This window comes from Magnolia sinica, chromosome 1, assembly GCF_029962835.1.
Source record: "Magnolia sinica isolate HGM2019 chromosome 1, MsV1, whole genome shotgun sequence".
Taxonomy (NCBI): domain Eukaryota; kingdom Viridiplantae; phylum Streptophyta; class Magnoliopsida; order Magnoliales; family Magnoliaceae; genus Magnolia; species Magnolia sinica.
Genome location: NC_080573.1, coordinates 4,373,179 through 4,445,267, shown reverse-complemented (window position 1 = coordinate 4,445,267; position 72,089 = coordinate 4,373,179). Strand labels below are relative to the sequence as shown.

General features: G+C 41.3%; 5 protein-coding genes across 9 annotated transcripts; 1 reads left to right on the top strand and 4 right to left on the bottom strand.

The window, feature by feature from the left end:
* Positions 1 to 4,704: 4,704 nt before the first annotated feature.
* Positions 4,705 to 16,478, bottom strand: LOC131237241 (uncharacterized). Its single transcript, XM_058234933.1, has 4 exons — positions 16,266 to 16,478; positions 16,060 to 16,172; positions 10,578 to 10,747; positions 4,705 to 5,425 (listed from the first exon to the last, which is right to left on the bottom strand). Exons 1-4 carry the CDS (start codon positions 16,300 to 16,302, stop codon positions 4,927 to 4,929), a joined length of 819 nt encoding a protein of 272 aa, XP_058090916.1. The 5' UTR covers positions 16,303 to 16,478; the 3' UTR covers positions 4,705 to 4,926.
* A 9,321-nt stretch (positions 16,479 to 25,799) lies between these two features.
* Positions 25,800 to 26,984, top strand: LOC131223467 (uncharacterized). The gene is made up of 2 exons (XM_058218923.1): positions 25,800 to 26,108; positions 26,328 to 26,984. The coding sequence occupies exons 1-2, from the start codon at positions 25,800 to 25,802 to the stop codon at positions 26,982 to 26,984; spliced, it is 966 nt and encodes a 321-aa protein (XP_058074906.1).
* Positions 26,985 to 32,939: 5,955 nt separating this feature from the next.
* LOC131237237 (G-type lectin S-receptor-like serine/threonine-protein kinase At2g19130) lies at positions 32,940 to 46,283 on the bottom strand. Its single transcript, XM_058234924.1, has 2 exons — positions 43,341 to 46,283; positions 32,940 to 33,126 (listed from the first exon to the last, which is right to left on the bottom strand). The coding sequence occupies exon 1, from the start codon at positions 46,189 to 46,191 to the stop codon at positions 43,693 to 43,695; it is 2,499 nt and encodes an 832-aa protein (XP_058090907.1). The 5' UTR covers positions 46,192 to 46,283; the 3' UTR covers positions 32,940 to 33,126; positions 43,341 to 43,692.
* Positions 33,337 to 34,629, bottom strand: LOC131223387 (G-type lectin S-receptor-like serine/threonine-protein kinase At2g19130). The gene has a single exon (XM_058218819.1). The coding sequence runs from the start codon at positions 34,627 to 34,629 to the stop codon at positions 33,337 to 33,339; it is 1,293 nt and encodes a 430-aa protein (XP_058074802.1).
* A 9,728-nt stretch (positions 46,284 to 56,011) lies between the features above and the next one.
* On the bottom strand, positions 56,012 to 61,511 carry LOC131237218 (uncharacterized). 5 transcript variants are annotated; one of them, XR_009167111.1, is made up of 6 exons: positions 61,088 to 61,511; positions 59,432 to 59,640; positions 57,808 to 57,915; positions 56,764 to 57,626; positions 56,530 to 56,644; positions 56,012 to 56,413 (listed from the first exon to the last, which is right to left on the bottom strand). XR_009167111.1 is itself a non-coding variant. In XM_058234904.1 (4 exons), exons 1-4 carry the CDS (start codon positions 61,377 to 61,379, stop codon positions 56,913 to 56,915), a joined length of 1,323 nt encoding a protein of 440 aa, XP_058090887.1. In that variant the 5' UTR covers positions 61,380 to 61,511; the 3' UTR covers positions 56,751 to 56,912. The 5 variants fall into 5 exon arrangements, 1 of the variants encoding a protein (XP_058090887.1); XR_009167116.1 differs by having other exon boundaries at positions 59,432 to 59,645; positions 61,088 to 61,425; XR_009167115.1 differs by lacking the exon at positions 56,530 to 56,644.
* Positions 61,512 to 72,089: the final 10,578 nt, after the last annotated feature.

Below are 72,089 nucleotides of genomic sequence, written 5' to 3'. Positions count from 1 at the left end.
TATGTAGTGCCCACCATCAATATGGGTCGTTCATCATGTGGGCCGACTTTTGATTTCAACCGGCCATCATGTGGGCCCAAATTCAATGACTATCATCCATTATGTGGGTCCCACATTTGATGTGGACTGCCCATCAAATGGACCCACTTGATGTGCATGTTCCATCAGGCTGGGCCACACTTTGATGCGGATCATTCATCATGCGAGGCCCACCTTTGATGTGAACTGTTCATTATGTGGGCCCACCTTAATGTGGACCATCCATCATGCGAGGCCCCACGTTCAATATGGGTCGTTCATCATGAGGGGCCCATCTTTGACATCCACCATTCATCATGTGGGTCCCAACTTTGTTGTGAACCATCTATCATGTGGGGCCAACTTGATGTGGATATTCCATCATGTGGAACCCACCTGTGATGTCCACCATCCATCAGGTAGGTCCCACGTTTGTTGTGGATTGTCCATCATGTGGGCCCAACCTTCAATATGAGTCATTCATCATGTGGGCCCACCTTTAATGTCAACCTTCCATCATGCGGTCCCACATTCAATGTCCACCATCCATCATGTGGGTCCTACCTTAGACATGGACCATCCATCAAGTAGGGCTTGCTTGATGTGGATTGTCCATCATGTGGGGTTCACCTTTGATGTGATTGTGCATTATGTGTGCCCACCTTTAATGTGGACCATTCATCATATGGGGCCCACCTTTAATATGGGTCGTTCATCATGTGGGCCTACCTCAAAGAGACGGTAAAGAAAAGAGTAAGAGGGTAAGATGGGAATTACTTGAAAAGTTTAAGGACAAACTTATCCAAAAATTAGCCCAAAACGCCTATCCACTTAAGCTAAATAAGTGTTGTTTTTAAAAGTAACCCCTCCTCAACTTATAAAATAGGAGCTTATTTGCTACTTTCTAAACAAATAAGCACCTTAACTAGAGTTTTATTAGTCTTAAGAAAAATAAAATAAAATTATATAAATAAGCCAAAAAGTTCTTATTCGTAGAGATACGACACGCCCCCTTGGGCCCCAAGTGCATGCATTTAGGTGCCCAAAGATAAATCATGTTTTGTTGCATAATAATCCATCTTTCTTCCCCACTAGATGTTTTTCTTAATTAAAGACCTGAGTGCACCCCGCCTTGAGGTATTTTATTGGACCCTTTTGAGTGGAACCCACTGTGTGAGGCCCACACGCTGGAACAACGTGTTGATCACGTTGTGCTCCAGCGTGTGGCCCACCAGAGGGGTTTCAGTCCCCCCTTCTCTCCATCTCCTCACTCTATTCCCTCTCTGCCTTGGATTCCAGGCTAAAGGACCATCATGATGTACATGTTATATCCATGTCGTCCAATCAAGGGACCCACAGTGTGGACCCTCACGCTGTTGGACATTAACATGTGATCACTGTGGGGCCCACCACAATGTGTTTTATCCACATCGTCCAGGGGTGGGGAAGTTCCAAGCGACCACCTTGATGTATGTATTTTATCCACCCCGTCCACTAATGTGGGCCATAGTAGGAGCTCACCACACTACTGGGACAGCGTGCACAACACTGACACTCTTTTGAACGGTCAAAATTTGTAAGGTTCACAAATATCTAATTGATCCCAAATTTTGTGCAGTGATAATATACATAATGCTTGCCATGAGTATTAAATATGGGGTCAATCCGATCTATTTAACCCCTACATCTAATTGATAGAAATCGGACTAGATTTGCTTTCTAATGCAGTGGTTAGCACTAACACCCTTCTAAATAGTCTAGATATATGGGGATCACAGCTATCCAATTAATCCCATATTTTATGTGGTGATAGCATGATGGTTGCCATGTGTATCAAATTTGGGGTCGATATGATCCGTCTAACCCCCTCATCAAATTGGAGCCCAAAATAAGGCCCAAGTTTTTCACCTTTAGATGGGTTTAAATATAGTTGGTATGATCCTTCAACTACACCATCAACGTGATTCTTTTGGGTTTTACTCAAAATCAAACCTTAGGGCCCAAACACCTAAGCCCAAACAAAGTTGATGGGCCTCTCATGAACCCGACTAGAAGTTGGCTTGGACCTTCACTAGAGTTACTATGTACATCTCAAATCAACTACCTACTAATAGGCCCATATGAATGGAATGTGTGAGGATAAATACAAAGGGTGAAACCAAGAACTAATTGCGAGTAGGGGTGTACACCGAGTCGAGCTGGCCTCAGCTCGACTCAACTCGGCCACTAGCTGACCCCTAGCTTGAACTCGGCTCGGCTCAATCCTCGAGCTTGACTGGCCAACTCAGCTCGGTTCGGTCAACAGCTCATGCCAGTTTGAGCCAAGTTCTCCTATGCAGCATTTTCACAAACACATGGACTGCACCTTCAAAATCTCACTATATGTAAAACAGCAGCAGTGGTTTTACAGGTATTTTATCAAACACCTTCTAAGCAACGTAAAAATCAATTAAAAAAAATGGTATTTGTTTCTTATACACACCTTCCTTGCTGCCACCATACTTCATTGAGTCATTTCATCAAGCACTTGGTAAGCAACATCAATATCAAAGTAACCGAGTCACCGAACTGGTTCGATCGGAGTTCAATTCAAGCTGGGGCCAGCTCGTTCAAGCTCAAAAAATCAGCTCAACTCGGTTCGAACTCAGCTTCGAACCGAGTCGAATCAAGCTTTTTCAAGTCGAGTCGAGCTAGCTCGGTTCGTGTACACCCCTATTTGGGAGTAAATAATGAAGCAATCAAAAGCAAAGTGAATCTTAGCCACCCTAATAATGAAAAAGAGTCATATTAAACCAATAAGGCAACCAATGTAGTGATGATTCTAGTGCCCGTAGATGATAATAATGATAGTATTTTGTATTAGTATGGATAGTAGCTGGCCTAATGATCATGATTGAGGGACTGGTTTGGTAAATGAGTATGGGCTAATCAAGGCAAGGGATAGCATATTTGCATATAAATTCAGTTCATGCATCATGAGCATGATGAAATCATGAATGCTTGAGTGGTTAGTAGTGCTACCTCACATCCTTGATTATGCAATAAGTAGTTCTTATTTTATCTGTATGAGCTCCATTTCAATATGACTGGTTGAGTCATCCACGTGCGCATAAGTACCAATTGCTTTGTATGAATGTCATATGACATGAACACTTGATTACTTGATTTTGTGCATGACATCGATTATACTCTAGAGTCCACGGTCATACTGTATTATATGGACAATACTTGATAACTTGATGTTGGTGATGATATGATATGATTTGTCAATCCCAACGAGGGCAGGACACCAGGAATATAAAATACTAGCAGTGACAAGGCTCTTTGAGTTGATAGTCCCTAAACCTTGATGGTACGTGGGGATGCCTCTTTGCCGGACTGAGTGGACGCATGGGTCATGGATTTGACTCTTACTATCAAGGTTGTGATGAGATAGGGTGGGTCTAACTTGCTTTAGGACTGAGGTGTGAATAGGGACCGGCTTGACCCTGCCGACAAGAAGAAGCACAGATGAGGGTCCGTTACTAGCTTGCCTAGTGATGATTTAACAACTCCACTAACAAATAGCAAGGTCGATCCCTAGTGTCTGATGCATGGGTGTCAACCCCGATTGTTCCCGAGTGATTCAGCGACAGTATGGACTATGCAATACAATTATGACGGTAGCGGCCCGCTGAATTACCATTTGAGTTTGGCATTCACTCCGTGGATTTCTGTGTTATATATCATGTATCATGAGCATTCTTGCATTTTGGCTACGTATAAACATTGAGGCATTTTCCATTACAGTCTTCATCATGCATCCCGCACTAATATTATGAGCCCCTACACTTACGAATATACTTGCAAACTCCAGGCATCAAGATGAAGGAAGAGTGAAAATTTGAACCTAGCAAATGAAGAGGAAAAAGGATTGTGTACCCGAAATATTGTGGCCCACTTAAGTGTTAGATCTGCCTTATATTCGAACCCACGTTTTAAAATGAGCTGACAAAAATGATAGATAGAGTGCATTTCTAAAAAACTTTATAGGACACTCCATTTTTTTGAGATCCTCTGTTGGTGGGGGTTCAATAACACGGTTTCAAGCTGTGGTCTACCTGAGATTTGGATCTTCATTACATTTGGATCTATCCATTAAAATAAGCTGGAAAAACCGGTGGACGGAATGACTTCTCAGAAATCTCAGGAGAGCCACACGACATTCAGCTTGGTTTTGACAGTGAGCGGTCAATACCACTTTGTGTGGCCCACCTGATTGTTGGATATACCTCATATTTGGGCCCACCCGCCACAATGAGCTGAATCAAATGGTTGACGGAGTGGATTTCTGAAAAACATCAAGGAGTGAATTCCCAACATGGCATAAATAGAGATCCCATCCATTTATCACATGAAGGATTCGTTATGATTCATTAAGATATTTAAGTTTAATAACCAAACTAAATTAAGAAAACTTATTTGATGGTATCCAAACGGGCCCATAGTGACTCAGATCGAAATCCTACCAAGTCAAGTTGACTCGGCTGTGTTTCAAGTCAAGACACCGAGTTTTAGGACCATGCAGCAATATCGTCACACCAATATCTAGTTTAGTGATGACGGGCCCATCATGCCATTGGCTACAATATGGAACCATGGGCCCCACTTGAACAAAATGAAAGCTACAAACATTGAGCCCGAGCATTGTACAATACCTCAGAAATAGAACACAGTAGCAATTAGAAGGGTGCTACATACAACATCTCTGTAGAGCATAAATCATTACAGATCTCACCATTGACAAGATGGTCCCCCAATAAAGAGCAGAGCAGTCACTGAGACACCCCTAATCATACTCAACAAATATAAGTTACAAGCTTTTATATCGTTTGAGCAGTATTATCCATGCAAAACCACCCCAGACTGCTAGCTCACGTTGACCCGACTTGTGTCCACGGATCCACTCCGGTTTTCAATCCCTTCCAGCCATTCCGCCAGTTTGGCTTCTTGATCGGATCTATACTTCTCATAATTCTCTAACATCGGTGATGGATCATGGGCTGAGGAGCTTTCGTCAATGATAGTGGGCAAATCGAAATGCTCATCCACCATATGGCTTGACAAGGGCAGTTCATCAGCTTCCATATCCGTACGAGTTGAAATTACTTCAGCAGCTACCACAGACACAGGCGGTGTAGAAAATGAAATGAGCCTCTCACCCTTTGGGTCTCCCAATGGAGAAGCATCTAGTTGGGACCATCTAAGAGATGCAGCTCTCTGCTTTGCCGAGTTTAGAACTGTAGAGAGATAACCACCGCTGCTCCCACCATCCTGCTGGGCACGACCTGCATTAAAGCTAAAGCCTGCGGCTCCCCAAGAGCTGCTTCTTCCCATCTGAAAACCCAAACTTGGGTTCTGGATTAACCTGGATTCACAATTTATGATTTAGCAACAGACTGCAAAAGGTTGTTTGGCATGGTTAACTAACTTCCTTTGCATTGCTGAACCAAACTTGGTGGTGCACAAGCTTCATTTTTGGGTAGGGTTGGCAATGGTCCAGATCTGACCCATCATGGTCAGCCTGAAGGCCCAGCCTGAATCTCAATCGGGCCCAGCCCGAATAGTAATCGGGACTTTGATATCAGGTCAAAGTCCAAGCACTAAAATCATAAACCAACCTTGACCACAGCCCAACCCGTTTCTTAACTGAACTTCAAAATCAGGTTCATAACCAAACCGCAAGCCTTTATTGCAGGCCAGATCCCAATCTTATTCAGGCAGAGACCCAAAACCTGATGGTTGTTAATATTTGAACTAACGGTGCAAATCCCCACCACCACCATCATAACATCCAAGTATTAATATCCAGACTAATGGGTGTGAATCATCACCACCGCCACCATAACCCCATCTTTTAATTATTAATGTTTGGGCTAAGAGGTATGTAAAACAATGCAAAGAGAGATGGAATAGAGAAGAAAGAACGAAAGAGATGAGAAACGAATGTAGAGAAAAAAATGGGCCGAAGTTATTGTTCATCCCTTACGAAAGTTTCATAATTACAGAAATGTCATTAATAACAAAAGCAAACATTCTCTCATGTCCTAGACCAAAATAACCTATATAAGTGCACATATGCAGGTCCATATCACATTCATTACCACTTCCCCTCAAGTTGGAGCACATATATAATTTGTGCCAAGCTTAGAATATTTGTGTAGTCTGAGTGGAACAAAGAGCTTTGGCAAAGACATGAACAAGTTGGTCCTTAGATTGAACACGTAAAGTAGAGATTTCGCCAGTGGAAACTTTATCATATATGAAGTGACAATTGACTTCAATGTGTTTCGTTCTTTTGAGATAGACTGAATTTTTTGCCATGTGTAAGCAGCCTGATTGTCACAAACTAATTGCATAGGTAGGTGTACTGCAAATCCCATTTCTAGCAACAATTTCTTGATCTACATTAACTCACAGGAGGTGTACTGCAAATCCCATTAACTCTATACTCTACTTCGGCACTCAATTGGGCCACCATGATCTGCTTTTTGCTCTTCCATGTGACTAGATTTCCTCCCGAAAACGTAAAATATCCAATAGTGGATCATCTATTTACTAAGGAACCTGCCCAATCTACATCTGAATATCTTGCAACTCAAAAATGACCATTCCTTTTATACAAATTTCATTGACCTGGTGCACCTTTCAGGTAACACAAAATTCAAATAACTACAACCATAAATAAATGTGTTGTGGGGGGGGGAAGGTGGTTGTGTGGACAACTGGAATGTCAGGATGTTAAACAAGTTGGGTTTTCCTTAACATTGTTGCAGCATTTTTGGGAAGGAGAGGATCGACATGCCTCTTTGAGTACCATAACAATGCCAAGATCAATAGAAGTATGACTGACATTTCGCAAGGTTTCTGTCCTTTAGATAGTGGACCACATGGGTTTCCCTTGGGCTTTCTCCAGCCTTGGAGGGCTGTCAAAAGAGGAGACTTGAGGGAGGATGTTTGAGTCCCATGACCAAGCTAGTCTTTGGGCCCAAGAAGGAAGGTCTTTGGTTGAGGAGATCAGTATATATTCAGACCCTTTCGTATAGTGGCTAGCATTAAAAGGATTGGGTGCAAAGGTGTTATCATGAATTTGTCTCTCTCACAAAAGCACAAGAAGGTGAACATTGGCCACTGCTTTGAAAGCATTTGAGTAAGGTGAGGTTGTGTCCAAAGATTCAGTCTTTATAGGAGGAAATTAGCATTAATAGCATGATCTTTGTAACCAGGTGCTGCTCCTGCTGGTCAAGGGTTCGAGTACTCATAGGTGGCGAAATTCCACTAGCGTGAGTGTGCGGGGGTGTGTGTGTGTGTGTTAAAAATAAATAAATAATAATAATAATAAAAAGGTGCTGCTCCTGCTGCTTAGCTGTTTATTACTTGCTAACATTTTCAAACAGACTCTTCCCTTCCCCTGAATCCAAATTGTTTGCCACTTTGCTTAAAGCTTCATGCAATTGGTAAGGGGTGTTAACCAAAGATTGCTAGTATAATTGGTAAGTAGCATAAAGGAAATTTATATGTAGGTAAGGGGTGTTAACCAAAGATTGGTAACATGGGGAAGTAGAAATTTGTTCACAGTAAAATCTTCTGCACTGCTTTTCCTGGAAGGGATGACACGTCGACTGAATAGTCGTTTGTGGGTTCCTCACAGCCATCTTCATCGTAGGAATCTTCAGTCCCTTATTGGGGCAGTGTTCTTTGGAGACTGCTTGCCCATAGTTGCATGATTCTTCTAACCAGGTGCACTTCTGCTTCGAACCGTGCTTCAAACTCGCACACTTTATCCTCCCCATCTGTGCCCAACCTATCCTTCAACTCAGAGATTGGTAATCTGAGTTTGGTGTTTTTAATGCTTGGCAAAGTTATGGATGCTCTGTTTTCTTCTTCTTCTTCTTCTTCTTTTGTGGTTGTCATATGCAGAAGGACAGAAACTGAAAGCTTTGATTTATGAGGTACAAGTTCAGGAAGGAAAAGGTTGTACAGGTCACGAGGGCAAAATGGTCAATGGAAATAGAATAGCAAGTACATTAAGTGATGGGGGAGAAGATAGCAACAAAGGTGGATGACTCGATGGATGATCTATTCATTGATTTGTAGGAGGAACTCGATTGGGAGTCCAGTGATGCCATGCTGGTGGGAAGTTTAGAGGTCAATTTCAATTGTTGTCTGAATAATATGATTTCTACCTTCAGCATTAGCCTCTCTCTTTTTTTGAGACGTGCCAGATGAAGTTTGTTTGTACGAGACTATGATTTGGACAACAGGAATTGCCATTTGGGTCTTTTAGCATTGTCTAAAGAAATGGTGTATAATTCCCATGGGGGAATTCTTGTAAATTCTATTTACTACGTGGGTACTCTCATATTCTATGTAAATCTTTTAGATAGGCTGGAGGAGATCTCCAGAATCTCTCAAGATAAGCATGAGAAGATCTAGAGAATCCTCCCACGTACACTTACATGATGATGAAGAATCATCTCATGCTTCCTAGACAATAGACTAACATCCCCCAAATGACTAGTGCAATCTCCATCATGAGACTTGCAAAAACTCAATTTGAATCTCAACCCTTGCTGGTGTAGTTCCCACTAGCCTACGCGCACAAAACCTCAGGCCAACAAAATCCAAATCATTGTTAGCAAAATGTCACCCAGAAAGAAAAGAAAAGAAAAGAAAAGAAAAGAAAAGGGTACTAGAAACACACTGGTTTAATTCGGACAGAATTTAAATGAAAACAGGAAAAGAATCAGTCAAAAATATGGATAAGCCAAAAAAGACGTGAAGTGAAAGCTCGGGCTTAATACGGATTTAACTAAAAAAAAGGGGGGGTGGGGGGGCGATTTGAATACACGACAACTTAAAAAAGAAAGGTGAAAAATATACACCACAACTCGTGCATGAATCATACACCATGTGGGGGGGGGGGGATGCAACAAGGCCACTTCGTTCACACAGTGTAGCCCACCTCAGTTTTATATCAGGCTGACTTCTGTATCTTCTCATCATTTTGGTGAGTTATACTTGATTAACAGGTTTGATGAAAGATACATAGCCACAGCCGCACGCATTCCACAGCTGCAGCCTGATAATGATGAGGGTGTGGAGATCGAGCAACCACAACAAAGCAGATTTTCATTTTGGTGATGAGTTTTATTAAGGTAAGTATGTTCTTTTATTTACAATTAAGGTAAGTGTTTCTATACCCACAAATTCACCAAGCAAGCACACACTTCACACTACCAAACTTGTCCTTAAAATAACTCTCCTGACAAACAATCAAGTTCAATCAAGTTAATGTTATCCTTAATCAAGTTGCGGGCGAGTTAATCAAACAATACTAATTTTTTTCCCTTATGGATGACAAGACAGGAATCACAGGATAGGACACAAAAGTCTCTAGTATGTTGAAGACTTTAAATGGAATGCACGTTGTAATTTATGCAAATCTTCAGGTATGTAATGTACACTACATTATGGTAAATAATGGCAATCACCTACAACTTTGAAATATTTTGATATTACATTCATTCTAAAATATCTATCATTGCTATTAGATAGTTAGAAACTTAGATATATGAGTTTTATAGTCAATCCTAGGTTGTCAGATTCAAAAATTCATCAGACAGGCCGATATAACTTTCTTACCAAATTGTGGACCGTTACACTACCACAAACATGTTCAAAATTATAAACGAATGTATTTTGGAATATTTAAATTTTTCTGGATTTAATAAATTATTTTTTGGATTTTTCTGACCAAAATAAAAAATAAAAAAAATCTGACCGATACAGTGCCCGCTGTTACACCGTATCGGTAACGGTGGGCACCAGTACGCCCACCATTACCACAACAGGACACAACACATGGAACAATGTGAGGGGACGCCTACCCTTGATTTACACAGGAGCCGACCTGAATTTAGAAACAGCCTGATTTTCAGCCTGCACATTCATCCCAACCAGGTGAAGGGTCTAAATAGCCTGGATTTCATATATACAACATGGTGGACCCTCCAACCTAATCAAGAGTGGTTGTTCCCTCCCAACTTGTTCCCTGTAATGTGGCCCACCTGATTAACAGATGCCTGCTTTTAGAACCCAGGGGGTACAATCAATGACGCATATGATGTGCGGATGTCGGCCCTACACCCATCCAGTACCATCGTGCCTTGCAGTGGTACCGGTACCATTGGAGCACACCCCCCCCCCTATTGAAGAGCTACAAGAAGTGTGTTTTGTTTTGGAGATATCTCTTCACCACATTCACAAGGAAATAAATTGCCTTTGTCAATGAGCTTCCTAAGGAGTTCTCTCTAGATAGCCTCTCCTTGTACGGATTGCTACCCCCACACTAGTAATCCTGTGCTTCTATTTGTTTCGCCTCTTTGTATCATTGTATTCTTTTACACAGCTTTCTTTATAACAGTAATGTAAATATATTGATACAAGAAAAGAAAAAACATACGAGAATTCTAGCAATGAAATGGATAAAAAAGAAAATGACAAATAGAGAAGCTTACCCTTTCTTTGGTTGAGATGCTGACATCATGAGTAGAGATCTCTTGATGTCTTTATTCATTTCATCAGCAATGGTTATGCCACAATCCTTCATCGACCTCACCATTGCAATAGAATCTTCCAAGTCTTCTGTGTGCAGGGTTATTTCACGAGAGTTCTCGACAATTCTATCCTACAAAAAATGTGCCAAGGCATTCCCACGAGAACTGCTGTCTATTATACCCAAAAAGCTATCAATGAATAGTGATTAATGATAGACGGACGAGGAAGAAAAAAGAATCAGCCATTTATTTACAAATCACCATGACAACATACATAGAGCTATCGCTACCAGTCTATACAATTGCAAGTTTTATACAATTTCTTTGTTTTGAACTAATATACTGTGAATTGACTGCCTCAGTTCTCAAGAGTGATCAAGGGTTGCACTGCCTAGCCTAATCCACTAGCTTTTTCGAAACAGTTATGTGGGCAAAAATCCCCTTTTCCTCAATTGAAGCACCTAAACCCATAACATGCTTTCTAGAGACATTCAAACAGCTCATGCTATTTTCCTGAGGTCCCTCCTCAAATGTTCTCAAAAGATTCCTCTTCACCCTGCCTTTCAATCTATATCAAAGTCCCTCACCAAAAGCAAAAGACAGTCAGGTACAGTTCCTCACTAACCAGGTTTAGCTAAACCCTTTTATGTGCCCACAGAGACCACAATCAGACATCAACTAGTTAATTCCATTTAACTTTGAGAAATCTGGGAAAATATTACTTCAGGGAAAAAATAAATAAATAGAGCAAACAATAATATAAAAAAACAGGGCCTGAAAAAAATAAAAAACAGACCACACAAAAACAGCAAAACAAAACCGCCCCTTAGAAAATACAGAAGAAAAGCTGATAAACTGAGGAAAGAGTTGGCCCCAAAAGGGATGGGAGCTACTTATCTCCTGTCAACAATCTGGATCTAAGTCCTTGGAGCACTCAGATTTTCCAGGCCATCACTGAATTGGCTTCTCTCTGGACATGCAGAATGTGACCAGGATTTTTTCACTTTATTTCCTTGGGTTAGGTTTTTTTTTATTGGCGGGCAGGCTCCGCTCTGCAAGTCTTTGCAAACCTGAAGATCGTCCTTTGAAGATTCTGGTGTTTCTCTTAGACTACAGGAACCACAAAACAGTAAACAAAACCATGTTTCAAGCACAGGCCAATCTGGCCCCATGCGGCTGACCCCCAGCAGTGAATACTGTCCAACACTGCATATGTTAACGGCCCGTAACAGTCCTGTAACAGTTTTTTCAAAAAACAAAAAAGGCCAACGATCTTTACGGGGGGTGTAACAGCCATCAAGGCCCGTATCGTAACCGTAATGGCGGTGGCCATTGCCGTTTTGGAACCCCTTGCCCATGATATACCAAATTTGATTAACAGAGGGGACGATAACTCATGCACATAGAAGACATCTGTTCGGCATAACCATTCCACGATGTTGAAGGTGGTCTAACATAAAAATCTTGTCACCAGAGGGCAACCAACCAAATGCTCAAAGCCTTCAAGGAACATCAGCATCCCAGATTCTGAAGAATGCACACCCTCTACTCCCATCACCACCAGATAGCAATTTAGCTAAATATTTGTCCGAAAAAAGATCGCCAGGCTAAGGCCCAAATCCTCTTGTCCTCTCTTGAAAGGGGAACATATACAGAATTCAGGAGGTGCAAAAGTTTAGTAAAACTCACAATTTCATCATCGTTGAGTTCATGTGAAAACATGGGAGTTCAGACAATCTTGCTGCCCAACCTATGGCAGAAATGGACCTGAGCCCCCTTTGTTGATGGCTAGAAGATACAGTCTTTTAAATTTCTCAGCAAGCGGATTTGAGAAAACCAAGTGTCTTCCTAGAACCTAACTCTAAGGTTGTCTCCAACACAAAAGTAGAGATTGTTAGCATAAAAAGGGTGAGCCCACAAAATGGCTTTCCATATCGGCAAACTGATTAACCACAGAGCAGCTTTCACTAACCATCTGTTGACCTCCTCTCTATACCTAGCAAGGTTTAAATCATTGTCCAAAACCAGTACATATCGGCCGGTATGTACTGGTACTGTCCATGGGCAATACGGATATATCAGCCCAAGACAGCCTGATACAAGACAATACAGGGTGATACGATATGATATCAGTTGTGAACAATAGGATACTCAATATTGACCTATTTTAAACCATGGTACCTAAAGACCAAGACACTTCTCGAAAGGGGTTTTTCCCCATTTCCTGAATGCCAAAACCATTTACCAAGCAGCACTCACATTCTGAAGCCCCAGAACTCCACTCCTTATAGGTTTACAAAATGAATCCCAGGCCACCAAATGAATTTGCAAGCTTGCCAATTATTGCACAAGAAACGTTTCTGAGAGTCTGAATAGCCTCTATCTTGCTTATTATCTTAGCAGGACACCTCAGGACTGATAGAAGATAAATCAGAATTGAGGCCAGGACCAATTTGATGAGGTTAATCCCTCCTTCCCTCTGTCTTTTATACATCATAAGGGAGAAGGTCACAAATCCAAATGGTTGGACCACAAGTAATGGTCCATCCAGCAGATAATTTCTAACCTATCATGTATTGTGACATCCAACCCTTTCAATGGGTTGGTCCCACACAGGGATCAACTAGTACGCATCAGGTAGGCCACACCATAGAAATGGGGTGACTTGATACTTTGGTTGTGTATTATGCTCGATACACAGGCACTTAGCATGGTATTATTTGGCACATGTTAACCCAAATTAAACCAATTAAATTGTGAATCCCACTCTCATTAAGTTATAGTATAAAAATCAGGTTGTTTGAACAACAATAACCACTTATTCGTGGACACTTGTTATTTGAAATAAGGCCATTGGATATTCTTCATTTCTAAGAGTCCAATAAGCAACCAACACTACTATTTTGATAACCAACTTAGAGTTATTTTTAGTCCTAAATTGGTGCCCATAATTTGGATGGTTTATTTTGAATTATTTGTATGCCACGTAAGCAATTTCATAGCAATTTTCTCTACCAGAGTATCAAAGTATTCTCTATTTAAAAAGTGAGAGTTGGATGATGCTCTAGAACCGTATAACACTTGATACGCATGCACTCTAATATATTAACTCAAACCAATTAAATTGTGGAACCAACTTTCACTACGTCACGACCCCAAAATTATATTGTTGTCCAGTAAATGTCCACCAATCTCATCATCAGAAGAGGAAATAAACCTTATATTTTTGTTATGAGACATAATTTGGACAATTTAAATTTAATTACTTGTATGCCATGTGTTAATTTTTGAAAATAATTAATTGGTTGTGTTTTCGTACATGTCTTCTATGATTTGTAAAGCTTATGAACTGATTTTTAATATAGTTACATCACTTCTATCAAACATTGCATAGTTTAGGAACCTAGACAAAGGAAACTTATTTGTGTACTTGTTTTTTGTGATCTTTTGAGTTCTAAGTGTGTGATGATTAGCATTCCCTGAAGTTTCATGGAAAAATTTAACCAATTTTCCAATGTTTCCCAAAAACAACGATACATGCGATATTTCCCATGCGATGCCTAATATGTTTCCATATCCCAAGGGTTCGATACATGCATTGATACTGATACTGAAAATAGTGTCTATATGAACCTCTATAAATGTTCTCAAACATCTTCCTGGGAAAATTCAACCAATTTCCCAATGTTTCCCAAAAACAATGATATATTATATGCGATATATACGATATTTCCCATGTGAAACCCAATATGTTGCCATATCCCAAGGGTGCGATATATAAGTTGATACTGATACTGAAAACAATGTCTATATGAACCTCTATAAATGTTCTCAAACATCTTCTAGGGCTAGAATACGGCGTGAGTATGCTACACACTAAAGGCTTGTTTAGTAGATGCCTAAAAATGAGTTCATCTCATTTTAGTTAACAGTAATTACATATTAGACATTTTTGTAAGGATTAAAAATAATATTGATATTCAACAATTTAGATAAACTATAAACTCTGATACATAAACTGTTAACTAAAATGAGATGAACTAATGTTTAGGCATCTACCAAATAGGCCCTAAGGGAGCATGGGGAAACAACTGATGGTACACATGGCATGCATTTGCATCACAATCCAGACCATCCAAACTGTCCGCCCCAATCAGGGTAGGGAATAACTAAAAAGTCGCACCTTTCAAGCAATCAAGACCATCTAATTTCCCAAGTAAATTTGGACTGTTGACCATTTTCCTTCCAATTGCCTGTTTGATGGAAGCCAATTGGATGGTAAAAGTGTAAGTGTTTTGCAACATTTGAGGTCTCAGGTTGAATCACAGTGGGGATGGGGCAAAGCCCAAAAGTCAGACCGCTCAAACAATCGTAACCATCCAATTCCTCAAGATAAATCTGGACAATCAAACATCGTCTTCCTAAGGGGTCGTTTGGATGCCTGTAAAGTCCTTAAGTTGTAAAGGGATTACAGGTAATCTGATTACAGGGGTTGTTTGGATGCATGTATTTGCCTGTAAAGGCTTTACAGGCTATAAAAAGAATACAGCTTTTAGCTGTAATCTAAAACCTAGTAAAAAGACATGTTTCAAATTACAGGTAAAGTCTTTACAGCTAAAAAGGCATTACACATGTTAAAACACAATGGTTAATATATACTCATGATATGTGGGGCCCATCGTAATGTGTATGGTGCATCCAATCTATCCATCATGTACTTCCCTTGATGCTCTCCTGTGGCCCTAAAAAAACAGCTCGTCCATTATCAAATGGACCACACGAGGGAAGGATGGGACGTCCATCATTAAAATTTTCTAGATTGCATTTGACGCCCACTGTGATGGGTGGAAGACATCCAATCCGTTTAGTGTGTGCATGCTTTAATGCCCTCTTAGGGCCCTAAAAAAAAATCAAGTCTTTCTTATGTGATTTTTGCAGATTTTGGAAGGTTCACCACCCAATCTCTCTGGTATGAATACCTACTTTATTCATTGTTTAGCCAAACACACAATCTGTTTACCTGTAAACAGATTACCACTTAAAAGCCAAACGGAATAGCATGTAAACCGATTACACCTGAAACTCTTTTCAGGTTTAATGTGTTTACAACTGAAAAAACTACGGGCATCCAAACGACCCCTAACAGTCCATTTGACGGCAACCCATCGGAAGGTGAGGATCTTACAATGAAAGTGTGATTTTCCGGTTATGTTCCATGATAAACAGGGACCACGATTTGAACGGCCAGGATTGGCGTCCTTATGCCACGTGTACTTGATGCATTGTCAACACTCTATTACATTGTAGCAAACTAACACCTTATCCTAAATCCTATCCCAAGTACCAAATCCCTAAATCAAAAGAAAGAAAACAAAAGAGAAAAAAAAATTTTTAAAAATCAAGAAGATATAAACCGAAACAGGGAATATTCGCAGGAGAATACCTTGATATGGATGAGGTTGGGGACGGCGTTTTGGGTGTGTTGCTGGACGTAGAAAAGCCCGACTGAGGGCTCATTCGCTATGTATTTTATCATTTCACCCAAGGATTCATTCACTGTGCAGAAACGAAAAGATATTGAGATTGAGAAAGGGAATTCCAAGGGATCTGGTTTTGGTAGATTGATAGTAACGGCTGAGAAATCTGTACCGTCCATGAAGCCATCGACAGTTGAGAATTCATGCATCTTGTTGGAGGAGAAGAGCCGTTCATCACTACTTCTGCAATGCCGTGATTTGGTAAGGGAGTGATTGTGATGTCGATGCAAAGAAAGAGAGGACGACAGAGTGACGCGGGAGAGCGGATTGGGTGAGACCCCGGGACGCGGATTGCGTCCTAACCCCGCCCGTCTCCAGATGGGAACGGGCACGAGCTTTGAGTGGCCACCGTGATGTATGGGTCTTATCCACACCGTTCATCCACTTTTTCGTATCATTTTAGATTATAAACCCAAAAATTAGGTAGATCCAAGACTTAAATGGATTACAGATTTGGGATTAAAAATTCTTACCGTTGAAAAGTTCTTGGGAGAATAGAAGTTTTGGACGGATCTGATTTTATTTTTTTTTCTCTTATCCAGGTATATTTAACTTCATGAATAAGTTGGATGGTAAATAAACATCACCGTGGGCCCTAGAAAAATTTCAACGATGAGAATCATTATCACCGCTGCTTCCTGTGGTGTGGTCCATTTGAACCTAGGATCTTCTTAATTTTTGACACTACACCCTAAAATGATACAAAAAAATGGATGGACGGTGTAGATAAAACCCATACATCATGGTGGCCACTCAAAGCTCCTGCCCGTTCGCAGCTAGAGACAGGCGGTGGTAGGCCGTAATCCGCGTCCGAGACCCCGGACTCGGAAGCGGATTGCGTACTGAGTAACTCAGTACTACCCTTTATCGTACTCAGTAAACCATTTTGACCTCATATTGAATATCTGTAGCGTATCCACGCCGTCCATCCTATTTTTCGTCTCATTTAAGTGGTTGATACAAAATTTTAAGCATATATAAAGCTCAATTGAACTACAACATAGTAAACAGTGAGTATAATGACGACCACGGTCGAAATCTTCCCAGGGCTGAAACTGATGTTTATTTGTCATCTAACCTGTTCATAAAGTCACACAGACATGGATGAAGGTAAAACAAAAATATCATCATGATTCAAAACTTCTGTGGCCCCTAATAGATTTTCAACGGTTGACATTCAATTCACCCTGTTTCCTGCATTGTGGTCCACTTGAGCTTTGGATATGCTTCAATTTTTCACTTAAGCTAAAATAATATGGTAAAACGGATGGACGGCCTAGATAATATACATAAATCACGGTGGGCCTCACAAAGTTTAGCGTACTGAGTTAATCGGATTGAAACGGACGGTGCGGCACTTACTATGGGGCCCACCTTGATTTATATTTTATATATCTACTCCGTCCATCCGTTTTTCAGGATCATTTTAGGGCATCATTCCAAAATTGAAGCAGATCCAATTAATAGGTGGACCATACCATGCGAAAAAGTAGTGATTGACTATTAATGAGCCACCAAAGTTTTGGGTCAAACCGATATTTGTTTCACCAATCAGTTTGGATGGAATGTAAACGCTACGGAAACATCAAGGAACGCCTTAATAAGTTTTTAAGTATTCAATCACAACTGTTTCTTATGGTATGGTCCACCTGATTGTTGGATCTGCTTAATTTCTAAAATAATACCATAAAATGATCTTCAAAAACGGATGGACGGCATGGATGGAGAAAAATATTTCAAGGTGGGCCCCACTGTAAGGGCCGCACCATCTTGGGTGGGTACGGGGTCTCACCTAACCAGCTCTGTGATGCGGATAGTCGCCGTACTGAAATCCTCTACAACACTTATTATTGGAAGCGGATTAGCTGGTGTACCACACACCACCGATGTGGCTGGTGTGTTGACGTCAACAAGAGGTATGAGTTATATCCAAACCGTCCGTCCACTTGGTGAGCTCGACGTAAGGCTTGATCTGAAAAATAAGACAGATCCAAAAATCAAGTGGACCACACTGTAAAAAGCAGTGGAGGATTGAACCTCAAATTAGGTCTGTGGGTGATGTGGTCTTAGAAACCTGTGGGTTCCACCATATTAGACCTCATGTGATGTGGAGTGATTCCATATAAAGTTATCCTTCTTTTGATCTTTGAGCTTCAAATTCTGTTACATGCATTTTATTTTATTTTTATTGCTATTAGTTTTATTTTGATTATAGTTGCATCCAAGAGCCATCTAAGGCTTGAGTATAGCACTTTGGAACACACAAAATCAAGTGCTTGTTTCAACAAGCAAGGCTATATAAAATGGGTGGGTTTTGCACTTCCATTGCTAATTTATAGCTATTTTTAATGCTCTACTAGCTCAATGGTTTTTTTTTTCCCAAGCAAGCAATGAGAATGAAACTAGATGTAAGGTTCAGCCATCTCACCTTCCCAATAGTCAAGAACCCGTATTCTTCGCCACATGATCTAAGAATGGGGTATTCTCCGGTTTTGAGATTGATGTCAATCTTCATCCATGGGAGGAGAGTATAGGACTCTGCCCAAGTGATTATTGGATTCTCCTTCTCTCAAGACAAGATTCCCATAGTCCATAAGCACTGCAATTGACTTGCTAGATGTAAATGTAATGTTTGATGATGAACGGTCTAGATCTCCGAACCATGCGTGCCACTTCTACAGAAAGATCGCATCTCAAAAAACGTTTATTCATGATGTGCAAACTGATAATGAGAAGTATGCATTCGCTCCTATCTGCTGCGTGCCCAAGGTAGAAACTCTTTGCTTTGCCTGTTGGAAGAAGAGCTTGTACCAGGGTCACCTCCTATGAAGAATGTTGGCTGTTTAGGCATAGGAAGAGGTCAATAAAAAATAAAAAAATAAATAAATAAATAAAACACAGTAACCACAGAAGCCATGTTTGGTCGATTTGTTGCATCTTCCTGCACGCATAAGAGCTCAATGCAAATGCACTTATGCACCTCGCATTCTTCCCACAGTCCTGTTAATGTTGGATCCATCAAATCCATTTGCCTGAGACTGGCTTCCAAATTTGAGTAAAATCCATAGATAAGAGATGTATGGGAGAAATTAATGGAGGAACAGTCGTTTCGGATACATGAATGCTTGGAGTTGTAGAAGCCACTGTTCTTCTGTCCACTGATGATCTCGACTACTACGACTCCAAGACCAAAGACATCAGATTTCACTGAGAAAATCCAATCTAAGGTGTACTCAGGTGACATGTAGCCACTGCATACTGACATTGAAGAAAATAGCTATGTTATTTAGGTTAGTAGCAAGAAAGATCAACCAACCATGAACTATGGTGTTCTCATGCTGATTAATGAAAACACAGCACTTCCTACAGTTAAAGAGCCAGCTTTCTTTATGAGAAAACTCTCAAGAATTTACTTCCAATAGCCCTGGAAGCAGTTGGCAGAACAAGCTAATGATTTCTACAATGGAAGGTAGATAGGGATGAGTGTTCCACCAACTGCTTATCTTTTGCCCTTTCTTGTCGAAATTGCAAGTTTATGGAAGAAGGTTGTAGAACATGAAATACTATCTATATCCGCTTAGACATGGATGCTCAGCTATCCAGAGGTTATAAGGAATTCATGAGGCCATCGGCAACATTATGAAATTCACTGGTATGGAGGATCCTAACCAGCTGGTCAGCATCCTACAAATGAATGGTTACAGACAACATGAACAACAATGCAAGATGGTCTTGATTGTTAAGTAGGAAAATTAGATTTTCAATTGTGGCCCACCCATAGTAAAAATCAATTGGATTGAAAAATAGTCATGACTATCATGTAAATCTTGTGCCTTTATTACTAGTCCTCATCCCTGGCTAATTAGAATCCTTGCATTTTTTTCACACTCTAGGAACAAGCTATGAATTGTGAAAGTTACAAGAAACAATTTTAGCAGGTGTGATCCTTGGAGAACCCAAGTAATTTGTTTTTAAGAATTTTTTTGAAGGCTTGAGATTCAATCCTTTCATTTCCTTACGAGAAAAACCATGTCCATTCCAGGCCTAGAAACCTTGATCATGGGTTCTTAGATAAGATAGCCAAAAAATGCACTTTGTTACTCTGGACTAGATGTCTGATATGTTGAATGGTTGGATTGTTTTCAATCCATCTAGCATTCCAACATAGGGATGATTTGGCATCTCTATTAATGAGAGCTTATTTACTTCTTTTTTCAAGACTTTTTACAAAAATAAATTATTTGGTAAATGATCTATTTTACTTTTATTTATTTTAGATAGTTTGTTTTTTTGTAAGAGCTAGCGTATTTTGTCAAAGCAGATAAACATTTCTGGACTAATTTGAGGACAAAGTTTGTCCTTAAACTTTTTAAAGTAATTTTCATCTTCCCTTCTTCTCCTATCTCTCTAGTGGCCCCATATGATGAACAGTCCATATTAAAGGTGGCGCCTCACAAGATGAATAGTCCACATCAAGGTGGGCCCATGTAATGGATGGTTAACATTAAAGGTGGGCACCACATGATGAATGGCCCACATCAAAGTGTGGCCCGCATGATGGATGATCCACATCAAGTGGGGCCTACGTGATGGATGGTCCATATTAAAGGTGGGACCCACATGGATGGTGGACATTGAAGGTGGGCTCACATGATGACTGACTCAGAGAGAAAGTGAGGCCCCACATGATGAATGGTCCACATCAAACTGGGCCTCACGTGATGGATGTCTTACATTGCAGCCGTGCATGATGAATGGTCCGCATCAAGTGGGCCCTGTCTAATGGACAGTCCACATCTAAGGTTTCGCATGATGAACAACACATATCCAAAGTGCCCCAACATCACATAGAAGGTGTACCCCACACAATGGATAGCGGACATCAAAAGTGGGCCCCACATGATGGATGGCCCACATCAAAGTGTGGCCCCTCATGATGGGTCGCCCACATCAATGAGCCCCCACATGACAGATTACCCGCATCAAGTTGGGCCACACATAATGGACAATCTACATCAAAGGTTGGTCCCTAATGATGAATGGTCCACATACAAGGTGGGCCACATATGATGGACAACCCACTTCGAAAGTAGGGCCCACATGACGGTGGACACATCAAACGTGGGCTTCACTTGATGGGCAATGGACATTGATGGGCCCACATAATGGATGGTCCACATCAAAGGTCGACCCCTGATGATGAATGGTCCACATCCAAGGCATGTGCAGTGTATGGATGGCCACTTTAAAGGTTGGGCCCGCACATTGGATGGTCCACATTAAAGTTGGGCTCAACATGATGGACAAGTCACATCCAACGTGAGAGGTTCAAAGGGGCGTATTTGTTTGAGATGAAGTTGTTATAGTTTTAAAAATTGACGACAAATACTTTGAAAAAATTCTTATTTGAATGTTTTACCAAACATACTTATTTAAAATAAAAGCTTGTTTCAGTTATTTATAAATTTTAAAAAAAAAAGTAATTTTACCAATTATTGTAATACAAGAGCAAGACTAAAAACGGCTTCAAATTCCCTCGTTCTTATTGGATTAGATAAGAGATGCCAAAGAGCCTCAGGTACTAACCATTAGTGAAAAAAACCCATTTGCACCCCTAGAAGATCTCGACTTCCAATCGCTTTTCAGCAGAAGAATATGAAATACTTATTCCTAGTCCTCATCGACATCTTCAAAGCCTCCTCATCCCATTATCCGAAACCTGAACTTCATTTCCAGCACTCATTTGATCAGACAACACACTATCCTTTTCATTTCCTTCTGGAAAAAAAAACACCATGGCTGTTACGGGCCTTGAAAAATCCCCTCCAGAATCTGTTTTAGACAGTTTGGATTGATTTACATGCATGCCATGCCTTGATTTATCCTACACATGATGTTCCCATAGGTAGGAGACCAGAACCTCTCACCTGGCGGATCTTGAAGATGTATGGACCAGAACCTGCACTGCTTGGAGGATCCTAGATAAGAATAGAGAATTTGGATTCATAGATTGATCCAAGAATAGAGAATTTCCATTCAAAGAGTGAATTTTTGTGCTCAAAAACAGCATAATTGATCAAGCAATGTGTGTGCATCTTCCTCATGTACTGTAGACGGAAACGAAAACAAGCAAAGGAGAAGAACTATGTACTTTGTTATGGGGAAATCTAAACAAGGATAATCGGGGTCGGTCTAAGCTACCTCGGAAGAAGAATCTCACATCAAGTATGAGCCGACCTCTGAGTTACGACTATTAGCAGGTCGAGGCGAGCTCTCGTCCTCATCCTCGTCTGAGGACGACGTCCCATGAACTCCAACTCCAAGCATTCCCACAATAAACTCCGATTGCTCGGCCTCAGGCTTAGGCGAGACGAAGTCAATCCTAGGCTAATACTCTGAATACTAGGACTCGGCCTCGGATCTAAACAGGTTGAGGCGGGCACTCCGTGTGCCAAGCCTGGAGACTAACCTAAATGAGGACGTAACCAGAAATCTCATCCAAGGATACGTGCCCTTAAGACACAATACACCACACGACTCAAAGATTGGGAATAATATCTTCACGATTACAGTATCTGCGTGATTGAGTAAATCGTGCCAAGATTAACGGACGCGATCCTCTCTACCCACGAGTATAAACACTAGGGGACCCCATTGCCATAGGTACACAAGATCTAGCACCCTCTCTACACATATGACTTGACCCAGATTCCCTAGCCTGACTTAGGCATTGGAGGGTCCCCTGGCTTAGCCAGGGTCTCCTTTGCTTACCCATTTGCGTAGGATCAGGGTTCGTCGGAGGTCCACTGCATTGAGTGGAGGGTGATCCGGATTTTGACATCAACATTTTTTAGTGTCGTCTGTGGGAACACGTGAACGAAAAGCTAGGTGGTCTAGCCAGAAATGGCGAGAGGAAAGAAAAAAGCAATAGTGGTGGAACCCGAACCCAGCGGGCAACTACACACCGAGTCGGCTCCGATAGGACCATCTCAACGAACTCGAAGTCAAGGAGGAAAATACAAGGCGTTGAAAAATGAAGTCCAGATACTGAAAGACGAAATCAGCCGAATGAAGGCGCAACAAAATCAGTAGCCGCCTTTAAACCTAGTGGAAGCCACCCCAATGCCCGAAGCACGACCACCACTGGTCAGCTCCCGAGCCAGAGGATCCCAAGCACAGTCCACACAAGCCCCCAACCCCACTCACGGCATAGTGCCCCAAGAGCGATCCGCCCGAATCCCAGAACTAGCTCTAGACGTGGAACAGTCTTATGTGTCCGCTACTTTGGATCTAGCACCTACCGACATCTACTATCGGCTAAAGAGGAGTAGGCGCGACAGAATAACTGAGGTGATGGATGCCTCCTAGGAGACAGTAGCTAAGAATTAGGATCCTCTGGAAGCACAGCTTAAAGAACTCCGAGACCAGTTTAAGGCGTTTCAAAAGGAGCAGCGCTCTACGTCTATCCCAACTGTAGTCCAGACGATGATGGAAGAGACCGAGCCTCCTTTCACCTCAGCAATCATGAACGAGGTGATGCCATCGAGGTTCAGGATGCCCCCTGTCATCCAATTCTCTGGATCCGGAGGCCCCTCAGAACACGTGGAATCATACCGATCGTGGATGCAATCCAGTCGTCCACGGACGCCATGATGTGGCGAGCCTTTTCGATAACTCTCTCCGAGTTTGCTCGGAATTGGTATCGACAACTTAAACCGAAATCGATCAGCTCCTTTGCGGAGCTCAACAAAATGTTCCTTACCTAGTTTATCTCTGGTAAGAAGAGTTGGAAGTCGACTACTCATCTGTTCACCCTCAAACAGGGAAACAAAGAACTACTGAAAGATTATATTGCCCGCTTCAACAAGCAAGCGTTGTTAGTGGAAGATTACGACGATAAGATGGCGCTCTCAGCCATGTTCAACGGCCTCAAAGAAGGAAAGTTCACCTTCTCAATTGGGAAATATCCACCGACTACCCTGGCCAAGCTCATTAGCAAGGCTCAGAAGTATACCAATGCTAAAGAATTATCCAACTCCCACAGGAACATCCAAGCTGCTGAAACATCATCAAAAGAAAAAAAGGTAAAGGAACGAAGAACCTCAGTCGTCCAACAAAAAGCCCGACGACTGGGCCCCTTGTGATAATCGGTCAAGTCAAAGACCCAAAGAAAATTTTCGTTCTTACACCCCCCTCAACACCTCCGCAGAGCAGATCTTATTAGATATTAGGGGTCAAAGACTCCGGAACTGGCCTATCTGCATGAAGACCGACGCTGAGAATCGAGATAAGTACAAGTACTGCCGGTTCCACCGTGATCATGGCTACAACACGAGCGACTGTGTAGACCTCAAAGATGAAATCGAAACCCTTATCCGCAAAGGTCACTTGTGTCGATATGTTAAGGAGGAGAAGTCGGCTCGGAAAGAATAACGGCCAAGCAAAACTACTGAAGAACCTGCTGAAATCTGAACCATTTATGGCGGTACGTTTGGTGGAGGCAACTCGAACAGAGCTCGTAAAGTCCGCTCTCGGAGTTTAGACCCCGAGCACTATGTCCATTTAACCGAAAAGCCAAAGAAAGAGCTTCGTCTCAACCCCTGCAGTTTGACTTTCACAGAAGATGATACGCGCGGGATCCAACATCCGCACGACGATGCTCTTGTGGTAGCTATCACCATAGCTAACCGCAAGGTCTTCCGCATCTTGGTCGACACGGGAAGCTCAGTCGATGTCATTTACTCCGAAGCCTTCGAGATAATGAAAATCGACAGGTCACAACTCCGACCCGTGAAAACCCCCTACACGGCTTTGCCGAAGATAGGGTGATCTCCAAGGGAGCCATTACTCTTCCTATGATAGCCGGCGAAGAACAGCACTAAGCCACACTTCTTGTGGACTTTCTTGTCGTCAATGTGCCATCGGTGGACAGCGTCATTCTGTGCCGACCTTCCCTTAATGCAATGAGGACAGTCATGTCCACATACCATCTGATGACGAAGTTCCTTGCGGAAGGAGGAGTCAGATACCTCTGAGGAGATCAACGTGAAGCTTGGAGATGCTATGCGATAGCTGTGAGAAAAGGGTCGGCAAAGCAGGCCCTCACCATCAACACCCTCAACTTTATGGAAGATCCCCCCAAGGACTTGGAGAACGTCCCACTGGAGGAAGCCGCCCCAAGCAAAACTGTTCAGCTCAGATCTTCGCTCAATTCCGATCAGAGGTCTCAAATGATAACTTTCTTACAACAGCACAAGGACGTCTTCGCTTGGTCGCACGGGGATATACTAGGCATTTCTCCCGATGTCATGGTCCACAGGTTGAACGTAGACACGAATCATAAATCGGTGAAACAGAAGAGAATAACATTTAATGTCGAAAGATACACTGTCATAGCCGATGAAGTTTCCAACCTCCTTAGCGTCCACTTCATTGAGGAAATACATTATCCGGACTGGATCGCCAATGTGGTCATGGTGAAAAAAGCAAGTGGGAAATGGCGAGTCTGTGTCAACTACTCGGATCTGAACAAAGCCTACCCCGAATATAGTTTCCCTTACCTCGAATCGATCAACTAGTCGACAGTACATCTAGCCACGAACACCTTTCCTTCCTGTATGCCTATTCCGAATATAATCAGATCCCGATGCATCCCTCATATAAGCAGAAGACTAACTTTGTCACAGATAAAGGGCTCTACTGTTACCGGGTCATATCTTTTGGCCTGAAGAACGCTAGGGTAACAGACCAAAGATTAGTAAATCAAATGGTTGCCAAACAAATCGGACAAACAATGAAAGTTTACGTCGATGACATGCTCGTCAAGAGCGTCAGAGCATCCAACCACCTTGCCGACCTCGAAGTGACGTTTTCAATCCTCCAGAAGTATCACATGAAGCTGAACCCAACCAAATGTGTCTTCGACGTCGGTTCTGACAAGTTCCTTTGGTTTCAAGTTAGCTAGAGAGACATCGAGGCGAATCCTGAGAAGATAAAAGCACTTCTCGACATGAGTTCCCCGTGAACAACGAAGGAAATCCAATGTCTAACTGGTCGAGTGGCAGCGCTCGGACGGTTTATCTACAGAGCTACCGATAGATATCTCTCCTTCTTCCAATAACTGAAAGGTCATAAGAAGGCTGGGTAGACCTCCGAATGCGAGTAAGCATTCCAGGAGCTGATGCAATACCTAGGTTCGTCACCTTTACTGTCGAAACCAGAAGAGGGTGGGCCCCTACTACTATACCTGGCAGTCTCGACCTCAGCCGTCAGCTCTGCACTCGTCAGGGAGGTAGGAAACAAACAGTATCCTATTTACTACACGAGTAAAGCAATGGTGCCCGCAAAGACCAGATACCCAAGTATCGAAAAGTTGGCGCTCGGCTTAGTTTTTTCAGCACGAAGGCTTCATCCGTACTTCCAGGCACATATCATCATCATCCTAACCGACTCCCCACTCAAGCAGGTCCTTCGAAAACCAGATGTCTTCGGACGACTTACAAAATGGGCAATAGAACTCAGAGAGTTTGACATCCAATACCGTCTGAGGATTGCGATTAAGGACCAAGCTGTGGTTGACTTCATAGCAGAATTCACCACCCCGAATGGCGATCCCAAAACAGAAGCAGCCTCGGCAACCCCACTAGTATCATCGCCTGCCAAAGATCTAGAGTCGGAATGGAGGTGGATCGTTTATGCCAACGAGTCTTCGAACGCTAAGCGAGCTGGGGCGGAATTGTCCTGGTCGCGCCTGACGCTACAACCATCTAGTATGTCATCAGGCTCAACTTCAGGGCCTTCAATAACGAAGCAAAATACGAAGCTCTTTTAACAGGACTCAGGCTGGCTGCGAGTCTGGGGATTCAGTCCCTTGAAGTGCGATGTGATTCCCAACTTATAGTGAACCATATCTCCACCGAGTACGAAGCCAAAGAGACCAGGATGGTGGCTTATTTAGCCGAAGCCCGAAAATTGATCGAGAGGTTCTGGAGTTATGTCATCAACCAAATTCCGAGGGCAGAGAACTCTTGGGTCGATGCCTTAGCAAGGTTAGCCTCAACCACAGAGGGAAAGATTCCTCGGATCATCCCCGTAGAATTCATGGAGAGCCCGAGCATCGACCAAATGGAACGAGAAGTGGTCAACCCAGTCAAGACCGCACCAAGTTCGATAAACCCAATCTACAACTACCTTATATCTGGTGAGGTCCCCCTAACAAGTTGGAAGCTCGACGCCTGAAGATCAGAGCAGCTCGATATATTATCCTGAATGGGGTCTTATACAAGAAGGGGTACTCACAGCCCTACCTCAGATGCCTTCGACCCAAAGAATCAGATTACATGATACGAGAAATTCACGAGGGCATCTACGGTAATCACTCCGGTGGCCGAGCCTTAGCTCTGAAAATCCTCCACCAAGGGTACTTCTAACTGACCATCCAAGAGGACTCGAAAGATTATGTCTGAAGGTGCAACAAATGTCAGAGGTTTACAGCAATACCGAGGTAACCGCCGGAAGAAATGACCCCTATGAGCGGGTCGTGGCCGTTCGCTCAGTGGGGGATCGACATCATTGGACCTCTTCCCAAAGGAAAAGGACAGGTGAATTTTGTTATTGTCACAGTCGATTACTTCACCAAATGGGCCGAGGCCGAACCCATGGCTAAAATAACCGAACAGAGAGTGGTCGACTTTATCTGGAAGAATATCGTTTGTCGAATCGGAATCCCGCGCACCATCGTTTCTGACAAAGGCAAGCAGTTCGACAATGATAAGTTCAGGAGCATGTGCAGAGGGCTCGGTATCTCAAATACTTATTCCTCACCTCGGCATCCGCAGTCTAATGGACAAGTGGAAGCTGTAAACAAGGTCATCAAGCACCACCTGAAAATGAAGTTAGAGAAAGCGAAAGGCAACTGGGCTGAGGAGCTCCCATTCGTCCTGTGGGCATATCGGACCACGGCCCAGTCATCTACTGGGGAGACCCCCTTTTCACTATCCTACGGCTCGGAGGTGATCATCCCAGTTAAGATCGGCCTCCCGACAATTCGGGTTAGAAACTATCAGAAAAATCAGAATGCGGAGCACATCACATCAAGCCTCGACTTGCTCGAATAAGCCAGAGATATTGCCCGACTCCTAGTTGCTGCTAGACATCACCAAGTGGCACGATTCTATAACTCAAGGGTCAAGACTAAGCGTTTTCAACCAGGGGACTTGGTCCTCCGTCACATCTTTCAAAATACAACAGAACCGGAGGCTGGGACACTCGGGCCCAACTGGGAAGGGCCTTATCGCGTGATCAGATCAACCCAGCCAGGCTCCTATCACTTGGAATATCTCGAGGGGCGTCCACTCCCCCATCCATGGAACGCCGAGCACTTGAAAATATACTATCAGTAATAATCTACCGGCCATTAAAGGCCCTCAATGAATGTACTACTCAGAACTACTAGCCTTTTGAGGCATCTAATAAAAGTTTCTCCTTTTCTATATAAGCAATAGACAAACGAAAGAAGTTACCTCTCATAAGCAGAGGCTAACTTAACGAACCGATCCCTTCAAGAAGGGGTCGGGACGTTAAAACCCACGAAAATCTACATAGGGATCCCCTCACACGTAAGAAAAAAGCCCAAAGACGACCCGATTTCCTAAGAAGAGGGTTGGCTCGTTACAAAAGCAACTGAGCACGCCATTCATAGGGGGGTTGGCCCCTCAAAGGGTCAGTCCTTAAAACATTATATATCTAAGAATTATCACAACAATCAACACACGCGAACAAATCGTCTGCCAATAATCGTCATTGATATAAAAAAGAAATTCATTTACATTGTATAAAAAAAGAAGAGGAAACTTATCATTCCCTCCGAGTAAAGGGATCAGCTACCGAGCTGGGGGGCTGAGCGCCGACGGTGGCTTCGACGACAGGAGCATCTAGGGCAATTTTCACAGCAGGAGGGGCATTCTCGAGCTCGTCTGTCATAACAGGCTCGGCATCATCGGCGGTGTCTGTCGTGAGGGCGTCGAGATTGAGAGTCGGATAAAGCCTTCTAACCTCGACCAGGCAAGCGTCAAAGACAGTTTCATAGCCGAAGTAATGCAATTTATCTTGTATTTGGCCACTGTCGCGGTAGTCTACGAGACCGCTTGAGCCTCAAGCTCTGCTCGTAAGGAAGCCTTCTCCGCAAACGCAGCAGACTCAAGGACCCTCCGTTGCTGAACTAACTGGTTCGCCGCCATCTGCCGCTCTGCCTTGAACTTCTCTCTCGCTGCCTCGAGCCCCGTCTCGGCTTCTATGGCCCTAAACTCCAGGTCTTCGTTAGCCTGGCGCAAACGCCTAACTTCGAGTTTAGCCACATCCAAGCGAGCTTGGAGTTGGTTGATCCCGCCCTGAAGCGTGAGTTCTCTTACTCACCCCTCAGCAATAGCCTTCTTTAGCTCCTCTTGTTCCCTGACTAAAGCTTCTAGCTGTATGTCGAGCTCGACCCGTAGTGCGTCTTGCTCTGCCTTCTCGACCATAAACTTGGCCCACTCCGCTTCGAGCTACTTCATCTCTTTCAGCCTCTCCTTCACCTCCACCATCATTGGCAGCGACTAGTAACATACAGCTGCATAGTCGTTCATGAAGCTGACGTGGCGGCGGGAGAGCATGTTAGTCATCCGCGTCTCTGGCGCATGCTTAGCCACCCAAGAGTTCAGCTGAGCCATGTGAAAACTAGGAGGTAGGACCCCTGGAGAGGGTGCGTAAGCTCCTCCCCTTGGAGAGGGTGTGTAAGCTCCTCCAACCCCGCTGGCCGTTGAAGCTTGGGCAGCCGCGTCGAAAATGTTCGCATACCCAACGAGGATGTCACCTTGACTGACAAAGGGCTCAGGCTCGGCACCAGTAGGGGGACTACAGATCATGCAGAGCCGGGAGTCTCCCCTATTACTTCTCTCCTTATCTCAGAAGGACCCGCGACCGCCAAAGGGGAAGCTTTGAGGACTTGTTCCTCCACTGAAGGTGATGAGATGGTGATAAGCTCGATTCTGGCAAGAGCCTCAGTAACTGTCGGGGGCAGAGGTCGGAGCAATGGCAGCAACAGCCTCAGAGGGAGCTGCAATAGGCCCAGCTCCAACTAGTCTTACAGCCGAAGTAGCCTCGGCCTCGGCTTCAAAAGCCTTCCTCCTCTTCGTCTTTGGTTCGGAGGAGAGGACGACGTCCATCGGAGGGCACAGGGGCCTTCTCCTCTTTGAACCGCCTGTCTCCATCCCTATAAAAGAAAGAGAGATCAACACCAGTAAGATCCACGAAATGGATAAAAATCAACGAATTAGTCTCCAAAGGCCCTAACCGCGCTTACCCAAGGCAAAGAGGGTGGGCTGAATTCTACAAAAGCCAGAAGATACCAAGTTATCCTGACTGATGAGGTCGAACCAGGCACACTGGCTTGCAGGGAGCGCTCGGACTCGGTCGACCTATTGCTTCAAGAAGACAAAGAGGTTAGGGGCCCCCTTCGGCTGGACTGCAAACAGAAGTGGAGAACGAGTTAGGTATAGAAAGATGGATCAAGTATGAAGGATGATTAAAAGAAACATCCGACCTGGATTGGCGAATCGGGTAGGGACTTGCATCCACAGTCGGTCCAATTCGGAGGCGGGGGCCTCCCATTCTCCCGAGACCCAGAACCACTTCCTCTTTCATCTTTATTGAAAGAAGGGAGTTAGGTTACTAGGCCCGGGAGATACGGGAGCCTAGCCGAAAAATACCAACAGGCCTTATCCGTATTATCATATTTGGCTATGTACAAAAATAAGAACTCATCTGGTGTCAACCTCTGGTTCCCCGCCTAATGCCAGAGGACAAAAAGTGGAGGCTAGGATCCTCCACGAATTCGGGCCCAGCTGCCCCGGCGCAATTTTTAGCTGCGCTGTCAGCTCGCACAAAAAATGATGGATGGGGAATTGAAGCCCGCATTGGAGGGCGCAAATGAAGACAGAAATCTCCCCCTCAGCCGAAGATCCCGCTTGATCTGTGGGGGGCTCGGATGTGAACCGAGTCGGGGATCTGATAATCTTCACGAAGTTGAGCCATCTGGGACTCGACCATGATCGATCCCATGGAGACTGATGGTCTTGTTCTGCCTCTCTTGAGGCCCGCCTGCGACCGCCCCATGGGATCTCTGAGGACCCTCCTCGACCCTTTCCCTCAACTCTTGGTCATCTGACTTACAGCTCCTCGGGCCGGGGCTGGAGTGTAAAGGGGTACGACCTCGAGAGGGCCGTCAGATTCCCCGGGCTCTGAGGCTGAAGTCTCTGGTTCAGACTTTGAACCAGCTCCTTGGACCATGCTCATCTCGTCTGAATCGCTTGACATGAAAGAAAATTGCGTTAAAGTGTTGGAGGACTCATAGCGTTACAGGCGATTTCCACCGGCAAAAGTTTTTTCCAACTCTGATGTCTTCTGCTGGGTTGAATATCCCCTTCGATGGTCAAGAATCCTTTATCCGGCGATCAAAAAGCTTTTCCGGCGGAAAGCAATTTCCGGCAGAAGGCGATTCGGAAGGAAGGAGCAGAGAAAATGAGAACACAAGAAATGTGAGGGCAAGGGAGGAAGGGTTTTATATAACCACCTCATCGCTCGGTGCCATTATTACTAGCGATTGTTCCAGAAGCCGATACAACTCGGCACTGGCACCGAGGGACACGTGGAAGAGTGATACGTCTGAACCCGTGCTTTGAGGTCAGAATCGTCTTAACATTTAATGTCATTAAAGATGAAAGCACCTCCTCGCTCCTCCGACACACGTGGCGCAGCCTCCTTCGCCCCACCGTCTGCAAATTGTAACCGTCACTACGTATCCCTTACTGAGAGGACAGAAACCGAAGAGTTGCGGCCGTTACGTCGCACGCGGAATCAGAGGTGTACCCATCGCATGCATTAAATACGCCTCGATCACTCCAATCGATATTGAGAGCTAGGGAAAGGAGACGTCGCTTCATTTCCCCAAGTATTTACTCTCTAGATTCCGGCTCGAACCTAGAGAGTAGGGGACTTCTGTTATGGAAAAATATGAACAAGGATAATCAGGGTCGGTCTGAGCTACTTCGGAAGAAGAATCTCACATCAAGTATGAACCGACCTCTAAGTTACGACTATTAGCAGGTCGAGGCGAGCTCTCGTCCTCGTCTTTGTCCCCATCTGAGGACGACGTCCCATGAACTCCGACTCCAAGCATTCCGACAATAAACTCCGAATGCTCGGCCTCCGGCTTAGGCAAGACGAAGTCAAGCCTAGGCTGATACTCTGAATACTAGGACTCGGCCTCGGATCTAAACAGGTTGAGGCCGAGCCCGGATGAAGGCACTCCGTGTGCCGAGCCTGGAGACTAACCTAAATGCGGACATAACCAGAGATCTCGTCCAAGGATACGTGCCCTTAAGACACGATATGTCATATGACCCAAAGATTGCGAATAATATCTTCACGATTACAGTATCTGCGTGATTGAGTAAATCGTGCTGAGATTAACAGACGCGATCCTCTCTACCCACAAGTATAAATACCAAGGGACCCCATTGTCACAGGTATGCAAGATCTCGTACCCTCTCTCCAGATACGACTTGACCCAAATTCCCTAGCCTGACTTAGGCATAGGAGGGTCCTCCGGCTTAGCCAGGGTCTCCTTTGCTTACCCATTTGTGCAGGACCAGGGTTCGTCGAAGGTCCACTGCATTGAGTGGAGGGTGATCCGGATTTTGACATCAACATACTTCATACAATTCAAACAAGAAGTGCTCGAGATAACATATAACAGACTTGTGGACTCGAAAGCTCGAGCTTCCAAAAACGAAAGACAGAATTCGAAAGCTCAAGCTTTCATACAGAACAGACTCTGTGGTCTAAAACAAGCTCCCAAGTAGTCTACTTCCCAGAGGAACTACAAATACTGAAAAACTACAGCTTGAGTACTACAATCCAAAAGGCAGAATTTTTTACTTGAGTATATTAGTAGTTGAAAAGTACAACTGATTTTCACTACTTAAAGAAGAATAACACATGAATACTGTCTTGATATTGCCATTCATTGCAGGTGGCGCCCATGGTTTGATGATCAAAGTTGTTGATATGATTGTCATATGCTGGATTCAGGCATTTGGGTTCGCCAAAAATGTTCCACATTAGAAGATCCTAGCTTGGATTACTGATCAGAGGAGTATGACTGCTATGCCAGCAACGGCACCGACAATAGCCCCAGTAAACACTCCCTTCTTACTGCTAGAACTCGGAAACTCAGAAGCCGCAAGACGGAGATAGAGAGTCCCACCATTACTACCACCGGCAGAGAGCTGTCTCAGATTCATAAGATTCCCATTCCAAATCAAGCAACCACTATCATAAGCATAAGCATTACAAGAACAATTACTCAAGCAAGCTGATTCACATTCTTGGGGGCTACCGACCGGCAAAGACAGTTGATTTTCGGGCAATTGCATATCCGGCATCGCCTGAAACCTATCTTTTTCCCCATTGACAGAACTATTACTCCCACATTGCAGCTTGGTTTTTCTACCACACCCGCGAGACCAATCGTTCAAATTCCAATCTTTCGCAGACGTCGGCTCAAAGCCTTGCACGCAGGTACAGGTCTGGTCTTTCACTTCGCAGCTACCAAAAGCCCCATAGAGAGAATAAACATCGCATTGAGCTCTTGGTTGAGACCAAAACAAATTCCAATTTTTACTATTCTCTAACCATGTCATTTGCTTGATTTGCCCTGAGGTGTCCATTACAAATCTCAAAAGACTCGTATTATCATACACCGAATACATGAAATACTTCCCATTTTGATCATCTTGAAAGCTGAAATTATAGATATATAAGCCTCTCATTTCAGGAACCGAGCTGAAAATCTGCCCATTCCACGCCCCACTGGTCCAATACTGTTTAGAACTATTCCACAGAATAAGGAACTCATTGGTTGAATTTGGGTTTATTTCAAGAGAAAAAGGCCCGGGTGCGGGATCATCTTTACTCCACCACGAAATAAGGCGTTGATTCACGCCCGTGATTCTATTCAATCCAACCTTTCCAGTAGGCATCCAAGTATCAGTTGGGTGGTCAAAACTCTGCCAAATTTCAGCAGTCGAATTCGACCCATCTCTCAAAACAAGATTTCCGGTGTCTAGAAGAACTAGAACTGTTGAATTTGGGTTTGCAGAGGTTGAATTCGAAGACCAAATTGGGGTGTTTGATTGGTTGAAGAGGACTAGATTTCCATCTTCAGTGAGTCTTAATTGGGATGAAGTGTTGGGAAGAGGTGTTTCTCTGTTTGCTACCCAAATGACTGTTTGGGTGGAGACCTTCTTGTACCAGATTCCTATATAGTAGTTTGAAGAATTACCTGGTGTGAAGAAACCCAATACAAATCTGTCACCGCTGGAGGTTATAATCTGGTTTCCGGTGAGAGATTTGCCTGGAGAGAGTCTGTCAGCTGCCATGGAAAGATGGGTTTGGAAGAGAAGAGGAAGAAGAAGAGAGAGACATGGAAAAGGAGAGAGAGGTTGGCCTTGGCACCCATTTCGGAGAAAACAAACATAGACTTCAGGAAGAGAAGAAGCCGAGGAGAAGGGGAAGACCAGAAATGTGGTTGTTAATAGCAGTGTTTGAATTATATCTGATATTGTCGAAATATTTTCGATATTATCTTTATCTCCTAGTCAAAGATACCGATAACACTGGTATCAATACCGATAACGGCGGTTATCAGAAATTGTAGGTTTTAGCAATGTATCGCTAAGTATCACCAAAGTATCAATATGACTAATATAATCACTAATATTTTTTACTACCTAAATTTTAGGTGTTGCTTGTATTGCCAGTGCATCAATATCGCAAATGTATCTTTAATATTTTCTCGACTATGTAAATTCTAAGTAATTCTTATATCAAAAGCTTATCAGCGGTATTTCAATAATATCGCTAATGTATTGATATAATCAAAATTTTATTTATTAGGAAAATTTTTATTTTAATTTTTTTAGTAGGCACATGGTTGTATGTAGTGTTCTATTTATCATTGATAATATTGATAATATCTCAATCTTACCAATATCGCAACATGCATGATTTTGAGACTACAATCTTTCATTTCATTTTTAATTGTTGATGATTTCTTGATAAAATATCATGTATTGTTGATATTTTATAATAACAATGGAGGTTTAGATAGAATGTTAAATGGTTAAATAGGTCGGATGAGATCATTTAACTGATTCTAACAACAAGACATGCTTTTAAGGCTCCATTAAATAAAAACTTGTTATGTATGTAATATTTTTGTAACTTAAAAAAAAAAAAAATCTAAATCAAATATGTACGTTTTAACATCTCTGGAAGTTTCACTGAAAATTCCACGAGTTTTTCAAATTTCCTCGCATTTCTGCTTATCAGCAATATTAATGGCGATATCAGTATTATTTTCGTATCCCTGGCTAGCGAAACTTGCAATGATACGGATACTTTGAACATTGGTATTATAAAAGTCAGACTTTGATTGAAGTGTCGTCGTGGGTCCTGGGATTACAACGGCTGAAACGGGATTACCATATTGCCCTTTAATTTTTAAACTCTGGTTGTTCTGACATTCGTGTGTTTTTGGATTTAAGATTTTCTTACGTAATGAATGTATGCGCATTTCCTGCCAAAAGAGTATTTTGCAATTAAGTTATTGTGCTAGGAAGCTAGGTCGGGCCCACCATGATGTTTGTGAGAAATCCACCCCGTCCATCCACTTTGAGAACTCATTTTAGACCAATCAACCAAAAATTAGCTGGATCCAAGACTTAAGTGGGACACACGAGAGGAAACAGTGTTTCACTGTTGAAACACTCGCATGGCCACAAAAGTTCTGTATAGCCTAATATTTTTGTGTTTTAAATTCATCCCAGTGTGAGTGACCTTATAAACGGTTTGGATGGCATATAAACATCAAGGAGGAGCCCAGGAAAGCTTCAACGGTAGGCATTTCTTTATAGAGTTTTCATCTCGTGTAGCCCACTTGAGTCTTGGATCCTGCTCATTTACGGTCACTTTCTCTGAGATGAAAAGCTTTGGCAGGAAATCTGCGTCCAAATGGGGCAGTAGCTTAGTGATCAATGACGTTGATATGATGGGCCTGGTCGTGTATGACCCATGACCAAAATATATTTAATCCAAGCTTTATGGGGTTTTTCTTTTCCTAATGAACCATCGACATGGCTGCTCACTAAATCAAGGGCCCTGATCACCACATGTGTGTCAAGTGGACCACACTGTAAAAAGCAGTGGAGGATTGAACCCCTGCCATTGAAACCGTTTTGGGGTCACAAAAATTTTAGATCAATATGATATTTGTTTTTCCTCTTCATCTAAGTCTGTGTGACCTTATGAATAGATTGGATGGAAAGTAAACATTACGGTGAGCCCTATGAACTTTTTAACAGTGAAAATCATTGTCTCCACTGCTATTTATGGTGTGGTCCACTTGAGCCTTGGAAATTATTCATTTTTGGGAAATTATTCATTTTTGGGACAAAGATCTAAAATGATCTCTCCAAATGGATGAACGGTGTGGATATGATAAACACATCATTGTGGGTCCAGATGGGCAACTTTGTATGTCAGATTAATGGCCTGAATGAGGCAGCATTGGACATTCAGCCTAAGGTCCTACTAGTAGTCTAAAATGACCAGATTTATATATGCGGCCAAGCAGTGGCCCATATTCCTCCGACAGTCCAAATTGGACAGATTTGGGTACCCCTCCGCTGGCCTAAATTGGTTAGATTTGGACGACCATCAGCTGGTCCAAAATTAGACAAATCAAATAGTTCGAATCGTCCACAATATGTGGCGTATCCATAGTTAAAGACCTTCATCTTTAAATTCCAAAATAATGGCTCAAAAAATCAGAATTTAACAGCAATAATAAAATAAAATTCAAACAAATAAATAAATAAAGAGAAGTAATGATTTACTTGGTTCCGACTTAGGTCGCACGTGTTATATAGGTGTGCATGCCTATGGGTCAGTCATGCCAAAGCCAATGTTGGCTCAACTAGAATCAAACACCTTGTAACCCTAGATGCCAATTAGACCGAGAAACCGGGCTAAGATGAACCATGTACTCCATCTAGCTATTGATTGCGAAAAATCAGGCAATTGGCGGTTTTTATTAAGATATTTTCTGAAAATATTATTCAAAGATGGTCCAGTCTGTCAGATCATGAATCAACAATCACGATCGATGCCATCTTTTATTGAGATATTTTTCAAAAAAAATAATTGAAATTTTCTCTCCTCTACTATTCTCTCTATAAATTATCTCCAATTTCTCATGAATTCTGATTATCTCATTCATTTTTTAATTTCCTACCAATTTTTCATCGTTTACTCCCTCTTCTCTCTCTTCCAAGTTCCATCCCAACCATCTTCCCTCCCTCTAAGGTTCTCTTGCAAAAGACCTTTCTCAGGCCCCTCTCTTCCATCCCATCCATCTTCCCTCCCTACAAGGTTCTCTTGCAAAAGACTTTTCTCAGGCCCCTTTCTTCCCAAGGGAAGAGAGCTAGGCCAAGTCCCATCACCCTAAGGGTCTGTTTGGGCAGTGGGATTAGAAGGGATTGGGTGGGATGGGATTCAAAAAACATAATTATTACCCATGGCAGGGATGGTCCCCTAATACCATGGGATAAAATTAATGCCATGCTTTGTTGATAATACGGTGATACATTGAATGAATATACCCAGCATCATTTGAAATTATTGAAAATAACACACATGTGTTATATCTAAACCGTTCATTTGTTTTGTAACCTCATTTTATGGCATGGGCCTAAAAATGAGGTAGATCTAAAACTTATGTGGCCGAAAGAAGTTTTTAACGGTAAGTATTCAATCCCTATTGCTTTCTATGGTGGGATCCACTTGAGCTTTAGATTTACCTGATTTTTTGGCCCGTGCTTTAAAATAATCTCAATAAATGGGTGGACGGTGTGGATATAGCTCACACATCATGGTGGGACCTACACAACTTGTTAAACATTGAGTGAAATTGGCACGGGACCAATGCAATTCCATTTAATGTAATTCCAAGCTTTCTCTTTCTTACCAGACATGGAGTGGAATTGGCACGGGATCAGATGAATCCCATCCCACCCAATCCCTTCTAATCCCACTGCCCAAACAGACCCTAAAGGGAGCTCCTCTTCCCTCAGGTTTTTGCAGGATGCCGGATGAAAGGCCTACTGCTATATTTATGCCATCCAACCCGTCAACTAAGTGAGTCCCACCATGATTACAAGGTTCCCCAAAAATCAAGTTTATATTTCCTTATGCAAGCCACGCCATATAAAACAACAGGCAACCTCCAAAAACCTCCAAATTCACTTTGTGGCCCAGATGATGGTTGGATAAGCCTATTTTTGGGTGTCCAACTTTCATGTGGGATTGACCCTTGTGGACACGTTGGATGCCATACATACACCATGGAGGGCTACACCCCACCCTGCTAGGATAAGCTTATTGGTCACTATCATCAGCTCCTACCAAAGCCCATAAAGCAGTGAGGCAAATGTAGACAATGTATCAATACAGGCTCTGAACTTGAGTTCTTTTCAAACAGATGGGAATCCGTGTATAGCGATTCAATTTTCCAAGACTAGTCCTTTCGTGGGTGTGGGTCGATCAATTAGAGAAGTTATCTAGCTAGTTGTTAGAGTTAGTTAAACTAATCTCTCTTTACTATTTTCATCACTTATTTCGTGATCTATTTTTTTGCTAATAAAAGATATTTGAATGACGAACGATTGGTCTAATTTGTAAACTTATTGAATCAACTTTCATATGAGCACAAGATTATGCAATTCTAGTATGATTAAAGTGAGTCACTGACAATTTTCAAAAGCTATATATGGTTGTGATGAGATCCAAGAAACTTATTGAGTCAGCTTTCATATGAGCGCAAGATCATACAATTCCAGCATAATTAAAGTAAGTTACAAACAATTTTCAAAAGTCATATATGGTTGTAATGAGATCCAAGGGAAGCTTAAGTTCCTTATAATGTTTTATTTAAATAGATAGTTGAGTTTAGAAACATGGGTAGTAACAATTATATTAAATTTTCATTTATACATGTAAAATTCTCTTTTATGAGGAAAAACAATGGTACATTTAATGATGTTTTTTTTTTTTTTTTAATGTTTCAATCATGTATTGGTTTCTCTTTACATGCTCTTTGCATGTTTTTCCTTTTCTCTAGTTATGTGGTCTTAGAAACCTTAGGGTCTCATGTGATGTGGAGTGATTCCATATATATATATATATATATATATATATATATATATATATATATATATATATAGTTATACCTCGTTTGATCTTTGAGCTTCAAATTCTGTTACATGCATTTTTTTTTTATTGCTATTAGTTTTATTTTGATTATAGTTAAAGAGCCATCTACTAGCGTGACTATGTTATAATAGGCTTGAATCTAGCACTTTGGACCACACAAAATCAAGTGCTTGTTTCAACAAGCAAGGCTATATAAAATGGGCGGGTTTTGCACTTCCATTGCTAATTTATAACTATTATTAACGCTCTAATAATAAAATGGTTTTTCCCCAAGTGAGCAATGAGAATGAAACTAAAAAAAAAAAAAAAAAGAAGCAATGAGAATGAAACTAGATGCAAGGATCAGCCATCTCAATCAGTATTATTCGCCACATGATCTAAGAATGGGGTATTCTCTGGTTTTGAGATTGATTCCAATCTTCATCCATGGGAGGAGAGTATAATTCTCTGCCCAACTGATTATTGGATTCTCCTTCTCTCAAGACAAGATTCCCATAGTCCATAAGCACTGCAATTGACTTGCTAGATGTAAATGTAATGTTTGATGATGAACGGTCTGGATCTCCGAACCATGTGTGCCACTTCTACAGAAAGATCACATCTGAAAAAACATTTATTCATGATGTGCAAACTGATAATGAGAAGTATGCATTCCCTCCTATCTGCTGCCCAAGGTAGAAACTCTTTGCTTTGCCTGTTGGAAGAAGAGCTTGTACCAGGGTCACCTCCTATGAAGAATTTTGGCTGTTTAGGCATAGGAAGAGCTGACAATAATTCACTAAAAAACACAGTAACATGGCGATTTGTTGCATCATCCTGCACGCGTAAGAGCTCAATGCAAATGCACTTACGCACTTTGCATTCTTCCCACAGACCTGTTAATGGTGGATCCATCAAATCCATTCGCCTGAGCCTGGCTTCCAAATTTAAGTAAAATCCATAGATAAGAGATGTATGGGAGAAATTAATGGAGGAACAATCATTTCAGATACATGAATGCTTGGAGTTGTAGAAGCCAGTGTTCTTCTGTCCACTGATGATCTCGACCTCTATGACGCCAAAACCGAAGACATCGGATTTCACTGAGAAAATCCCATCTAAGGTGTACTCAGGGGACATATAGCCACTGCATACTGACATTGAAGAACATAGCTATGTTATTTAGGTTAGTTGCAACTTGCAAGAAAGATCAACCAACCATGAACTATGTTGTTCTCATGCTGATTAATGAAATGAAGCACTTCCTACAGTTAAAGAGCCAGCTTTTATTATGAGAAAACTCTCAAGAATTTTCTTCCAATAGCACTGGAAGCAATTGGTAGAACAAGCTAACGTTTTCTACAATGGAAGGTAGATAGGGATGAGTGTTCCACCAACTGCTTATCTTTTGCCCTTTCTTGTCGAAATTGCAAGCTTATGGAAGAAGGTTATAGAATATGAAATACTATCTATATCCACTTAGACGTGGATGCTCAGCTATCCAGAGGTTATGAGGAATTCATAATGCCATCAGCAACAGTATGGAATTCACTGGCATGGAGGATCCTAACCAGCTGGTCAGCATCCTACAAATGAATGGCTACAGATAACATGAACAACAGTGCAAGATGGTCTTGATTGTTCAGTAGGAATTTTCAATTGTGGCCCACCCATAGTAAAAATCCATTGGATTGAAAAATAGTCATGCCTTTGTTACTAGTCCTCATGCCTGGCTAATTAGAATCCTTGCATTTTTTCACACTCAAGGAACAAGCTATGAATTGTGAAAGTTGCAAGAAACAATTTTAGCAGGTGTGATCCTAGGAGAACCCAAGTAATCTGTTTTTAAGAATTTTTTCGAAGGCTTGAGATTCAATCCTTTACATTTCCTTATGAGCAAAACCATGTCCATTCCAGGCCTAGAAATCTTAATCATGGGTTCTTAGATAGCCAAAAAATGCACTTTGTTACCCTGGACTGGATGTCTGATATGTTGAATGGTTGGATTGTTTTCGATCCATCTTAGCATTCCAACATAGGGATGATTTGGCATCTCTATTAATAAGAGCTTATCTACTTCTTCTTTTTTCAAGATTTTTTACAAAAATAAATTACTTGGTAAATGATCCATTTTACTTTTATTTATTTTAGATAGTTTTTGTTTTTGTTTTTGTTTTTTTTTTTTTGTAAGAGCTAATTTCGTGAAAGCAGATAAACATTTTTGGACTAATTTGAGGGCAAAGTTTGTTCTTAAAACTTTTTAAAGTAATTTTCATTTTCCCTTCTTCTCCTATCTCTCTAGTGGCCCCATATGATGAACAACCCATATTAAAGGTGGGGCCTCACAAGATGAATAGTCCACATCAGGGTGGCCCCATGTAATGGATGGTTAACATTAAAGGTGGGCGCCACATGATGGATGGCCACATCAAAGTGTGGCCCGCATGATGGATGATCCACATCAAGTGGGGCCTACTTGATGGATGGTCCATATCAAAGGTGGGACCCACATAGATGGTGGACATTGAAGGTGGGCCTACATCATGACCGACTCATAGAGAAAGTGAGGCCCCACATGATGAATGGTTCACATTAAACTGGGACTCATGTGATAGATGTCTTACATCAAAGTGTGGCTGCACATGATGAATGGTCTGCATCAAGCAGGTCCCGTTTAATGGACGGTCCACATCCAAGGCTTCAAGTGATGAACAACCCATATCCAAAGTGGCCCAACATCACATAGAAGGTGTACCCTACACAATGGATAGTGGACATCAAAAGTGGGTCCCGCATGATGGCTGGCCCACATCAAAGTGTGGCCCCTCATGATGGACGGCCCACATCAATTGGCCCCAACATGATGGATTACCCACATCAAGGTGGGCCCCACATAATGGGCAATCTACATCAAAGGTTGGTCCCTAATGATGAATGGCCCACATCCAAGGTGGGCCCTGTATGATTGACAACCCACTTCGAAGGTGGGACCCACATGAAGGGCAATTAATGTTGATAGTGGCCCCCATATGATGGATGACCTACATCAAGGTGGGCCCCACATAATAGATGGTCCACATTAAAGGTCGACCCTGATGATGAATGGTCCACATCCAAGGCAGGCCCCATATATGGGTGGCCACTTTAAAGGCTGCGCCCACACACTGGATGGATTACACTAAAGTTGAACTCTACATGATGGACAAGTAACAACGTGAGAGGTTTGAAGGGGAGTGTTTGTTTCAGATGGAGTTGTTATAATTTTTAAAAATGACAACAACTACTTTGAAAGAACTCTCATTAAACAGTTTGGATTGATTTACATGCATGCCATGCCTTGATTTATCCTACACATGATGTTCCCATAGGTAGGAGACCAGAACCTCTCACTTGGCGGATCTTGAAGATGTATGGACCAGAATCTGCACTGCTTGGAGGATACTAGATAAGAATAGAGAATTTGGATTCATAGATTGATCCAAGAATAGAGAATTTCCATTCAAAGAGTGAATTTTTGTGCTCAAAAACAGCATAATTGATCAAGCAATGTGTGTGCATGTTCCTCATGTACTGTCGACGGAAACGAAAAAAAGCATAGGAGAGAAGAACTATGTACTTCATACAATTCAAACAAGTCTTTAAGATAATATATAACAGACTCAAGGACTCAAAAGCTCAAGCTTCCAAAAAGAAAAGACTCTAGAATTCGAAAGCTCGAGCTTTCATACAGAACAGACTCTGTAGTCTAAAACAAGCACCCAAGTAGTCTACTTCCCACAGGAACTACAAATACTGAAAAAGTACAACTTGAATGCTACAATGCAGAAGGGAGTATTTTTACTTACTTGAGCATGTTACTAGTTGAAAAGTACCAACTGATTTTCACTACTTAGAGAAGAATAACACATGAATATTCTCCTGATATTGCCATTCATTGCAGGTGGGAGCCATGGTTTGATGATCAAAGTTGTTGATATGATTGTCATATGCTGGATTCAGGCATTTGGGTTCGCCGAAAATCTTCCACATTAGAATATCCTAGCTTGGATTACTGATCAGAGGAGTTGGAATTTTTCAAGCTTTGAGGTTTTTCAAGCATCCCCCATCTGCAGTGGTGCCAATCAGACCAACGATCTCGATCTCCCAACCATGGGCTCCACTAGTATAAATAATAGGCCACATGACTTATGACACTAATCACATCCTGGCAGATTAGAACCTGCTAATTCTCCCTTAGAACTCGTCGACAACGTGCTTTTAGATTGAGTGCTGGTAGAAGTATTACTCCGAGCCTGAGAACTTGGAGCCGACGATGACTCCGTGGAGAGCATCATGTTCTGATTTTCGACAAAAATCTGAAGCGACCGTGGAACCGGAGGCATATTCACATCCAAAACACCCTCAAAGATTTGAACAACGAGCCCCATCGACGGCCTATCATTCTCATCATCTTGAATGCACCAGCATGCAACTCTGCAAGCTTTAACAAGCTCTTCCATCTCAGCAATACCCTCCAATCTTGGATCCAGCAAGGGTAGAAATTCACCTTCTAACATTTTGTTTGCAGCCCAAGTCGGGAAGAATGCAATCTTCCCATCATCCGATTGCTCGAAATTCCTTCTACCCGATATGATCTCAAAAAGCATCATCCCATAGCTATAGACATCAGCTTTCGCCGTGATGGCCAAGCCCGAAATCCATTCTGGTGCAAGATACCCTCTGGTTCCTCTCATGGTAGTCAAAACCCGGCTGAATTCCCGCCCAATGAGCTTTGCCAAACCGAAATCCGCCACCTTGGGACAAAGTGTCGCATCCAAAAGTATGTTTTCTGGCTTGATGTCACAATGCACAATACAATCTCGGCATTTCTCATGCAGATAAGCTAGCCCTCTAGCAGTCCCAAGCGCAATCTGATATCTTGTTTTCCAATCTATAGTCTCTGGTTTGTCTCGAAACAGATGAGAATCTAAAGAACCGTTCGGCATGTAATCATAAACCAGCAGTCTTTTACTACCTTCTGAGCAAAAACCACGAAGGCGAATGAGATTGACGTGTTGAATTGTCCCAATCGTGCTCACCTCTGTCCGGAATTGCTTCTCTCCTTGTCGAAGGCCTTCAAGTTTCTTAACGGCTACGGCTGACGAGTCTGGCAAAATCCCTTTAAAAACAGAACCAAATCCTCCTCCCCCTAATTTTTCTGAGAAGTTCTTGGTTACAATCTGCATAGCTCGGTAGCTAAACGGCACCAAGGAACCTTCAGTGGCCTTCATAGATACAATCATCTGTCTCCTTCGGCATCTCCAAATCAGCAGCAGAACAATGGCAAGTATGATTGCTACACCAGCAACAGCACCGACAATAGCCCCAGTAATCACTCCCTTCTTACTGCTAGAACTTGGAAACTCAGAAGCCGCAAGACGGAGATAGAGAGTCCCACTACTACTACCACTCGCAGAGCGCTGTCTCAGATTCATAAGATTCCCATTCCAAATCAAGCAACCACTAACATAAGCATAAGCATTACAAGAACAATTACTTAAGCAAGTTGATTCACATTCTTGGCGGCTACCGACCGGCAAAGACAGTTGATTTTCGGGCAATTGCATATCTGGCATAGCCCAAAACCTATCCTTTTCCCCATTGACAGAACTATTACTCTCACATTGCAACTTGGTTTTTCTACCACACCCGCGAGACCAATCGCTCAAATTCCAATCTTTCTCAGACATTGGCTGAAAGCCTTGCACGCAGTTACAGGGCTGGTCTTTCTCTTCGCAGCTACCAAAGGCCCCACAGAGAGAATAAACATCGCATTGAGCTCTCGGTTGAGACCAAAACAAATTCCAACTTTTACCAGTCTCTAACCATGTCATTTGCTTGATTTGCCCTGAGGTGTGCATTACAAATCTCGAAAGAATCGTAGTATCATACACCGAATATATGAAATACTTCCCATTCTTATCATCTTGAAAGCTGAAATTATAGATATATGACACTCTCATTTCAGGAACCAAGCTGAAAATCTGCCCATTCCACGCCCCACTGGTCCAATACTGTCTAGTACTATTCCACAGAATAAGGTACTCATTGGTTAGATTTGGGTTTATTTCAAGAGAAAAAGGCCCGGGTGCGGGATCATCTTTACTCCGCCACGAAACAAGGCGTTGATTCACGCCCGTGATTTTATTCAATCCAACCTTTCCAGTAGGCATCCAAGTATCAGTTGGATGGTCAAAACTCTGCCAAATTTCGGCAGTCGAATTCGACCCATCTCTCAAAACAAGATTTCCGGTGTCGAGAAGAACTAGAACTGTTGAATTTGGGTTTGCAGAGGTTGAATTCGAAGACCAAATTAGGGTGTTTAATTGGTTGAAGAGGACTAGATTTCCATCTTCTGTGAGTTTTAATTGGGATGAAGTGTTGGGAAGAGGTGTTTCTCTGTTTGCTACCCAAATGACCGTTTGGATAGAGACCTTCTTGTACCAGATTCCTATGTAGTAGTTTGAAGAATTACCTGGTGTGAAGAAACCCAATACAAATCTGTCACCGCTGGAGGTTATGGTCTGGTTTCCGGTGAGAGATTCGCCTGGAGAGAGTCTGTCAGCTGCCATGGAAAGATGGGTTTTGGAAGAGAAGAGGAAGAAGAAGAGAGAAACATGGAAAAGGAGAGAGAGGTTGGCCTTGGCACCCATTTCAGAGAAAACAAACAGAGATTTGAGGAAAAGAAGAAGCTGAAGAGAAGAGGAAGACCAGAAATGAGGTTGTTAAAAGTAGATTTTGATTGAAATGTCGCTGGGGGCCCTGTGATTGCAACGGCTTCGACGGAATTACCATATTGCCCATTGCTTTTTAATTACTTGTTGTTGAATTTTCTGTATTTTGAGATTTTAAGATTTTGAAATGACTAGAATGCCCTTATAATGGGACACGGATTTCCTGCCAAAGCCTCTCGCAGGAAGCTCCTGCGCAGTGAAGCTAGGTGGGGCCCACTGTGATGTTTTTGAGAAATCCACCCCGTCCATCCGTTTTGAGAACTCATTTTAGAGCATGAAACCAAAAATTAGCTGGATCCAAGACTCAAGTGGGACACACGAGAGGAAACAGTGGTCTACTGTTGAAACACTCGCATGGCCACAAAAATTCTTTATAGGCTAATATTTATGTGCTTTCAGTTCATCCCAGTGTGAGTGACCTTATAAACGGTTTGGATGGCATATAAACATCAAGGTGGAGCCCAGGAAAGCTTCAACGGTAGGCATTTCTTTCTAAAGTTTTCATCTCTTGTAGCCCACATGGGACAGTAGCTTAGTGATCAATGACGTTGATCTGATGGGCCTCGTAGTGGATGACCCATGACCAAAATATATTTAATCCAAGCTTTGTGGGGTTTTTCTTTTCCTAATGAACCATCGACATGGCTGTTCACTAAATCAACGGTCCTGACCACCAAATGTGTGTCAAACGTACCTTGATAATGGAGTAGATTTAGTCAAGCCAGGGTAACACCCGTTCAATCAGGTTGTATGTGTTATATATGCACGTTGTTTATCATTTTATGGCATGGATTCAAAAAGGGTGGTCCAAATCGCATGTAGACAGCACCATAAGTCACGCCACAAGAAATAATTATAATTGGCCATTAAAAGCTTCTCATGGACCACAAAAATTGGAACCAAGTTGATATTTGTGTTTTCCCATCATTCACGACAGTAGCTAACTCATGTGAAATAACATTACAGTAGCCCTACGAAGTTTTTAATGGTTCACACTCAATCACCATTACTTCCTACGGTGTGGTCCACATGAGATTTAGATCAATATATTACAATGGATGTAATAAGCTTTTATTGGGTCGTATTCAATTTCCAATATTTCCCATAGTGTGGTCCGCATAAGATTTGGATATGCTTTATTTTTAGGTTCCTATTCTAAAATGAGTTAGCAAAACATATGGATAACATGAATACACAATAGATACATAAAGGTGAGCCCATCATCAAAGCATGATGATATATGGCTTTACCTAGTAGGGTAGAATCCATGCCTTAGCTTGACTCGGCTCGGCCACTAGCTGACCTCAGCTCGAACTTGGCGTGGCTCGGTCCTTAAGTTTGACTCTTGGCTCGGTTCGGCCCGCAGCTTGGGCCAATTCGAGTCGAGTTCTTTTTTTTTCTTTCTTTTTTGGTTAACTTGTTAGTACACACCCATGTCAGTACACACACTCCATGTTAGCCACCCCCACTAGGGATCGATACCAAGACCTCATTCGAGTCGAATTCACCTGTGCAACATTTTCATAAACACCTAGACTACACCTTCAAAATCTCAATGCATGTGAAATAACACCAATAGTTTAACGGGTATTTTATCAAACACCTTGTAAGCAACATTATAAAAATTAAAATTAAAAAAAAATTAAAAAGGTATTTGTTTCATATACATACCTTCCTTGCCACCAACTACACTTTGTTGAGTCATTTCATCAAACACTTGACGAGCAACATCCATATCAAAGTAACTGAGCCACCGAACTGGTTCGATTTGAGTTGGGTTCAATCCGAGTCGAGTTGAGATGGGCCAACTCGAGCTCATTTTTGAGATCAAAAAATCAGCTTAACTCGGCTCGAACTATGCCTCGAATTGAATCTGAGCTTTTTTTGAGTTGAGTCAAGCAAGCTAACCAAGCTAGCTCGGTTCGTGTACACCCCTACCCATGAGGGACATTTGAGTCATTTATCCTAATCTGCCACTTGCCCTTCCCACTTAATTTCGTAGTTCCGGTGAGATTTAATGCATTATTGCTACTCTACTTTTTTATTGCAAGAATGTATATAAGAATGCTCTTGTGCTTAACTTCTTTTGTGAGCACCCATGCGTACCTTCACACATGTGTCATGGGCACATAATCTAAATGGTCCACGTGATGCAGCAGCCCTTGAAACCTTACAAGCCCAACTTTCAGCTCATACAAAACTATAGTGAGCCATGGCAAAAGGAAACCGTTTTCTCCCTTGATTTGCATTTCCTTTTGCTACGGTGCATTAGAGTTTTATATCAAGCTGAAAGTTGAGTTTGTTAGGTTTCAAGAGATGCTGCGCATGTAAACCATTCAAATTGTGCCCATGACATGTGTGCAAAGGTGCTCACAGGTATTCATGTAAGAAGATGTGCAGGCGAGCAATCCTCTTGTCTTAGATAATAGAAAGAAAAGGTTTAGGTTCAAATGGTTGGACTGTATAAGTTATGGTTCACCTAACCAATAGCTTCCCATCTTTCATGCGTACGTTTCATTCAATCCGCCCAACACATTGGTCTCATCACGAGGATCACTTTATATAATAATAATAATAATAATATCTACCAATCCAATACGTTGAATCCACCTGTGGTTATCCTTGTGTTCAAAAACTAGGAAGCCGATTGGCTGTTGTACCACACACACCTATGTGGCTGGTGTGTTAACATCACCAAGTTCTGTAGGTCCCATCATGAGGTATGAGTTATATCCAAACCAGCCATCCCCTTGGTGAGCTCGTCTTAAGGTTTCAGCCGAAAAATAAGCCAGATCCAAAATTTAAGTGGACTACACTGTAAATAGCAGTGGGGGATTCAACACCCAACCCTGAAACTATTTTGAAAGTCACCTAAATTTTGGATCAATATGATATTTGTTTTTTTTCCTCTTCATCCAGGCCTATAGGACCTTATGAACAGATTGGATTGAAAGTAAATCTACGGTAGGCCCTATGAATATTTTAACGGTGAGAATCATTGTCCTATTGCTATTTGTGGTGTTGCCCTTGGAAATTGCTCATTTTTGGTATCAAGATCTAAACTAATCTCTTCAAATGGATGAACGGTGCATATATGATAAATACATCATTGTGAGGCCCATGTAACTTTCATCTCCTTTGAACCGTTCGTACAACTAGTAGCTGCACGACGCGTACCCACGCCAGCTAGGTTGGTGGTGTGTTACACAGCAGTCAACGCATCCAGACCTAGGATTTGCACGATGACATGGTGCACGTGATGTGTGCTGGACTTTTTCTTTAATTTTTAAGCCTTTACTGTTCTAGGCCACACCACGAGTTGTCAATGCACTCCATCATTTCATATTTATTAATATTTAATATATTTATTTTCATAGGCCCACAAATATCAACGGTCGCATTCAGGCTGGTGAGGCCAGCTATATTTTGTGAGTGCCATCCAACTTAGATGCTCCTCCAATTTAGACCTGCATTCCAAAATCAAGTTTGGCCCCAATTCAGGTGGGCCACCTCAAAGGAGAAAATGGAGAATATGAAGAGGATGCCACTATAGAAACTTCCAAATGGAATGTGGGGTCCACCGCATTGTATTTTTGTAAATCAACACTATCATCAAGTGTGCCCCACTAACATGATTTGACATACCAAATCTTAGGGTGCCCCAAAAGTCAAGTGTGCCGTAACAAGCTACCAACATAAGGGCATGTTTGGGAGCATAGATTTGGAACCATCTTGATTTGAAATTCTACTATTGTGTTTGACACCTGGGTTTGAGAATCAACTTTAATCCAAATGTAGCTATGCATGGTATACTTACGAGGGGTTTGAATTTAATTACTAAATCAATTTTAATATCTCTAATTAGTGACGTATGTAATGTTTGACATTATGTTTGTAATAAGCCCGCTGAAATATATGCTTTGTCCGAAAATGATGAAATTCCAAGTCTCGGCTGGGCCACAAGCACAAGATCATGTTTGAGTAACAACTTATGATTTTTAACCGCTGATTTACGTGAACAATGCTTGGATGATGTTGATCATCATATTAAAGTAATTATAGTGATGCAATTGATAATTTAATTATTTTAGGATATCATTAGTGGGTCATGTGCCCAATAGATTAATACGACCGTGGCACACATGTTACACATGCAACTCTTGGAAGGATTTTAAATTTAATCCAAGCTCTCATTGTGGATTTCAAACCCCTCATGGATTTCAAACCCCCTCGTTACGAGTGGATTTGAAATCCCCCCTTACTTTGTGCTACCAAACAATAAGGGAGTTTGAAATCCCCTCAAATCCTCTGAAATTTATGGTGCCAAACTACCCTCGTAATATTACATTGCTTGCCGTGTTGTCCCACCTAAGTATTGGATTGGGATTCACAGTTTGAGTTCCACATACGTCTCAAATGTATGGTAATTACCATAATTTCTATAATATGTGATCATTTCCCACACAAAGTATAATCCTAAATTTTAATCTTTTGAAATTTTGAGTTATGTTCTCATTAAGGTGTGTTTGGATGCACTATCCAATTGAATTGCAATTATTCATGGAATTTATATATATAAAAAAAGGTGGAAATAATTCAATTTTGAGTCTTTCCTTAACATTCATACTCAAGAGTATGAACTTGAAAGCAACATAATTGTAATTTAATGACTACTTCTAAATTAAAAATGGTAGAAATATCACTAGCCTTTTTCTACTTTAAATGTAAATCTGCATCCAAACGCACCTTTATTTTGTCTTACTCTTCTTAGCCTTATCTCGATCGCCCACTATGGTCTCTTTCAAACTTGGCAGCGCATGGGTATTTTCGTCATTTGGAAGACGTGGAATCACTGTTACCTCTAGAAACACAAGGGTATTTTCGCCATTTCATGACGCAACACGGAGAGCGAAGAAAAGTCAGGCCTACAAAAACAAAGAAGATCTGAAGAAACCTTTCAACCACCTTAATAAAATAACTGTAAAGGCCGGTGATCGCAGGAGCACCAAAGGTTGTATAGCTCGCGTGATCTACACCGTGCACAGGATTAATACTATGATCAGAGTCGTTCATCAAGTGGACCACAATTTGGGAATTCTCATATAAAAAATTAAATTTCGTTATGACCATCCAGTGAGTTCCACCATTGTATGGAATTAGACATCTACAACTGCAAAAATAACCGTTCATCTTCAACAAAATTGAGATTTATTTATTTATGGAGAGGATTATCCAAATGGGGAATGTTTGGATCATGGAAGCATCATGATGTGATCCCCATGTGATGATGGCTCCACTACTGCGAGTGGGCCAGTATTGCGAGGTCTCGCTGCGTACAGTTTCGTCTGTCTCGCGGACCACTAAGCGGATACTCTTTCCAAGCGCGTGTTCTTGATGGCCGTGTGTTCCATGGAAACATTTGGGATTTTCTATGTCGGCACGCGCGTGCATCCAGGCCTTTTCACACGCTTTCACGTACCCTGTATTGCCCCATTTTGTAAGATCCAGTCCATCAGTCATTTAATAATATATTTCGTGTGCCTTTAAAAATAATAAATAGAGTCATCTCCTCATGTGAACGGGAATCTGCAAAACCAATGGACGGCTAAAAGTGAGTTTTGCAAATTTTTTATTTGTCAGATTGTTTCGCGACTACGGCCCACCTGGATTTTGGAGCGGTCTAATTTTCAGGATGTAGAATTTTTGAAGAAGGGCCCACCTGATTGATAGATCTAATGTCCATAGAAGTTCAAGCTTCGGACATGTGGCAGCGGTTCGACGGTCTGGGATCTGCCTGCGTGTGGGAATAGCGAATACACGAATGAGAAAACAATCATATCCTGCGGTCATTCTCCTCTGGGACAGTGGAGGAAAAATAACATCTGCATTTCCTACGAAGACTCCCCTGTGCGTTTGCCACAGGATATTAAATGTTTTTAGCTTACCCAATACATGTCACACGTGTTTTCAATGATCCATATTGTTCAGATCGTGCTCCCTATTTTAGGTGGAGGAGAGCCCTAAAACTACAGTAGTTGGACAATCTTAACCTACGGCGGTGCCTGCTTGAAGACACTAAATGGACGGTTCAGAAATGGGTCACATAGAATCAGTGTCGTTTTTGGGCCACAGATCATCCGCAGTGAGACCTTTGGTTTGAACAGTTTGGATTGGGGAAAGTACAACGCGTGTGTAAATGGAAATGATTTGGCAGATCTAGTACACTGTGGTGAATGCACACCTCAATTAGCGTGTTTCTTATGAAAAGCTGATTGCGTCCTGCCGCCGCGTGGATGGAAATCTGTCGGTCCAAGCAGGGGATGCGGGGGCCATCGGGATGTATGGATTATATCCACACCGTTCATCCATTTTTTCCCAGATCATTTTAGTGTATGATACCAAAAATAGACTACACTAAGGAAGCAGTGGTGATAATGACACTTACCGTTGAAACTTCATGAGGCCAACTATGATTTTTATTTACCATCCAAGAAGTTTTTAATGGTGACCGTTCAATCCCCACTGTATGATCCGTATTTAACTTAATACGTTAAAATGATATGGAAAAATGGATGAACGGCGTGGATAAAATCCATACATCTCGGTGGGCCCCACATGGCTCCTGTCTGGACCGATTCCGTCCGGGCGCGGGCAGGACGCAATCGGCTTCTAATTCTTTTTTAGCGTGCCACGACCCGTTTCACACCAAGCGCAGAGTAGCACAGATATTCATAGCGGTGGATTCGGTGAGACCCCGGCCTCACCCAAGACGGTGCGGCACTTACCATAGGGCCCACGTTGGTGTGTGTATTCTGTATCCACTCCGATCATCCGTTTTTTCATATCAATTTAGTATATAGTGCAAAAATGAAGAAGATCGGAATATAATGTGGACCTTGCCATAGGAAAGATTGATGATTGAACACACTACCATTAAAAACTTATTAGGAAGAACCTTAATGTTTCTGTGGTTTTTATTTTTCATCCAATCAGTTGATAAGGTCAAATAAGCCTGGATGAAGGGAAAAAAAACATATCAGCCTGATCTAAAACTCTAGTGGCTCATTTATGGTCAATCAACACTTTTCTTATGGTATGGTCCACTTGAAAATTGGATCTGCTTCATTTTTTTTATAATGATCTAATATTATCTGAAAAAAACTGATGGGCGTGGTGGATACAGAATACATACATGAAGGTGGGCCCCACGGTAAGGGCTGCACCTTCTTCGGTAAGGACAGGGTCTCACCTAATCTTCTCCCCAGCTTCAGCGAACCCCCCCTGCACAGCCACAAAAAAAACAAAAGGACATACATAATTCCCGCGTACACACGGTTGTGCTGACGTAGTCATGTAACATCGGTCGATCACACACATACATCATGGTGGGGCCCACAGAGCCTTTCTAGCGCTGCACCACGCAATCCGCTTCCAATACCAACCAGTACCGAGGTCAGTACTGGTCGGGTTCAATGGGTCGGACCTGGCCGCGGGTCAACTCACCCTACCCGCTTTTGAGGCGGGTTCAACCAAGTTAAGCCTGGGCTGGAAAGATGGTCCATTTAACCTAATGGGTTGGGTTGGAGTTGAACCAGACGCGGATTAGGTACTACCCCCGCCTGTTCCGAGCTGGGGATAGGCAGAGGCTGCGAGGGCCACTGAGGGGCCACCGTGATTTATGAATTTTATCCGCACTGTCCATCCATATTTTCATATCATTTTAGTCACTGTACCAAAAATCAGTCAGATCTAAGCCTTAAGTGGACCACACTATAGGAAGCAGCGGTACTAAGGACGCCCACTACTGAAACCTTCTTATGGTCCTCTGTGTACATTATTTTCCATCCAACCTGTTGATATGGTCATATAAAGTTGAATGACGCGAAATTTACAAATATAGTCTTATCCAAAACTTCGGTGGTCCCTAAGAAATTTTCAACGGTAGAAATTTAATTCCCACTGTGTGGTCCATTTGAGTATTGTGCGTTCTCTATTTTCTGCTTCACAATATAAAATGATATGTAAAAATGGATGAACGGTGTGGATAAATTTCATACATAACGGTAGCCCCTGAGTGGCCCTCAGAGCCTCCGCCTATCCCGAGCTCGACGCGGATTTCCTGCGAAAGCGTTTCGCAGGAAGTTCCTACGCTAGGAACCCAGGTGGGGCAGACTGCGATGTTTATGAGAAATCCACACCGTTCATCCATTTTTTGTGTTAATTTTAGGATATTAAGGAAAAAATTGAACCGGATCCATTGCTTAAGTGGGCCGATGACATGAGAATTGAATGTCCACAATTGAAATATTCGTGGGGCCACAGAAGTTTTGAATCATGTTAATATTTCTGTTTTCAGTTAATCCCAGTAGGAATGAAGTTATGAACGGTATAGATTGCATGTAAACATCACTGTCGACCCCAGGAAGGTTTCAACAGTAGGAATTTTCCTTACCACCTTCTCTCTTAGTGCGGCCCACTTGGGTCTTGAATCCTGATAAATTTTGTTTCTATAACTGAAAATGATGTCAGAAAACGGATGGACGGAGTGGATTCATTACAAACATCACGGTGGGCTCCATCTCAGTTTCCAGCGCAGGAACTTCCTGCGAAAGGCTTTCGCAGGAAATCCTCGTCCTAAGTTATCAGTGAGCTAGGAAACGCATTGGCTACTTCCCCTGCCACTAGCCATGTGGCTGGTGGTCATTGCTCTGTGGGACCACCATGATGTATGTGTTTCATCCATGCCGTTCATCCATTTTTACAGATCATTTAAGGGCTTGATCCCAAAAATGAGAGGGGTATAAATCTCAGGTGGACCACACCACAGGAAAACGATAGGGATTGGATATCCACCATTAAAATCCTCCTAAGGCCCACTGTACTGTTTATTTGACATCCAATCTGTTGATTAGGTCATACAGACCTAGATGAAGGGGAAAAAAAAAAACAAAGATCAGCTTGATCCAAAACTTTTATGGGCCCCAAAAAGTTTTTAATGGTCGACATTCATTCAAAACTGTTTCCTGTAATGTGGTCCACTTGAGATTGGGATATACTCATTTTTGGTCTCTTACCCTAAAATGATCTATAAAAATAGATGGACGGCATGGATGAAATATATACATCATGGGCCCACAGAACACCGACCACTAGCCATTGGCTGGTGGCTGGGGAGTAGCCAATCCGTTTCCAGTGAGGCCATATGACCCGACCTGATGCGACCTAAAACCCGATACAAGATTATAGAAATACAGGAACATACACGTGATGTTTGTTCCTGCTAATTGGGCTGGGCTGGAAAAAGTGAGTTGGAATGAAGGCTAGGATTTTCTGATCAGGGTGATTATTGAACCATCATCCGTTAACAGCAGAGCCCACTAGTTGAACCGTCGGATCACCATCTCTAATGGCATGTGTATGATGGACGTTGGGCCATATCCCTTCAATCCTGCTCACCATCAAATGGTACATTCTGCTGAGTACTGACCGACAGGATTCCTTGATTGCCAGGCATGGGGTTCAGTTGATCTGATGGATCCTTACATGGATGGAGAATGCCTAAGAAATGTTCAAGATTGAAAGATCCTAACCGTTTGATATTTGGTCTTTCTTGAAAGATCCTAACCATTTGATATTTGGCCTTTCCCCCATTGAATGGGGACTGTCATTTATGAGTTGTTCATCCAATCTGAACCGTCCCTCATCCAAGTAGACTCCTATCATCTTAAAGGTTTGCTAATGAGCAGGAAAACATTTCCTCTTGTAATTTTCAAGTCTCTAACACAATCATGTCGATTTACAGCTGACAGCTTCATTCTTTAAGAAACTACTGAAGATGTATCAGAAATACCCAGCATTTGATTATCTTACCAATTGGAGAGTTGTCAGATATCCTAAAGTTTGTCAGATGTGGAGCCCACTTACAAGTGTAGCTGGTGGTCCACACATCTAGCAACCGTCCAATCAGGATCAAACAGTTCATAACATGGGCTGCCGACAGATCTCACAACCACAATTGTTGCTTGTTGTTCCAGGGTGCTAACGAGCATTGGTAGGGATGGGAGTTCACCCATCTCCAGCATCTCCACCGCACATTCAGCACAAATCTTTGCCTGTTGAGACCATTGATCTTCTAGACCACCTGAATGGGCCACATCACAAAAATCAAAGTGATTAGATGATCCTGGCCATCTGATTAAATTTCGACACTTATTCACCGGTTATTGGAGTTAGAACAAGGATTTAGCTAGGACAGACCATTCAGTACTATCTTTTGGACCACAGCCCATCCAAAGTAGGGTCCACAGAATGAACATAGAATCATCATATGCACATGCCACCTTGGCAGTTTGAATGGAACGAAAAACCGTGCCTATTATATGGCATAAAGCCAGAACAACATCAGTTCAACTAATTCAAGAAGCAATGGAAACTGTCTAGGCGGAAACAATCAAACCAGTTCATCCTACAAACCAAGAGAATAGATCAAACCTTTGTTAATGCTAGAATCAAAGTAGCAGTAGCACATGACATTTTTCCACTCAAATGTACAAATCTTCTTACAAAACATACAGTGACAAGAAATCATTCCCATGAGACAACAACCCATCTTTCAGCAGAGTCATTTTAACCCTTTCCGGTTATGTAATTCCGGCATCGAAATCAGATCTACAGATGCCATTGGTTTCAGCGATCTTAGCACCACACCCCTCTTGCCTTATTATGCTTACCCTTCTTCTCCGTATGCTAAGAATAGCAATCTTTGTATTCTTATCCCTCACCTTCTCCTCATTGAGTTTATCACACCCAAGAATGGATTCAGGTTGGATGATTCTGTCATTCTCAGTTATTTCACTCCTTTTCAACTTCTTTAATGGCTTATTCGATTGCTGATTAGATCCGCATAGGTGGCCAAAGAAGTGCCGAGGGTTGACATAACAAAATGATGAAGAAACAATGCCAGTTATGTTCGACGGCTTGATGAGCTTAACAAATTCTTGTATTTCATTGAAGCAGGAGTGATCGGAGTAAGGGATGGAATAGATGCAGCTGTGGAAGCTTTTGCGGGAGATTGGCTTTCCATCGGTGCCGTTTCTACTAACTTTGCTGCTATGCTGAAGTGAAGGGGAAGATCCAACAGAAGCATCTTTTCGATGAATGGGTTTCATCGCTGATGGCAGTCCAGATGGCATGATTCCAATAGTAGGGTGTATGGTGTTCAGTGCCTCGAGATTTTCGATCGTGAGACTGTAGCGGGGAACGGCTCGAATTCTTGTAAGAGAGGTTTTTGTTGTGAAGATGTTACTGAACCCGAGAAGGTGCATGATTTGCAAACGTTCTGGCCATACCCAGATCTTTAAAAAGCAGTCACAAAATAGAAATGAGAAAGAAATTTTGCTGAAATTAATAATAATGATATCGGCTCAATGAAAACAATTGAATAGTCCATGAATATGGTAAAAGAATGAAGGCAAGCTTCAACACCAAAATAGGAAGTGTAAGTTTGCAATTATCAAATAACATGGAAGAGGAAACCTTTGTCCTGAAAGTGCGAGAAATGTGAAGCAAAAGATCTTCTTTCCCAAGCGTATCAATGGCGATGACAATGTCATGATCAGGATGAGAAGCAATGACATCGATAACCTGTTGATCAGCCACCAAAAACAGTATGAAACCCCAATATGATTTTCATATCACTTATTCTTTAATTCACCACGAACTTTAAAATCTCAAAAGTCATGATCAGATCAGATCATAGTTCTAACAACTGCTGACTTGACTCAAAACTTGCTGAATCAACTCAACACACTGAGATTTCGAGCCAAGTCGCTGGGAAACTCAGTACTAGGCATGACTTGACCTGGACTCAATGAGACTCATCCAGTTGACTTGACACTACTCACCATGAATAGAATTGTGGCACTCGGGAGGGACTTCATTTATATATATATATATATATATATATATATATATATATATTGGCAATGATTCGGACCCCCAACCTCAACTAAGCAAAGCAAAACCTTAACCATTGAAGCATATGTTGCAATGCTGTTTTGTTCCATGTTTTTATTATGTCAATTTTTTTTTATCACCTATAAGATATAGGTCGAGTCTTCGAATCAACCTGACCCAACTGAACATCGACTCAAGTCGAGTTTTCTAGTTTTTGAACTATGGATGGGATGAATGCTATGATAGTAGTAACTCGTGACCCTTTGATAGCATGTGGGATGTGCTGTACAAGATCATTGGACTTTAGTATGAGCACATCTTGGCTGTGTTCTCATTTAAACAAGATGAGCAATGATACGAAGGCTATTGAAGGTTAATGTAACAGAGAGATATCAATCTCATAATTTCGCCATTTGTGGATAGAGGTTTACTAGTTGTGTAACTGCACCTCTCTATCTGCAAACCTACCCTCAGCTACATGTGCCAACTTGACCACACCTGTTCAATATCCAAGCTGCTGACCAGGAAGAGTCCCCTTCTAAATGCCCTGGACATGATATCAGGCCAGTCCACTCATCAGGTGGGCCACACGTTTACAAAAACTGGATGGTTAAAAATAGCTAAATTGTCCATATTCAGCATATATGTTTGGCGTTACCTGATTTGTGGACAGGCCTGCAGCTGGGTTAGGGCACATGTATAGTGGGGGCAACCTATAAACAGCTTGAATCTTGTAAACATGGGGCAATTGGCACGTAAGATTGCAGGTCCTACATGTGTGGGCATATAGATGCATTTGATTAGAAACCTCTCATAGAAATGGATTCTACCAAACCGCAAACTTTGTGAGTAAGAATATTGCCATTGTTTTCTTCAAAACTGCACAGTTTCGGGGAAGAGATTGAACATCTCTACTAAAGAAAGAACAGATTCAAGCTGTGACAGTCACTGAAATGTAAGTGTGCAACTTATTATATTTACATTTGAGTGCAATGTCCATTGGAAAGTGAGCTCATTTGTTTGATTTGAAGAAAGAAGCTCCCATTTGGAGCCGTTCATAGTGGAATTTCCTCCCTCACTTTCCAAACAAGCATGCTTTCAATTCAAACTCCATCTCATCATGGTAATGACGCTATGTGTTTTCACAAGCAAGCAATTTCACAAGCGTAACAGAATAATTAGAAAGAACATAACGGAAGCAAACCTGTTGAGCAGCAACTTCACGAGGAGGGAATGAAAATGATGGATTGCAGTAAGTGTTGTCTATGTAGAGGAAATCTACTTCATCACCCCCGAGAGCACCAAGGAGCATGCTCTTCCCCAGCAGTGCCCTGTCATTGGCAGTTTCCCAACGAAAATCACCAGTGTAAAGCATGCATCCAAAGTCCCCACGAAACAAGTACATTACAGCACCTGTCCTACAAAAAACCATGAACAGATGAACTTCTATGAGGATAAAACATGCCTAATAAAATTATATAGAGCGCAGACCTTTTCCCTCTTATGGAAAAAAGAACTAACAAAAGAAAATGGGTCAGCAAGTACAAGAATTTCCATATGCCAATGGCCCATACAGTAATATTATCAGGTCCAATCATATTTTATAGACGAGTGATACACCATAAACACAATGCACTTAGCTCAAAGAAATAAGAGTTGAACAAAGTTATTTGTCAAGGATAAAGAGATATCGCATAGGAAATGGACAATTAGAATAATAAAACAATGATCGTATTTGCCCACCCCAATTATTTGGGATAAGGCGTAGATGATGATGATTGTATTTCAATAGAAGTGTTAGATGGTTCTCAGCCAGACAAAACGGCATGCTCTAGCTATGTATGCATTCCTACCATTTATTTGTTCGGCCCCAGTGTGGATGGGCCATACACCACAAATCAAACTGGTCAGATGCAAGGATACCTGGATTGCAGATTGCTTTGGTATGTGGTACAGGAATGGGTATGCACGGTGCTACTTCCTCCAATACGTGGTATGCTAGGTGTAAGATCATGTGCATCACTCCAATTAATACATTGTGAATGCAATATCATTGTATATATAAACTCATATTGCGATTTATATATAAAACTATAAATGTCATTATTACACACCCAGCAGCATGCTTAGTGTTATCTTAATCAATAGTAAGAATATAGGCCATAATTTTGGGTCACTTAAAATAGCAATCTAGATCGCAAAATGACCCATATTCCGGAATGCTCGGTCCAAAACAAAAATGTGGGAGGTATTGTGTTTTAGCTAACATTGGTCAGATGATACTAGCTGGAAAATCAGAGACTTGTGCCCACTCAATGCCAGCCGTCAGCTGGACTTTCTAACCATCCATCCTTAATCATCAAAAGCCATTCACCCAGCGGCGAACATTACCCCACCATTCTCATTTTTTAGCCTATGCCTCATCCACAAGAGCCCCACCATCATCCGGATGTTGTACACGCCTGCCAGATTTACAGAGATTAAGCACTCGATAACTGACTCAGATATAAGCATTTACCACCACATGCTGTCTCCAAATAAAAAAACAACGATAAGAAAGTTCAAAAAAAAAAAGAAGTCAGATAAAGCGTTATCCTAAATTAAACTGTAAATATAAAAATCAATAATCTGAAAAGAATTACCAGATAATTCTACCTAATTATTGAACTAAACATAATTACCAGCTATGGAATTCAGTTCAAAATCTGCAACCCTAATCCGGAGATACAAAAATGCATTCTTTTTCACTGAATTCAGATCTTAATCGACATTCTAATCTTTGATCACTTGAAAAAGAAAAAAGAACTAAATTATAATAATATTAATATTAATAATAAGAGTCGGTTTGAAGATAGTGTACCGGGGCAATGATGGGCGTCGATCGGCGTGACCTGAACCCCAATCTTCGAACCGGAAGTCGGAGAGATCAAAGAAATCGAGTGCGGAGATCCAGTCTCTAGGATCCGAAGCAAGGAGAGTTTGAAACCCGGGAATTTGGCAGGGAAGATATTGGCGGAGATGGGAGAGCAGAAGAGAGGGCCCTTCTTCCATTTGGAAGATAGGCCTTTGGTGTGGTCAGCGTGGAGGTGAGTGAGGAAATAGGCCTGGCTCTGTTCGCCCCATCGATCGACAGAGATCAGACCTTTCTCCATTTCTCGATCGGGCCTAGAATTCTAGGGTTTCGATCGAAAGGGAAGGAGATTGCAGCAGCGCCATTGCAAGAGAAGACATCTCTCTCTCTCTCGCTCCAAAACCCCGACCCGCCCAAACTTAAGGTTTTGGAGACAAACTTCGTTACTTGGCACCGTTTTAAAAAATAAATATATACTCTGGCAGAGCGTGATGGATAATACTCGGGCACTTAGATATTGAACACATGAAAATGTGTAAATTAAATTAAATTTCTCATATAATGTACCCACATTAAAAGGGTCTATATGACAGGAATTATACTCAAGTGATTCATTTACTGGTCAATTAGCCACAAGAGCAATAATCAATGGTTAGATTTCAGCAAACAAATTTTTGTAGATCTCAGATATTGCAATCCTTGAGGGCGTGTACGGATTGCAATTTCTCACGGTGAACATATTTTGATCATGTTACAAAATGGTATATTTAAAATGCCTATACTTGACTATTACTAAAATGTCAAACTAATATGGGAAATGTATAGTTTCTCCTATTGGAATAAGAGGTTTCTAATGAAATATAATGTAAACTTAAATTAATTGATTATTCCTTTGCCTCTCTTCTTTACATATGTAATTGACCATCTAATTATATGCTAAATTATATCTTTAAATAAATATTATAAATGTATAATAATTACTTTTTTATATTCGTGGTAGAAGACAATCCAAATATACCCTAAATTAAGATTGTTTTAGGCACATAATTTATAAGCCTTTGGTTGCATGACATGCCGCATGCAAGTGCCCTCTCTCAACCCAACCTCTAGATGATCCACATGAGGCTCAACCTTAGATATTATATACTAAACCCTAATACAATTCAAGTTAGGTTAGGTGAGATTGATTGAATTAGGTTAGATTGAGTTGGGCTAGTTTAATTAATAATTTAACATATAAAATCAAATGTTTAACCATCAAATAACATTATTAAATAATATTTATGACTTCCAAGATAATAGTAATAAAATAAAGTCTACAATCATGGATGATAAATAAATATCGTAAAAACGTACTGATATATAAACAAATGTTAAGAAAACATCCAACAACACAACTTGTAGGCCTTGGGTCACTTCCAATCATAAATGATTTTGACCATGGAACTTTAGGGGTCGTTCAGCACCGTGGATTGGAGGGGGTTTCAAGTCCCCTGGTTGATTGGTAGCGTAAAGTAACTGAGGAGGTTTGCAATCTATGGTGAGAGCTTGGATTACACTTAAAGTCATTTCAATAGTTGCAAGTATAACATGTGGGTCACTATACACTATCATTTTATTGGGGACTTGGCCCACTAATGATGATCAGCACCATCTAAACATTGTCCATGTAAATCAGCGGGCTTATCGCAACCATTGTATCAAAAATTACATACCTCACTAATTAGAGATATTAAAGTTGATTTAATAATTAAATTCAAACCCTCATAAATATACCATGGATAAATACTTTTGGATTGAAGTTGATTCACACTCCAAAGTGCCAAACACATTGGAAGGATTGCAAATCCAAGGGGTTTCTAATTCGGGGGTTTCAAAACGACACTCCCAAACAAGCTGTTATAGTAGTAGAATCCATTGTTTGCACAGTTCTTGTCATGATTTATATTTTTCGCATAGAGTATTGTACATTATATTATGTATGTTGGTCATAATACATATGTATATTTATTTCTACAGAAGGTCAGGTTTTCCCGCACCCACCATAGTTTGAGTGTGTGTGTGGGGCACAAGTGGATATATAAAATAAAGTAAAATAAAAACAAACTCAATTGCTACGCTGAAATTATGGGATCGAGTACCCATGTGGTATGCGTGTGAATGGTTTATATGCAGTTCAATATTGTCAGGGTTGGGCATGCCCTTGGCTCCATATTTCATTTCCAAACCCAAGTATAGTGGTGTCAAGTTGGATGGGGTCCATCAGCCCGACCTACTTACACTTAAATGGGTTATGCTTGGGCTTGATGGATCTTAAGTGGGTTGGCCTGGGCTACATTACTGGTTGGCTTTGGGCTGAACTTTTTGGCCTCTTTAGTATATGGGCCGGGCTTAAGCTGACCTAACCTGAGCCATTGCCACCTCTAACCAAGGGTAGAGCCATCTCTCGGCAGCACACGTGGCATGATGACACATAAGTCTAGGCTCTGGACCTTAACCGTGATGGCAAATTGTTCAAAGTAAACATCCATCAGATGATCTTAGCCATCTAATCAATGCCATGCAAACCGTTGAAATCGTTGGTACTAAACAAAATATGGATCCGATAGATAGGAATGTGTAATATCCATGTTCTATATCTAAAAATCATAAGCATAACTAGATGTACGGCTCGGAATGATGCATCGCCCTTCCACATGAAATCTGGACAGAAATAGCTCTATTCGTGCTCTTCCGCTTCTAGCTATTATCTCCCATCAATCAAGCTAGCCATCTAGCGCTAAACGTCCTTAAAACGGAAGTGGTATACATCTATGATATCTGGACCGTTCATCTTTTGGCCCTATAATCAAAATGACTAACTCTAAATTTCTCAACGGCTAGATCATCGTGGCCACTGTGGACGATTTTTGAGGATAATAATTCGACGGTTTAAAAGGTTTTGTTTACGTGCAATGGATTTTTCGATTAATGGCCCATCTGGAGTAAGGCCAACAGACCGACGGTCCACATGTCATGAGCATGTACAAAGTGTGACGAGATTTTGGAGTGCCGAAAATAACAAAACTCTCTTTCCCCGTAGAAAATCACGGCATATTCCGCTTGTGATGGAATGATCCATTTCTGACGAGCTCTTTTAGCTCCACACGCCACCCTTACTGACCTTTCCACGGGTGCGGAGGTGGGTGGATCCCTGACTGTGGGTCCATCTTGATTACTTATTTTACATCCACGCCGTTCATCCGTTTATACAGATAATTTTAAGAATGACTCCCAAAATTAAATAGAAAATAATTATCATACGGGCCACACCATAGGAAACAGTGTAGTTGACCATTAAAAACTTCTTGTGGGCCACAAAAGATTTGGATCAAGATGATATTTTTTGGTACCTTCATCCAAGTATTTGTGACCTTATCAACAGTTTGGATTTCAAGTAAACATTCTAGTGGCCCCTATGAAGTTTTTAATGATGGATATTTAATAACCATTGTTTCCTGTGGTGTGGTCCACCTGAGATTTTCACATGTTTCATTTTTTCTTTTTTGGAAAAACTCCTAAAATGATCTGTATAAACGAATGGACGGCGTGGATTTTAAATACATGCATCAAGGTGGGTCCCACAGTCAAGGATCCACCCACCTCAGTGGATCCGGGGGAACCACCGAAGTCGCGCTCCCTTTCCACGCAGCACACGTGTCAGCCTAGCAAGTGAGTGGACGACTTAACGGTGTATGACGTGGCTTCAACCATGAAGATGAACGTGTACGAAACTCAGGTTAGTGCACTTATCAGGGGGGTCACACGTGTACACTGAAGGTGCGCCATCGGCAAATCTCCTTTGAACCGTCCATTCTTTTGGTATGGAGACTGCCCTACATATTCACTGGATTTGTGTTATTTTTACTTTTTTCATGCATGTTAGCTTTCTATGTGAAGGCCCACGGGTCAGATGTCCAAGGTAGGTTCTCACGTGTGTTATCTGAAGTGCATGTGAACAGGTTGCACGGTGGACTAGCAAAATATTTTTCTTCCTTTTTCAAACAAATTCGTGCTTCATGCGGAATGAGAATCGAGATTCCTCTTTGGAATAGTTTTTTTTTTTTTCCCGAAGAATTTCTCTTTGTAATAGTTTACCACCGTTTTAAAAATACTGACATGGTAAGCATAACTGTCTGTACACGAATTGAACCGAGTCGAGCTTGGCGCGGCCATAGCTAACCCCATCTCAAACTTGGCTCGACCATTAGCTAACCTTAACTCAAACTTGGCTTGGCTTAGTCCTTGAGCCTGTTTGGGCAGCTAGGTTCAGTTCAATCACCAGCTTGGGTCGGTTCAAGCTGAGTTTAAGCTTGTGCAACATTTTTTTAAACATGTAAAATACATCTTCAATTTCTTACAGAACATAAAACAGTAATAATACTTTACATGTATTTCATCGAACACTTGATAAGCAACATCAAAATCAAGACATGAGGACAAGCTTATAATGTAAAATAAAAAATAAAAAATAGTGATTTGTTTGGTATTCATTATTTCCTGAACATAAGTTGATCTCATGGAGAATATACACACTCGTAGCAACACTTCCTTAAGTCATTTCATCAAACACTCGTCAAGCAACATCAATATTAAAATAACTAAGTCACTGAGATGATATGATCCTAGTCAATTCGAGTTGAGGTTCGATTTGAGTCGAGTCTAGCTCAGGTAAGCTTGAACTCAACTCAAAAAAATTTCAACCTCAAAAAATAGCTCAACTCAGTCTGAATCTAATTTCGAGCCAAGGTGAGTCAAGCGAGCTAACCAAGCTAACTCAACTCATGTATAACTCTACCTGTAGCTTTGCCAACTGATTTTGGACCCAAAAACATATTATAATTTTGCCAACGGGTTTTGGACACAAAAGCATTTTGGTCATGTGCAACGGAAATCGAGAATTACATTGGTTTAATTAATAACTTTGAAAAGGAAGCTAATTATGTCATGAAAATTGATGCACACAAATACTCTATGAGGCTCACCACGATGTACGGGTTTTATCCACGCCGGTCATCCATTTTTACATACCATTCTAGAGTACGAGCCCACAAATGAGGCAAATCCACAACTCAAGTGGACCACACCATAGGAAGCAACAGTGATAATGACACCCATTGTTGAAACCTTCCTAATGCCCACTGTGATGTTTATAAGCCATCCAACCTATTCATAAGTTCACATAGATTTTAACTTCATCTAAAGCTTTTGTAGTCCCTAAGAAATTTCTAATGGTAGGCGACCGATCTATATTGAACCTTGAATCTACCTCTTTTTTTCTTCATATACTTAAATTATTTGGAAAATGGATAAATTGTGGATAAAACCCATACATTATGGTAGGCCTCATAGAGTCCTACCTGTACTAATCCCATCTAGGCTAGGGTAGGACTTTGCTACCCTTTAAAAGAGGGAAATGGCATAAGAAGATTTGTGTGTGGATATTAATTAGTCAGGATAAGGTTTAGAGTTTGATGACCAAATCCATTTGATGGTAATGAACTAACATTGTAGTATTTGAAAATATTTAAAATGCCTTATGGAAAATTTATATATTATCATTAGACGTGGAATCTAAGTATTGTTGCTTACAATCAACTCTATCAAGGAATTATCGACGAGTACGTGCCACAGATATCTATTTAACTCCATCTTGAATGAGCTTATGATGTAGAACGTGTCATAGATACGTTCCTAGTATGGATAGGCCAAAAGAAGGTGGACCCTAAATTGACCATAACTTTTGATTCGAGTATTGTTATGGGGCGCACAGCCTATCAATCTTTACTGAAACAGGCCATCCGAGATGAACTGACCCACGACGTGGCTCGCATCTGTCCGTTTCGTAAAAAACGCGCACTTTCAGCTTAAAAACGAATTTTTAGGAAAAATTTACTTTTTTTTTAATAATTTCAAATTTTTTAATATTTTTATTTTTAAAGTTTAAATTTTCTTCTTTTTTTAAGAATAACTTGTAACTATGCTAGGATTCTTCTAATAAAAGTTTATTAGGAATTTTTATTTTTAAAAATTAGGTTTTAGAATAGTTTTATTAGAATTAGGATTTTTATTAGAGTTAGAATTTTGTTATTTTTGATAATTACGAATTGTGTGTGTATATATATATATATATATATATATATATATATATATATATATATATATATATATATATATATATATATATATATATATATTAATGATGTAACAGGGACACATTAGAGAATTCATCAATCAAATTATGAATTTTTTAGAAATTATTTCTATTTTTCTTGTTATTTTACTCATAAATTTGAGAAGTCTCTATGAGTTCAAAGAAGCTCCATAGATTTGTAGTAGTTATCCTTAAGGAAGGCGTTGATCGACCTCATCACATTCATCCATGCATTAACTTACCTAAACTTTCTATGATTAGAAGATCTCAACCATAAAATCTTAGGGTATTTTGGAATGCAGAATTAAGTGGTATGAAATTGCATTAGTTGGAGTTAACATGCTTTTTTATTCTTTCTTTCTTTCTTTCTTTCTTTGTTTCTTTTGTTAGCTTGTTAGTACACCCACTGTCAGTTCACACTTCACTGTTGGCCACCCCCACTTAGGAATCAATAACAAGACCTCAATTAACATGCTTGTTGCACAACAATTATATGTTTGAAAATACCATGACATTTTGATTATCCAGCCTCACATGCGGGATCAAATTCTTCTATGAAACAAACACTATATTAAGTGAAACCTACTTAGACCGACAACGTGGATAAAAACATATGCATTAATGTGGGGCCCATAAATATAGTAAATTTGAAATCCTATACCTTATCTCCTACTTATATGGATTAATTCAATTCTTTCTATCATTTTCAAATATCGGATACAATTTACATTAGACCAAATGCAATTTCATACCATTTAATCCTACCTTCCAAATTGGCCCATTTTTTCTAAAGGTGTCATTTTGTCTATGTACTAAATGTGGATGTGTAAAATTCCCATGTAGTTCCCTCTCCACTATATGCTTGGGAGCATGACTGGATCATTAATGTGGGTGGAATGGAATCCTCTATGACACCTGCTGAGGAAGAGTGTGTAATAATAGAACTCTATGCAGCCACCGGTGATGTGTGTGAAACTAACCCGCCCTCTCTCTCACTCTCTCCACCCCCAAGGCAACACTACAAAAGGGCTGAGGATGAGAACAGCCATCATAGAAACCTTCCATGTTGCTTATATGCCATCCACAACCCGTTAGATGAGCAAGTGGATGAAGAGATGCCAAAAGGAAACCTAATCCAATACTCATTTGAGTCTCACCAAACACCCTTAAAGGATTTATGCGTGATTTTACATTGTTCCCATGATATAAACTGCTGAAGTCATTAATTGAGCTGATTTTTGTCATGTAGGGTGAAAAATAAGGTCACAAAAGTGAACAAATGGAGAAAATGCCACACAAACATCATGATAGGCCCCACAGAGCTTGGATGTTACACACTCTCCCTCTAAGAGACGTCATAGTGGACTCAGTCCAATGTGGGTGGGTAAAAATAACAACAATTGGACAACTTAAACTCTGATAATCCCGTGGTGAGTTTTATTGGTTATATGTGAACCATTTCTCTATCCATTGATTCTTTAGGCCCCTCACTTTTAAAAGTTACGTATTTTATTTTATTTTTTTAAATCTCTTTTTCATCTCTAATACGTATAATGTGAAAGCTAATTATCTTAAATATAGACACAAGATTAGTTAATTCAAGTTGTTATAGAAATTGTAGCAATTTTTTCTTAGTTACATGAAATTTGTGAACTTTAATTTATTAAGTTTTTATTATATCAATTTGATCAATAAGGTGGAGGTACAATAACAATGAGTCTATTACAGAGAGTTCGGTGGAAAAAGAGAATGAGAGAAGAAATGTTCAATTGCACTATAAAAGATCATCAATATATATTGAAGAAGCTATTTATTAGTGTGTTTTTTTTTTTTTTTTTGCATGAATGAAAGACCATATCTTGAAGTATCAGAATCCATTGCTGAATATGTGAAAGTAAAGCAGACATATATATATATATATATATATATATATATATATGAAAGTTGATTTTTAAAAATGAAGAGAATAAAAAATACACTTATTATATTTTAAAATAGAATTTCAAATTTAAATATTTGAATACTTTGATAACATTGTGGAAGCTCATGTTGATTAAAATAATCTAATTTAGTTGTTTTTACTTTTTATTAATTATCCTCATGCAAGATGAAACTCTTCATGCAAATGAATATATTCTAGGTAGGGGTGTACATCGAGTTGAACCGAGTCAAGCTGACCTCAACTTGACTCGGCTCGGCCACTAGCTAACCTCAGCTCAAACTCGGCTTGGCTGGGTCCTCGAGCCTAACTAGCTAGCTTAGCTCGGGCCAGTTTGAGCCGAGTTCGAGCCAAGATCAAGCCGAGTTCACTATTGTAGCATTTTCACAAACACTTGGATTGCACCTTCAAAATCTCACTGTATTTGAGACATCAACAATGGATTTACAAGTATTTTATCAAACACCTTCTAAGCAACATAAAAATCAAGAAAAAAAAAGGGTGTTGGTTTCATAAACATACCTTCCTTGCCACCAGTCACACTTCTTTGAGTCATTTCATCAAATACTGGGTGAGTGACGCAGGGATGAACGTGATGAGGATAAGTACTCCGAATCCACGGAGCTTCTCCCTCACAGAGACTTCTCGAATTCACGAGGAAAGAAAGCAGAAAATAGAAATAAATTCTAAGAAATTCGAAATTGATTAATTGATGAATAAAAAGGAGTTCACAACCCTTTAAATAAGGGTACCAAACAATGGGAAAGAAATCAGAATCAAACTACAACTCAAACTCCTAGAATCCGCGACTTACTATAAATAGTAAACTTACTATTTATAGACGGTCATGATGTCTACTAGTGCGCAAGGTTTTTGGCCAAAAATAGTAAGTGTCCTATTTGGCTTTACCAAACCGTTCTCCTAATTATTCTAAGCTCTTTTCACGTTGGGCGCAACTCCTAAAGCTCGACGGATGAGGAGTTATAATCAAACTAAAACTTACTATTTATAGTAAAAATGAAATTAAAACAGGAAAACGACCGTCGATCCAGGGGTTTTTCGGAATTCCGAGTTGTGCAATCCGGCATAGCGGGGTTGGTTGGCTAAAGTAGCTCATTCTACCCCAAAATCATATATTTTGCGTCAGGTAACTCATTCTGGATTGCGAGATACGCCTGATCTAAGGTTCGACGGTCCGGATCACTTCTGTCGTCGATCGGGCCTTTTCTGATCCATCTTGGCCATGAAACTGTCTGCGATCCGCTCTACATCAATGAGCAACATCAATATCAAAGTAACCGAGTTACTGAACTGGTTTGATCCGAGTTCAATTCGATCTAGGTTCGATCCGAGTTGAGTCAAGTTGGGGCCAGCTCGAACTCATTTTCGAGCTTAAAAAATCAACTCGACTTAGCTCGAACTCATCTTCAAATTGAGTCGAATCGAGTTTTCCCGAGTTGAGCCGAGTGAGCTAACCGAGCTAGCTCGGCTAGTGTGCACCTCTAATTCTAGGATCTACAAAACATGGTGATTAGGCACTACTACCCGCCCGATTCCTATGAATTTTATCCATCTAATCTAGCCCGTTGATCATCTTTCATTTTATTGTTTTTATTTATCCATTCGACATGACAATGATTGGATGGTTGATATTAATTTTTTTCTAAGATGATGGCAAATGCGTATGGTAGCTCACCTAATCAACATGTTCAAATCACCATGGTCCATTGCCAAATGTACGGTACAGATGCTATAGATGAGTAATCAACCATTTTTAGCATTGATGGCATGCAAGCAAGCCTCACGATCAAGTAATATTTAAAGGATACCAAAAAACTAATATCGTAACACATGCACACCTGAAATGTAGATGTACAGATAAATTGTTCTAGTGGGCCACCATAATACTGGACAAGATCTACAAATAGATCGATGGACGGGATACGTTGCAAGGTATGGTACTACCATACATTCAAGGACTGTGGGGCTCACCTGTAATGTGTATGTGGAATCTGGTGTGTCTCTTCATGTTCAACGTACACCCTAAGAATAATCCTGATCCAAGACTCAGGTGGGACACCATAGGGATGAAGGAACAATCATGCTAGAAGCCTATATATTCGTGTGGGGCTGACCTCATTTTCGGTGTGTCCCTTCCCCTCTGTGGCACTCACATGATTAGTGGATTGTATGGGATAAAGTGAATGGTAAAACCCATTGTGGCACTCAATTCAATCAAAGTGAACCACTTGTGTGAATGGGGGTCTAAATTTTGCATACGTGTGTAAGTAGAATGTGCGGATGTGCCGGAGTTTGCCTGACTCAAGGGGTGATTGAATTGTTACTGTCCCCTTCATTGAGATGAATAGATTGGATACTCGGATTGAAGATTGAGAGTCTTCTCAGCTACCAATATTATGCTCCATTCAAGTGACTAGTGAAAAGGAAAGGAGACTAATCCTTTCACATAAGCTTTTTCTTTAGGCTTGTGATGATAGATGCGAGTCTAGAGACTTAAATGACTTCTTCTTTTAGTATGATTCGCTACCAAAGTTCAACAGTAAAAATAATGGAAGAAACTGACATAAGTCAAAAGTATTGTTTTGTTAATGATTTTTACAATAATAGCACTCACGATCGTCTTGAAGGACAACCATTCATTCGATATTGCTCAATTCAAACCGAGCTTTGTAGCAGAATGGTCATGATGTGCAGGATGGATGTTTGTTCATTGCTCGTTGAAATGGGCGTTGTGGTGAGACGACCAATAGAGGGCGGATATTCAACAATCTATTCATTGTTCAATTGAGACTAAGCTTCGTGACAAGATAGCTGGTGAGGTGGCAATATGTTTTGTGGTCTTGATTGGAACCAAGCAC

What these genes read in the sequence shown, in the direction of transcription:
- LOC131223387 (XM_058218819.1), bottom strand. Translation starts at nt 34,629, where the DNA reads ATGGCAGCTGACAGACTCTCTCCAGGCAAATCTCTCACCGGAAACCAG.
- LOC131237218 (XM_058234904.1), bottom strand. Translation starts at nt 61,379, where the DNA reads ATGGAGAAAGGTCTGATCTCTGTCGATCGATGGGGCGAACAGAGCCAG. An exon ending in CGACGCCCATCATTGCCCCG is followed by an intron (nt 59,641 to 61,087) that starts GTACACTATCTT and finishes TTTGTAGGACAG; the next exon opens with GTGCTGTAATGTACTTGTTT. An exon ending in CTCGCACTTTCAGGACAAAG is followed by an intron (nt 57,627 to 57,807) that starts GTTTCCTCTTCC and finishes TGCTTTTTAAAG; the next exon opens with ATCTGGGTATGGCCAGAACG.
- LOC131223467 (XM_058218923.1), top strand. Translation starts at nt 25,800, where the DNA reads ATGCATCCCTCATATAAGCAGAAGACTAACTTTGTCACAGATAAAGGG. An exon ending in ACAAGTTCCTTTGGTTTCAA is followed by an intron (nt 26,109 to 26,327) that starts GTTAGCTAGAGA and finishes TAAGCATTCCAG; the next exon opens with GAGCTGATGCAATACCTAGG.
- LOC131237241 (XM_058234933.1), bottom strand. Translation starts at nt 16,302, where the DNA reads ATGCATGAATTCTCAACTGTCGATGGCTTCATGGACG. An exon ending in CCAACCTCATCCATATCAAG is followed by an intron (nt 10,748 to 16,059) that starts GTATTCTCCTGC and finishes CATTTTTTGTAG; the next exon opens with GATAGAATTGTCGAGAACTC. An exon ending in GCATCTCAACCAAAGAAAGG is followed by an intron (nt 5,426 to 10,577) that starts GTAAGCTTCTCT and finishes TTGTGAATCCAG; the next exon opens with GTTAATCCAGAACCCAAGTT.
- LOC131237237 (XM_058234924.1), bottom strand. Translation starts at nt 46,191, where the DNA reads ATGGGTGCCAAGGCCAACCTCTCTCTCCTTTTCCATGTTTCTCTCTTC.